Here is a 72,089-nt window from a genome sequence, read left to right as displayed (position 1 = left end):
TATTAAAACTGTATCTACAGTAGAATCATTGAGCCACAGGGTGTGAATATGGTACATAGTTTTAAATATCTTCTAGAAGCATCTTCATTTTAGTTTACATCTTTAGATTTTCAGTTCACCTGGAGTTGATGTGAGATAGAGATTGGATTTTTTTTTTCTCTAAGAACTTCCAGTTGCTCCCGCATCATTTGTTGAAAAGGCCTTCTTTTCACCCAATATACTACCATGTCAGTTGTCATAAATGAAGTCAATATATGATTTATGATGTTGCTGACTCTTCTTTTTGTTCCTTTTTTAGTAGCCCACCCTTGTGAGAACACAGTATTTTTTTAATTATGAAATTGTATAATATCATGAATTCTGATAGTGTCACTCTTCCAACTATATTCCTTTTAAGATTATCTTGCCATTCTCAAACTTCTAAATTAATACCTACATTTGTTGTAAAACTTCTCAATTTCCACAAAGTACCTTTTTATGATTTTTCCTGGGATGGTCTTGAATTTATAGATCAATTTGTCAAAAGGTGATATCTCTATAGTGTGCAGGTTTATCTACATTTCTATATTTCTCTATTTCTTAGAATATTTTAGTTTCATTTAATTGCTTTTCATACATTATTGTGTGTTTATTCCTAATTTTTGATGTTATTATAACACTAGTTCTTAAATTCAATTTTCAAATAAATGTGATAATATGTATTTTGACTAAAAATTGATTTTTACATATTGAAATGTATCTAATGACATTGTTGAATTGATTTAGTAGTTTTATTTTTTGTAAATTCCATGGGTTTTCTATGTACCTTATGAGTTTTTATAATTATAAATCTTGACAATTTTTATTCTTGCCTTATTATATTATCTAGTTTCTCCAGAATAGTTTTGAATAAAAATGTTTATAGAAGACATCCTTTTTTGCAATCTAGGGGAAGAGTTTTCAATACTTCATTCAGTATACAATTATTTCATTGTGTTATGAATTGCAACCTTTGCTATAAATTTTTATGAGCATTCTTTCCCAGAGTCACCAAGTTCCCTTCCAGTTACAGATTTATACCTAACTGGCATTTTTAATCATGAATGTATATTGAAATTATCAAATGCAGAATTTTATTAAGTATAAGATGCTCATATTTCCCCTTATTTATGCTAATGTGGAAAATTACATTCTTTAGTTCCTTAATCGAAACATTTTGCATTTCTGAAATAAAATCAACATGGTTTACTGTATCATCTTTAAATATATTGGATAGGTTCAATTTGAAAATATTTCAATTAAAATGTTGTATCTCTTTATCTCTGTTAGGAGAACAATTCATCCATATTTTTTTCTTTCTTGAAATGCCTACATCATGTTTGATTATCAAAATTATGCTACCCAATACAACAAATTGAGGAATGCTTTCTTTTGTCTATTAACGACTAAGAATTTGTATAAAAATGATATTATTTATATCCCACTATGGATTTCACTAAAGAAAGCATCTGTGTCAAAATTTTGTGAGTAGTGAAGTTTTACAAGTTTAAGTTATATAACAGCTATATTACTACTTAGTTTTATTTCTTTTTGTGGCAGTTAGCATTAGTGGGTAATGTTTTTCAATAATTTCTATATTTCATCTAAATTCCCAAATTAATTAGCATAAAATTGGGTATAATATTCTTGTGTTCTCTTGATTATGTCTGTAGAATCTTTAGTGTTTTGCACTAAACACTGATATTTTTAACTTTCCTGATATTGGTAACTTCTACCTTCTCATTTGTTCTGATTTTTTCTAGTCTTTATAACAGTATATTACTTAACCTTTTCAACAATTGACTTTGTGATATTTTTCTTATGAATTTCTTCTATCATCTTACTCAGTTTCTTTTTTACTTACTGTGGTATAATTTATTATTTGCTTCTGAAATTGTTGAAATGGGTACTTACATCTTTGGTTTTTAGCCTTAGATATTTTCTGGAACACACACACACACCCCGAATAATGACATTTTCAGGAGGGTGGCATCAATCGTATTTTCTTTGCATCTTCCTGGTGATGCAAGAGGTTAAGATGCAACCTACAAAGCAATCTGCAGCCACTGCAGCATGAGTTCTATCCCAGCCAGGGAGCTACCAGCATGGTGCAGCAGACCTCTTCTGATTCACTCGTTGCTCCCCTCAGCAGTGTATTTCAGTTGATCTGCCTGTTCTGCTCCCCACTCTGTCTCTGGTGAATCCTCTCACCCTCCACACCTCTGGCCTATACCTTAGTTCTTGCACGCATAAATAAAAAAAAACTATGTAAAACTAGTTCATAGTAAAACTATGATTTAGAACAATATTTTCTTCTATTCAGAAAAATTGGGGAAATGGAATACCTTAATTAAATCAGAGACTGGTTGGGCTGAAATTGAGTTGGGATTCTGTTAATATTTAGTTTTTGGCTCATAGATTAGATTTTGTTTAGACCACAATTTAAATTCTTCTCCTAAAGCATGAGTCTCCAGAGATAATTTCTGTACTTCTTATATTTGTGGTTTGATGTCTTTCATCAGTCTGGGAGAATTCATGGCAATTTTTTATTTAGATAATTGCTTCTGACTTATTTTCCCTTTCTTTTCATTATGGAAACTTCACTTGCAAGTATTTTATGACTTTTCACTATACCTAATATATGTCTTACACTTCTCCCATCATTTCCCATTACACTACTTCTCCAAACTTTAGTGTAGGTATATTTTACAGATGTGAATACTGATTCAGCTAGGTTCAGTCTGCTATTAAACCCACATATTAAGCTTTTAAGTTGAGAAAAATAGTAATCTTCAGCACATCATTTTAAACCTTGTACTTGATAATTCTAATGTCTATAACATCTATCTTTTCCTATGTTCACTTTTTATTCCTTGTCCTGTCTCTTGCTAGCTCTGGTAAATGTTTATTAAATTCCAGGCAATGTACACAAAGACTTTAGAAACTAAGGATGCTATTTCTTATTTCTAATGAGTTTCCACCCTATCTTTTGGCAGACAGTACTAGAAGAGCATATTGAATCATTCCATTAAGATATTTTAAGTCAAGTTTTAAGAGTTTTGTAAGATTTGGTCTCTCTCACTCTGATTTATCCCTGGTACATGGGTATAATTCTTAGATAATATGACTTAGAGTCTAAGGTAACTTTTTAGCACATTTCTCCTTGCTTCATCCTAGACTCTAATTTTTATCTCTTCAGTACTATGAAAATTCCATTCAAATTTTTAGTTGTCTTTTCTGACTTCTAGGCACTGACTAGATGTCAGTCCCCTGACTTATAGACACCTTGTACCAATTTGAAATTGGCACATTCTTCATGGGAAAAAAAAATAGCAGCAAACTCCCTTCACTGCATCTCACATTTCTGGAATCATGACTCTTAAGTTCTGGCTGCCTTAGCAAACCTGGACTGGACTTTTTATCTTCAGCCCTGTGAGACTGTGGAGAATTCTGCTGGATGCTTTCAGCAATGCCCCACTAGCCAGCTTCTCAGAATCATCTCTTGCATGACTTAAAAACTAACAGATGCCCTGAGCAGAAATTGGTATGTACAACACTGCATTCAATGTAATGAGTTTTGCATTTCTCCAAAATATTGGTGTCTCGAGTATTACCTGGCTTTGAAATGTCTCTGATTCCCCAAAATGAATTATTTTTGATATTTTATATAGAATTACTAGTTGTTTTGAATAAGGATGATGGTATGCCTCAAACTACACTACCGCAGCTGAAAGCAGAAACTGTCAAAGCTTTCACTTTTAAATTATGAAATATTCCACTTATTTTTCATCAACTTTCTCCCCACCATGTACCATGTATTCTTGTGCCATGGTGTCTTTGCTTCTTAAATTATCCAAGGAACAAATATAATGGGGTATCTGATAAAATATTAGTGAAGATAAAATGATTTAACAATATGAAAATAGCTTTGCACTTTTGAAAAGATAAAACATGTCTTAAGAAAATACATGCCCCTATTTTGAATTCTGAGTAAACCACACTTTCACAGTTTTAATAGGCTGCACGCATTTTATACCAGTACCAAGATGATTCAAAAAGTAAAAGTAAAGTCATAAAAAATGAGGAGATTTTCCCTTTGGGTTTTAGGAGACCTCTCATTACGTATAATGTCATGAAACACTGACTGGCAGAGTATCTGATGGGTTGTCACTCATGACAGAATGACTTCAATTAAGTTGATAACAAGATGACATGTTCTGTAGTTGGTGTGCTACTTAGTCTTGTCATTTTTTTCTCACAGTAACACTGACTTTAAAAGGCCACATACTTGGTTATTTGGTGAGAATTTATCTCTTATGATTTATTTTCAGAGTCAAACAAATGTTAATTAGAATTTTTCCAAATGTGATCTTGGAAACACTTTTTGGAAGAGGATTCCCTTGTAATGTGAATGCTGTAAGCTTCTTATTATATGAGTAACATATATACACATGCCCATACATGCATTTCTTCCCGTTCTTCCTCGATCATCCTATTTCTCTATTTCTCAAGTAAAAGAATGACTTTCTCTTAAAAAAAAAATTAGTTGCATATTATTTTTGACACCAAAATTCTGTCCTATTTTATTTCTAATAATAAACCTCCTTCCTGATTAAGCCTACACTTTACTGATAATTTTTTAGTTTGAAGTCTGGTTTCATCTTCTTGAATTCTGGTTTGGTTCCATGTGGCATCTGTGTATCCCAATGATTTATCTTATGTAGCCCATTTGAGTTATCTGAGATTAGATTTACCTTAGACATAGAGTAGACGTAGGGGTTTCAATGTATTGAGGAGGTGATCTTTGGACAAAAGAAAAAAATATATATATATATGGAGTAGATAATGAAGCAAAAATGGAAATGGCAAAGGACCAAGTAAAACATGGTCTTATTGTCTTGTCTTGGTGTAATCTACTGGGTTCTCTGGAGCATAAATCCCACTGCAGAATGGTATCTCTTAAGTCAAGAGGGCTGAGTTGCCATTTAGTCAGTGGGGAACTCTTGGGAGGGTTACAGAACACCCTTGGTGAGGAGGTAGTTCCAGTTCACTGTGGAAAATTCTATGGACAGGTCTGTCAACAACCGTAGTTCTATTAAACCTTCATTGAGGACACTGAGGCTATATTATGGACCATGCACTTTCTGACCATGGAGAATATAGCTGTGAAAAAAGAAAGATCCCAACAATCACAGAATTTCACTCACTTCATTCAAGATAATTGTCGCCTTCATTTCCTCAGAAGAGACGAGGAAATGGAAATTTCTTTTCCTGGAGTGTCACTGCCCGGCATACTCATGCTCATGTGAGCTAGTCCATCCTCAGAGATGACTCCCCTTCTTAGCCAGGAACCACACATGGCTTAGTCACCTTGTGCTGCTGTAACAAAATGTCATAATCTGGGGGGAACTTAAGCAGCAGACATTTATTTCTCATACTTCTGGAGGCTGGAAGTCTAAGACTGGTTCCTGAGGAGATCTTTCTTCTGGCTTGTAAATGATTATCTTCTTCTACATGCTAACAGTTTTTTCTGTCTCCTCCTCTTCTTCTAGGGACAATAATGTCATTATTAGCTTTCCACCCTTACTCCCTAATCTAACCCTAATCACTTTCCAAAGATCTCACTTCAAATACCATCATTTAGGGGCTTAAGGCTTCAAAGTATGAGTTGTGTGAGGAAGGAGAGGACATAAACATTCCATATATAACACCACCTTTTTTTCAGAAATTTTCTATTATTTTATTATGTTAACACATTAATCTCAATACACAATTTTTACTTAACTTTTAACTTTACGTGTTGATGGACCATATGTAGCATGTTAAAACTGAGCACATGCACATTAACTTTAATTTTTACTCAGATAATCTCCAATTAGTGGGAAATTCCTGGATTATTAGAAAGTGACAGAGAAACATTTGAAAGCTTAGTGGAGGGATGTAGTCTGTTGTGGTGTTTGGATTTAAAAAAAATATTGATTAGCTTAAACTTTGCATGTATATCAACCCTAAAGCCAGTGTCTACTCTGTTTATTCTCCTCAAGGCGTTGCACACAAGACTGGTCTTAATAAACACCAATTTTGACGAATTGAATTCTTGTCATCTTCATTTGGATAATCCGTATTGTGACCACCAGTTACAGGATTAGAAGTCTTTGTAATATAGTAAAAGGAATGGATCATTTAAAACCCTTATTCACTGTAGTTGCTGTTTGCCAAGATTAAAAATGAGAAGTTTCCTAACCTGGGTGCACAAAATGTTATAAAAAAACATGATGCCTGAAACGAATTCCAATCCTACCCACGGAATAAGCATATGACTGGTGACCAAGGACCTTTAATTTCCATTTACATAGAAGCTTGTGGCCACAGGATAGTCTGGGGCAGGATCAGCAGCTGGCACAATAGAGGCTCCTGCGTCAGGGACTAGAAGTTGGATGCATAGATACCTTGATTGGCCCAAGCTGAGGGACCACCTCATACAGCAGGTGGAAACTGGAAGCGAGGCAAGGTATCATCACCCCATATTCTCATGGACTCCCACTGCCTCAGAAGCAGCTTTTGGGAGGAGGCATTTCCTTGTACAGGTATGAACATACCTTTAAGGATGAAATGCAGCTGATGATTTAGCCTATCCCCAATGTCCTGGGGGCTTCTAGAGAAGAAGCTGAGGGGGTGGGGGGAAATCAAAGAAAGAAAGAGAGGGGAGAAAACCCTGCTGAGTTTAATCTGAATGGTGTATCCATCACCCAAAATGATACAAATCAGCCATTACTGGATCATGCAAAAGCAACTCTCCTACCTGCGATTCGTTCTTCGCTTTCTAAACCTCTTTTCAGCTCAGCCTAATGAATTGTCAGAACTGTCAGACAGCTCTAAGGAATGACAAATGTCTATGATTTGCTGCTGCTGCTGCTATTTTGCTAGAAACACCTGATGTATGTAGTCTTGCATTCTTCAGTTTTGAATTAGAGACTTGGAAAACAAAATCAACCTTGATAAATACAGCAATTTTTCCCCTGTTCTGTAAGCTGAACTGAATGGATATTTTTAAAGATAAAGAACTCACTTTTGTTCTTCTAATATGTACATGGCACAGGGTAAATCTCAAACAAAGAGCTAATACCCCAGTGGGGGGTGGGGGAGGGTAACCACCAATTCATGAATTAGAGTTCTGTTTACATTACTATTGTCAAGATTAATCATCTGTTCCTTTTAAGTAAGTTGTGCTGCCTTGATTAATTCTATTAGGGTGCATAAGGAATTGAAAACCTCGGGTTTCCATACCATGCAGCAGGATCAGCTACCACTTTGTAGGGCCAATGGTAATGTTTACTTATAGTTACAGAAATAGGATCGATTTTCAAAGGTTATTGGATGACTTAAGAAATAAAAGACTAATAATAATGACTAATGACTATTAAGACTAATAACTAATAAATAAGTTCTCCTAACGATATGGAAATAATTCAAGGTATTTCATATTGAATTTGTTTAACACAAAGATAACAACTGATGAGTTAGTAGGGTAATATTTTTCAAAAACCCTTCAAATAACTAGAAATTGATTGTAAATTTTGAATATGTTTTCATAAACAAAATGTTTTGATTTTGGACATTATTCTCTGGAGATTCCATTCTATTTATGCATACATACATGTTCTGATATCTAAGTTTAAAACTGGAATTTAAGAAAAGCTTTCTTTCTCTAATGGCTCAACATTTCTTTTCCCATACCATGATTTCATAATAGCTGTACAGGCAGGAAGGCTTGCAGTACTTATAGAGACCACAATATCCATAAAAAATAGCTCTTTTAACTTACCAGTCATTCTACAATCCTCAGGCAAACATCCCAATTGAACATGTTATGACTCCATCTGGTAAAATAATTTCTATTCCTCCCCATAACTATGTCAAATTCTCAATGATGTGCTTCCCTTTAGATTTCTCTCTATTTTAGTCACCTTTTCTTTTTCCTTAAAATATTTTAACTCTGGCCAACCCCCTCACAGTATGCAGAATTATTGTGAGGTATTTTAGTTCTATCATTAATTTGTATAAGTCCACAACCCTCATATCTTAGTTTTATATCATCATAATTTCTAATTTTACTTTCATATAGGCAAGCTTCTTGGGTCTTCTTTATGGAAATTTCAGAACTTCCTTTGGAAACCATTTCCTTTTTGTTTTTTGAGATGGTGCCGTTTCTTCTACACTCCTATCAGGATGTGTGAAGTTATGCGCCCCAAATTATATCATCATTTAGTCATCATTTAAAAGAAATTTCAAAAAACCAATATTTACTAAAGTGGAAGAAACAATGTGCTCAAACTTTGAGAAGTTACAAATAAAAATGTTTCTTTCACTGTCCTCCTGCATTGTACAGCTCTTTGCACTGAGCTCTGACAAGTTAATGAGGAGTCCTGTACCTACAAAGCAGAAACCTGATCACAAAGTAGATCACTGGGGTCCAGCTAGTTTGTCTGTACCACTCAGTTGTGAGTTACTGGAAGTGTTGAATTTGAATTGAATTTGCGTTAATTGGAAGGGTTATTGGAAGGGTGACATGCCTCTGTGTGCACAGACAACAGGTTTGGGGTCCAGAAAGGTCCACATTCTCCCCTTCCCTGTGGAACTGTGGGCAGATCTTTCATCTAAGAAACAAGGAAACATAGTCTTCCATGTAGTATCCATATGTGAGCGATAGGTATGGATGAGCAAACATGTATACCTTAGCCTCAGATGCTGACAGCAACAGCCTTCCCTGGACAGATGTTTTTATGGTCTAAGAAGTATATTTTGGTGTCTTTTAAAAATCTAACTTCTCCCTTCAACATCCTTTTTTTCTAGAAAGACATTCAGAGTCATGTGTTGGTGCCAATTCTCTTGAAACTTTTGCACTTGAATTGACAAGTAATCGTTCTGAGAAGTTTCTTCCCTGCCCTGAAGACTCTTTCAAGTCCTTAGACTGGAGGAAGGAGAGGCATTGTATTTCTTGACATAATAATGTGAAAGAAGAGGTAGAAAAGGAGAAAAGGATAAACACCCAGGGAAATAGGAAGAAAAAACTGATCATACTTGATAACTGTATAAAATTTGATGCTTACAAGAATTACTTAGACTGTATAAAAATTTGGTATTTGTAAAATGCTTTATAATGGCTAACCAGATAGTATTCCCCATAACCCTTTGAAATATGCTGGTATTATGACCTCCATCTCACAAGAGAGGAAGCTGTGGAACAAGGAGATTAAATGATCTATTCAGGGAAAAATGCTTTTGAGCTTCCAAAGAGGGCGACTGAGAAATTGTGAGCTTGGTTCCTTCCCCCAGGCCCTGGTCACTTCTTGATCGAAAGTTGCGAGTTGAAATGGGGAGTAGGAGGGCTGATGATGGTGGATTAGACTCTTTGAGTCAACAATAGGACTTTTTCAAGCTGAACGGCTATAGTAAGTACATGATTCTTCACCTCTTTCCCCACAGGGGTTCTGGACTGTGTCTGTTGGTTAATTGGAGAGACCAGTGGGGTCAAATGATGACAGATGCTTTCTTATCTCAGATACACATCCACACATGACCCTCGTCCAGGGGTAGGCAGGTTCTAGTACACACCTCTGTCACTGTGGGTAATACAATTCTTTCTTTGTATTATTTTCATCGATAAAGAAAAGTCTGATTGCTGAATTTGAGGTAGTTCAAGTCTCATTTTTAGACTAATAATAGTCTTCTTTATTTCCTATAAAATTTTCAACTATTCATTCAAAATATGGAAAGTCATAGGAGAATTAACCTTTTAGTTCATATCCAATTTTCCTCTCACCTCTCCCTAACCTCCCTGCAGAGTCCCTTCATCTCCTTACTTTGCTGATTAAAATAATGGGTAACTAAGCTGAAAGGGGAGGCCAGTGTCAATGGGATTAAAGAAACCCAGTTTGTAAAATATCAGCCTTGCTCTCTGCTGCATCAAGAATGAAATAACAACATTGAAATTTGGGGCAATGGATTTGGAAGTATTGAACAGGAAAGAACCAAGTGCCTTTGTTTTTCTAGGGTACAGATGAGGCAGGCCGTGCTGGCTATGCTAGGCCAGACCCATCACAATGCAAGACAAGGGCTGTCTGTAGGAATGAGAAAGAGGACGCTTAACACAGATAGGGTGACAGAGACAATCCAGAAATCTAAGACTCTCATGAGGGATGGACAACGGGTCTGGATAAAATAAGAACCAAAGTGAACTTTCACCTGAGTCAAAGCCAAATAAAATTCAGAAGAAAAAAATAACTTTGCCATATCTTTTCTCATCACGTGATGTTCCAGTTTTGCCCATTTTGACATCCAGAGAAGAGAAGATGTAGGAATGACAAAGCTTCTTCTAGAGTTAGTTGTAGACTAGAAAAAAGTAAAAGCCCATTCTATTAGAAATGCTACTCTGGGGATCACAGATCTGCCACCCCAAAACATGTCTTTGGCAGGAGGATGGTTTCATGGTTAGGGCTCTGAAGACTGGATGGAAGTTGCTTCTGATTTTTATGTGTAACTTCTCTCTGTAAGGGGATCTCCCAAGAAGACCTAATCTTGTTTCTTTTCCTTGGAGAAGGTGGAACTTGAATATATATTCCTGCCTTTTCCTGGTAAACTCCCTAACTGAATTTCATCTTCTTCACCCAACATTTCATGCCCTAGTTAAGCTATTTAAGATGGTGTCTAAAACTACCTGGGTGAGTTCCTCAGTCCTGCTGGGTCTCTCCCAGGAATGCAGGAGGTAGTCACACTATTATTAAACTTCCCTATGGATTTTTCTCTTATCAATCTGTTGGAGGCCTGTTTGTTTATTTGCCAGCCTGGAAGAACCTAGAGGATCTGGAATGATGTCCTTTGTGCGCAGACACCACCAAAGAGAAAAACAGTTGAGTATATAGAAATGTGTAAATCTGATTGATAGCTAGATAGCTAGATAGATAAATCAATAGATCAATAGATGAAAGATAAATGGATGGATGATATCTACAAGTGTAGCTATATTCCTGAAAATTCCAGCAACCAAGTGGTTAAATGCATGTCCATGTTCAAACTCCCATCTTCCCAGCTTCTGGGCTGTAATCATCCTGCACATGAACTAAAGGGTGTAAGTTTAAGGGTACCAGTTACCCCTCGGTCTGTTCCTCAGACTGCACACTAACAGCTTGCAGAAGTAATGGCCTCTGGCTGGCTGTCCCTTCCCGCTACCCCACACTGTGAACCCCGGAATCTTCTCTTTGTGATCGGCACCCCACTTTTGACTCATGAACTTCCAACTCTTCCACCAGCCCCCCAGGAACTGCCATCACTTCTGCTTTCAAGAGCACCATCCAGTGCCCACTGAGAACCTCTGCTGCAACACAGCTCACCCTGAACCACAGCTGGAAATTGAAGATGAAATTAGAACATAAAATTTAGAGGACGTCTGTTGGAGACTCATAGCCCAGTCTCCAGGGCTATGAGACAGTTTAGGCACCAGCTCAGGTCTGTATATGAAAATAACGCCAGGTTCGTAACTATTTGTGAGTCATTTCATGTAAGTGGATTTCCATAATGTGGAGTTGGTCCCTGGAAGGAGCCAGGTAGTCTTTTCTCAATGGCCCAGAGTAGATTTTTTCCAGTGAGTGCCCCCTGGTATGGGAACTAGAGGTTATTCAGTCTCAACAAGCCTGCAGAGGTCTCTACCAGCACTTTGAGAATGCAGATGCATTGAGTTGAGAGTGCTGAGGGCCCTGATGGCCGAGGAGAGCTTTTCTCCTTGGCTGAATCCTTTGCCCTTCTCCTAATGGAAGAAGCAATCACTGTGTCCTCCCTTTTATGACCCAGAAGAATGTAGTGCGGGGGCTTCATCTAGGTGTAGGTTAACAGTGAACATGTCCTCTCTGTCTAAGAATCTCATCTTGAGGGCCTCCCTGGTGGCACAAGGGGTTAAGCACCACACTGTGAGGCTATCCACAGCCTCTCCTGCACGAGTTCCATCCATGGCTGGCCAAGGAGCTACCCATGTGGCACAGCAGACCTCTGCTGCTCCCCTCAGCAGTGTATTTCAGTCAGTCTGCCTGTTCTGTTACTCTGTCTCCGGTGAATCCTCACCCCACACAGCTCTGGCTTACACCCCAATTCTTGTATGCATAAATAAATAAATCTTTAAAAAAAATCTCATCTTGACTGTCAGAGTAGGGATGAGGTCACCCCATCCTTGACTGTCAGGTGAGGTGTCCCCTCTCTCTCCTTGATGCCCCTAGTCCTCACATGCCAGATCAATATCCCTGGTCAGTTCCATGCTTCTTTAGAACTTACTGCCATGTAAATGCTCCACATGAATGGGATTAAATTGATTGCTTTTCCTCTGTTAACGGGCACGATGTTGGTTTGATTACTTGTCCGGCCCAAGAAGAACCGAGAAGGATATGGGGTGATTTCCTTTGTGTCCCAATAATAAGAACCATTTGAAGATAAAAAACAAAAAACAAAAAACTCCAGAGCCTGGGTCCTGATGAACCACCTAGCGATGACACCCCCAGCGCACACACCCTACTCCCAGGCCTCCCCAGGCAGCCTGCACAGCCCTCAGGTAATCCTTTAACAACATCACTACTATTGGGAAATAGCAGCATGTTGGTGAAGAGCTGATGTTCTGGAATTTAAATTCAAATAGCCCTATGATTAGGGAGTTTTCTGGGTTTTGAAAAGATGCATTTGAATAGTATGGTCTATTTTAAAATCAGCACAACAAGAGCTCTGATTTTCTTCTACATATTTCTTTTATTTGGTCATCATTATAATCATTCCAGCAATGATCGTTTTCACTAGGGACTGCCACAGAAGGGCTGGAAGGAAATGTTGAAGAAGGGCACTGGGTGGCCCAGCCCCCGGAAGCTTGCATCCCTGTTTCTCTCACAGAACTCTGGTTCTTGTCAATCTGCAATGAAAAAAATATTCACCATTTTCTCATCACCATGCCAGAGGAAGTGGTAACCTAAGCAATATGGAAAGTTGAATTTTACCCAGATCTCTAGATGAGCTTGAGTAGGGGCATGATGACTTGAGAATAAAGTGTGGGCATGAGAGCACCCCTTTTCTTGCATCGTCACAAGATCATTGATTTTGTTCTTTTGTTGATGTATTTATTCATCAAATGTTTTGTTACAGATTGAATTGTGCGCGTGTCCCCTATCCTGATAGTCATATGTTGAAGTCCCAAACCTTGGGACTCAGAATGCGACTTTATTTGGAGGTTGGGTCTGTCCAGAGATTAACCAGTTAAAATCAGGTCATTGGGATGAGTCTTATTCCCAAAATGACTGGTGCCCTTTAGAAAAAGGAAATTTAGACACGGAAACATCCTTAAAAGGAAGACGATGCAGAGACAGAGTGGGCAGGACAGTCATTTACATGCCAAGAAGAAAGGCACAGAACAGACCCCAAGGGGTTCAGAAGGAGCCAACCCTCAACACCTTCATGTGAGACTCCCAGTTCCACAGCTGTGAGACAATCAATATCTGTGAGTCACCTAGTCTGTGGCACTTTGTTCACAGCAGCCCTGGCGAAAGAATAGACATTACGATCCTATTGTGGATAGGCAACTGAAAGTAAATGACATTTAGTCTTCCCAGTACCTAGAAGGACTTTTTAAAAAAAAAGATTTATTTATTTATTTTATACAAGAACCGGGGCACACGCCAGATGCGTGGGAGGGTGAGAAGATTCACCAGAGACAGAATGGGGAACAGAACAGGCAGACTGACGAAATACACTGCTGAGGGGAGAAGCAGGTGCGACTGGAGAGGTCTGCCGTGCCATGTGGGACCCTTGCTGGCTGGCCAGAATCGAACCCGTGCTGCAGAAGCTGTGGACAGCTTCACAGCGCAGCACTCAACCACCTGCAACACCAGGGGAGGCCCTAGAGGGACTTTTTATTCTATACATATGGAAACTGAAGGTACTTACTGAATAGCTCTCTCAAATCACACTCTTCAGAGATTCTGTTTGGGGCGCAACCGTAGACTTGCCTGACTTTAAAATTCAGGTGGCGCTATAGGGAGAGCAGTATTTGATCATACTGTGCATTTGTGCACCTAGAGTCTGGGTTGCATCCACAAGTCTATGCTTGTGTGTATATGTGTGTGTGTAGCATGTGTGTACATGCACTTAGATGGGTGTGTATATGTGGGATGTGCATATGCACACACAGGCATCACATATGTTGGTGTACAGGTATGTGGTGTGTGCATGCATGTGTACCTGTGCATGTATATATGCACTGTGTGTTTGTGTGTGCATGCATGTGTGTGTGTGCACGTGCACATGAGAGTCATCATGTGAGCCCAGGAACAAATCTGCCATGGACACAGAAACATCAATTCCAAAGAGCACCTGCACCTCTATGTTTATAGCAGCACTATTTACAATAGCTAAGCTTTGGAAACAACCCAAATGCCCAAAAATAGATGACTGGATCAAGAAGATGTGGTCCATATACACCATGGAATATTACTCAGCATTCAAAAAAGATAAACACATGCCATTTGCAGCAACATGGATGGCGCTGGAAGGGATCATGCTCAGCAAAATAAGCCAGAAAGAAAAAGAAAAATACCGGATGGTCTCACTCATAGCAGGAATCTAGAAAACCTAAATAAGGGACCAGGAAAAAGAATAGCTATAAGAAAGAAAAAATCAAAATCAACAAACAACTATGAACCAGAGATACACTATGGGGGGTGAGGGAAAAGAGGGATTGGGGTCAAAATAAAGGGGTTGCAATTGTATGGGGACTATAAAAATAAAATTAAAAAAAAATCTGCCAGGGATCTTCCTGAATCCTGGGAGTGAGAGTCCATAGAGGATGGCAATTCATAAACCCACTCCATCCACAAAACCTAGGACAATGTTGAAAGGCGCGGGAAGACATGAAGAAAGGATGATTGTCATTTAGTGGGGTCTGCTTCTCAACTGTAGGCATCTGGGCCCTTGAAAAACCCTAGGAAGCCTCCCTGGAGCCAGAGAGAAATCAGAATCGCTCTCCATGATCTCTGAGTCCCCATATTGCATTAGCAGCTAGATAATAGCGGAATCTTCCAGGATTTAACCATAAGAAACCCCCTGAAGCGGCCTGAACCTCGAGCTCGACCGTCACTTGTATTGTCACAGAAATAATCATGCAGATTCGGCAGTGGCGCAATGTCTTGGTAGAACAGAGTCTGCGGTGACATATGATGTATCTGTTCAGAGGGACAGATACATCTTCCTTACCGTGGCGCTCATCCACCGTCCGTCCCGTCCAAATCACCTCAAATAAATGTGAGTGCTGCAGCGCTCACAGTAATTCCTTCATTTTTAAACACATAATGGAAATGTATAACTAGTCCTCATAAAAATTTATATCTCCATCCGTCCCTTTAATTTATAACAGGCCCTCTAGGCGGTTATTATTCAAACATTAATAAAATGCCTATGGATCACCAAAAGCAAGCGTCTTCAAGTTCACTTCTCTTCATATTTGTACATATATAAAACTAGATTAGCAGAGACGCCTCTTCTGGTCCTAACGACAATTACGCCTTTAATAAGAGAAGGTTGCATGATGTATTATCTTAATCATGTTAGGAATCCAGCTTCCTACCACAAAACCAAAGTTGAATTTTTCATGCCCCTCGCCACAATTGTTACTCTTAATACCCTATATGTTTGGATTCTGCAGTTTATGCAAATGCTCCCTTTCTATAAATTTTAGATTTATCTCCATTTGTCATTGTATGCTTTCTAATATAAGGTGATTGTTTTTTTTTTCCCGAAAATATGATTAAAACCCATTTCAATTATTTATACTGGGCAAGGAAATAAAATAAAAGTAAATGGGGTTTTCTTCTACTACAGGGTTAATTATATGACTTTTAAAATGTTAATAAATTTAACACAGGTCCAAACCTCTCTTGAATTTTTAAAAGTGGTTGTCCAGGAAAAAAGATTTCACTGAATTAATAAAAGAAAACAATAAATGTGTAGTGATCATTTTCATGACACAGCTGAAATGCCGGATTCAGAATATTCCAGAGGGATAGGGTTTTTCACATGTGTGATCCTACAGTTTGGTTCTTCTTCTTATGTTTGCCGGAAGCCTTGCAACCAGGCCACATGTTTTCCTGAATTAAAGAATAAATAAATAAATAGCTGACTTGTTTTTCTCTTCTAAACTTGAGTGATAAATTTCAAACTCTGTCTAATGCTTTCTAGCAAAGTGGTTTTGTACAAGGCAGGTCTCTACCCCACAGAAGAACATGGCCACAGAGGGAAGTCTTGTTTAAACATCTTATTTTGATGACAAATATTTTCTGCTATCAGCAGCAAGTCTTAGTAAGTGCTCGACACCCACTGACTAAGAGATGAACCTTTCATACGGTGAGAAGTCTAAGGCTGTTTGTTACGTGCTATGTAGTCACAAGAAAAGTTTCTTTGTTAGTAATTCACATCTCTTCCCTCTGCCTCTCCCCAGCCCCTTACAGGTAGCAGTCAAATAAAGAGATGAAAGATATCCAGTGGACCAAGGAAAATCTTTAATAAGCCCTTTGAGTTCAATATATTAGTCAATTTCCAGCAGATTTTACCATGATTATTGATTTCTCACCTGTGTGATCCCCTTTCCATAGATTTACAGCAACAAAGCTAAAATCAGGGTTGATTCTGGTTAAATGTTAGTGGTTATTGCTAATGAGCTCCTGTACCTTTAAAAAGCTAACTCTGCTTCCCTCCCTCTCTTTATATCCTGTGACTCTAACGGGCTTTCCACTAATTGGTTCTATGTAAATGAAACAAGCTGAAAAACACTGTGGCACCAATAAATATTAATAAGCTATTGTTTGTTTTCTTTACCTTGCTTATGAATTCATACAAAGACATTGCTAAGACATTAACTCCAGTCTATTAATTGCCACCTGATAATTGCCACCTGATACTTTTCTCCTGGATAATTAGGTACCCATTAGTTCTAATCAAGTAGTTACTTAATTATTGCAGTAATTAGTCTAATGGACTAGCAAATTGAAGCTTTATCACTTTTGGATACTTAATGTTCCTGACAGAGTACTTCACAAGTGTCAGGGTTCCGGATGCAGCAACCTGTCATCTAAGAAGCTTCCTCCACTCCCACCTCCTCCCATTATCCCTGCATCCACTTTCCCTGACATTGTTGGGGAGCCTTCCAAGAGGCAACCGAAAATCCAAATCCCCCCTGCAGGGCCCTTTCTGGTGAAACTGTAGAGACACGATGCTAAGACTTTGTGGGGGCCAGCATTGGGACAGGAATGGCTCAGAGCTGCTCAGAGAGAGACCGTGGGGGTGGGGAGCAACCAGAGGGCCATGGACAAAGCGCACGGATGGAGGGAGAGTCTGCTTCTTCGGGATGCAAGGGATCTGCGTGGTAATGGTATTGCATATCTTTTCCACTGAACAAAAGGCTAATGCATGACAACCACAGCCATACCAAAAAGAATGGAGTGAAATAAGCCACAATAAGTCCAAATAAAAGTCAGATAACTGAAATAAACCAAGTTGTGACTGAAAAAAAATATATATCAGGTGACTAAGTGTTCCTGAAAAATAAAAAAACTGTTCTTCTGAACGATTTTACGAACTCCTTTGTTGTGGAATTTCTAGAGACACTGAATTTACTGATTACCTTCTCGGGACAATGTGCTCTACCTTGCCTTGACGTTCTAGAAAGTTTCTTTCCTAACTGCACTCCTTTACTTCCAGAACTGATCATTGCATCCTTCTGTGTGCTCTCCTAGACAGTCCCCTGAGGCTCTATTTGGGTGTCCTCTTTCTTCACTGGACAGTGGTTCCCATTATTTCACATTTGTATCCCTTACTCTGCCAATCTCTCCATTTTGATGGCTCCCTGCGGTTGTAACCTGGACTGTGTGCATGTGTGTGCATTTGTTATTTAAAACCATGTCTTCTCATGAGGTGATCACATTTCTGTCAGCAGCCTACACATCAGGTATTGTTATTTTCTTGCTTAAAATATTGCAAAGGTTTGTATTGTGCTCAGAAAGCACTAGACTGCTGACCCAGGGTCCTGCCTGATGTGGTCCCTGCCGCCTCTCTGCTTCCTTATTTGGGACATGCCAGCCACTTGGCCTCTTTTCTAGTCTTTGATCATACCCACGTGCTTTCTGCCTAAGGGCCTTTTCCCTGTTTCCTCTATATTTGGAAAGCTTTTCCTAGCTCTTCTCATGCCTGGTTCTTTCTTGTTGTTTTGGTCTCAACTCAGGTGTCACTCAAAGCAGAGAGATCTTCCCCGAATACCCCACTGAAAAACACTTCCCCAAATAAATCTCTACTTCATAGGTCTGTCTATTTCCTTTATAGTCCTTGACACCAGCTGCCTTCTTCCCCACTGGAATTAAAGCCCATGAAAAACAAGGACCTTGTCTGTTTCTTTCACCACTGTTACCTCCAGATGCCAGAGCAAATCTGGCAGAGTAGGCACCAATTACACATATTTTTAATTCACTAGTAAATGAATGAACCTCACAGCAAAGTTATTTTTCAATTCTAGGACATGTGAATCTAAGATATTTCCTTGGAAATACTCTGCTGAGGAAGACCTTATCATCTTGCTAGATTTTGATGACATATGAAGGTACTAAGTTTCATGTATTTCTTCCAATTCAATTCTATATGTCCGGCTGCATGAAGTCCTAGGGGGCACATGAAGGTGGAGGGTGGGGAGCATGGCAAAAAGTGTGGAGTCAGACAGCCCAGCCCTTCTCTGCCGTGATCTCAACCTTGTCCAGTGGAAGGAATGCCAACAACTAACTGAGAGCCTCTGTGCATTTCCTTGTGATAATTAAAAGTCTTATTAAATGTGTGCCACCTAGTGAAAACACCCTAAAGATAGTTATTATTACTTTGAGAATACTGTCATGGCTTCATTAACAACAGGGATAGCTGTTGAGAACTGTGTCGTGAGGCAATTTTTGTGTGAATAGCACAGAGTGTAATAACAGGAACCTAGTTACTACAGCTTACCACAGCCTGAGGCTGAGTGGCATAGTCCACTGAACCACAGAGGCAAGTGTGATCCATCTTTGCCTGCAGTGCTGTCCAGGGGTACACGACCATATCACTCCTGTATTCCAGAAACTCAAGTCATTTTTACAACCTTCTCTTTCAAGACTTAAACATCCTAAGTGTTGGATATCAGTGATTGGGGGTTTACCAGAATTGTTTGTTTACATCTGCATTGGGGCTCATTTTGCTTGTAGATGGCCCGGAGATTTGCTTCTGTACGTAACCCGCTGCTTGGTCTCCACTGGCATCTGACCTCCCACTCTTGAAGAATTGCATCATAAGGCCAAGTTGCAGAAATTTAAAGGAGGAAATGTCAGTACTTCTCTTTTTTCTGCCCAGCTGCTTAATCAAAAGCCTAATGAACACAGGGCTAAGAGGACAGAAGTGATCCATCCGTGACAAATGACAAGGCCTGGGAATGTCAGTGTCTTAGGGGTTCCTGAAGCTTTATCCCCTGAAAGATTCTGCTAACCATGTCACCACGCTAAACCTGGACTTGATCTCATACATCAATTTGATTCTGATTCTTTCAGTTCTCAAGTCAGATTTGGACCTAAATTGATCACTGAAACTTTGACAAGTGTCATCTTCCATATACATTTCAATTTATGACATTTAAGGGCCTATTGACCTAGAAATTCTGCTCCCATGTGGGAAACAAGAGATCAACTTCATTTAAAAATGTGGCGCGATTGACAAACACTCTTATTAAACTCAAATACGTAGTGAGAAGCAAGAGATTACACATTCTGAAATCTGTTTAATGATGTTATTTAGTTTTACCATGTCTTTGTTCTTTTACCAAAGAAGAATATGCTCAACTTCATGTTGGGAACTGTGATTTGCTTTCCCTTGTTGCTGTGAACACATTTCCATTTTAGAAATTACAAGAATTTTAGAGGAGTACTGGGTGTATCCAATTCTTAAACACAAGTCAATATTTTATATAGTATGGCAATTATTTGAATGGAAAAATATTTCTAAGACTAACACTGGCTAAGCTATGCTAACTCATGTATTAAAGTAATGACTATCAAATACAATAAGTGGAACTATTGTTATGGAGGAAAAATGCAGAGGTAATCATGCAACATAAATGATGCTATTAAAACAACCTCAAGACAAAGTGTTTAAAGCTATCCCTTGTCTAATCTCAGTCCTTCTATCTGTGCAATGGAAAATTGTGCTTCATATAGTTGTGAAGATTAACTAAGACAGTAAGAACTGACCTGTCTGCCTTAGCACTTCACCAAGGTGCCATGAAGGGAGGGGATGGAAATATAGAAAATTATCTGAGATATTAAAATATGTGTGGGGCCTTCCTGGAGGCGCAAGGGGTTAAGCTCAGCACTATGAATATATCCACTGCCTCTTCAGCACAAGTTCAATTCCCGGTCTACCAGGGAGCTACCCACATGGCGCAGCAGACCTCTCCTATCTTGCCCACTGCTCCCCTCAGCAGTATTTCAGTCAGTCTGCCTGTTCTGTTCCCCACTTTGTCTCTGGTGAATCTGCTCATACCCCTGCTCCTCTGGCCTTTACCCAGTTCTTGTATGCACAAATAAGTAAATCTTAAAAATAAATAAATAAATAAAATGTGCCTTGTGAAAGCAAGAGATGATAAAGATGACAGCATTCATTTGATCTTTCAAAAGAGAAATTATTCAATCTCATCTGTCTTTAAGTCAAAACAATTCAACCAGGATATATTTTCTTTATATTTTTAAATATGGAAAGGGAGGTACCTGGAATACATGATCTTCTAAACACAACCTTGGCTGCCTGACATCTTGACTGACAAGTCAGGGTAACCCTAAATTCAGTCAAAACAAAAGCAAGGAACTTCAGCGATGAAAGTTCCCTGACAAATTAATGACTTTTGGGCCTCCCTGGTTGCACAAAGGGGTTAAGATGCAACATATGACGCTATCTGCAGCCTCTGCAGCATGAGTTCGATCCCTGGCTGGCTAGGGAGCTACCCACATGGCGCAGCAGACCTGTCCTGACTCGCCCGCTGCTCCCTTCAGCAGTGGATTTCAGTCAGTCTGCCTGTTCTGTTCCCCACTCTCTCTGGTGAATCCTCTCACCCCCCCACTCCTCTGGCCTGTCCCCCAGCAATTGTATACATAAATAAATAAATCTTAAAAAAAAAAAAAGACTAACCTCTGTCTTCATCTCTTAAAAAAACACACCAAATTTATGACTTTTATCCTTGGTTCCAATTTGATCTGTTCTAATTTCCATCAGTCCCCCTCACCACTACTCCACCTACTTTCCTTGAGTAAAAATGACAGCAATAGTATCAACTCAATTGGCACTCCGTGGCAGACACGTGTTAAGGCTCTTCAAAGTGGCTACAACAGAAAAGAGGCTGGAGGAAGAGCTGGAGGCGATTTCCCCGGACCCGATGGTGATGAATGGCAGATGAGGACTGTCTCAGCCAGACAGCACTATCCTTCTGGGAGCCACTGAGGCCCGAAAGGGCCTGGCGTGCTCCTGAGATTTCTGCACCCTCTTTTTCCCTCCCTTCCTACCCACTCTTTCCTTCCCTCGCCCCTCTTTCTCCTCCTTTCTCGAGTCCCCTCCTTCTTCTTTTCTCTTTTTTTAAATTATACTCTACTCCAGATCTTTATTCTTTTTTTTTAAGATTATTAATTTATTTATACATGCACTGGGTACAGTCAGAAGCGCGGGAGGGTGAGAGAATTCACCAGAGCCAGAGCGGGGAGCAGAGCAGGCAGAAGGACCGAAGGACACTGCTGAGGGGAGCAGCAGTCGGCAGGAGAGGTCTGCGCGCCATGTGGGACCCTCCTCCGGTGACCGGGGAGCAGCTGGGGATCGAACCGGCGCTGCAGAGGCTGCGGGCAGCTTCGCAACCCAGCGCTCAACCGCTGCGCCACTGGGGAGGCCCTCCAGAACTTTATTCTAAAGATATATTTTGTTTCTAATAGCAGCAGATTGGAGAACCTATAATATCCATCAACAGGGGACTACACCTGTCCTTCCCTTAGGTTAATTTAACTTCACAATATTTCCACTTTATATGGTGCCGAGGTGACACACATTCAGTAGAAATCATACTTCAAATTCTGAATCTTTTAAATATAGGTTAGATTTATTTTTACCCAATTTCTTAAAAAAGTAGTTCAACCTACATATCTATATTAATCTGTCCTTCTATTTCCATCTCTCTAGACCTTTTTTGCAGGAGAAGAATCAAGACTTAGATACCTTTGTCTCCTGTGTAGTCACTAGCAGAGAACTTAGCAATAGCAAGAATGTAAGCCATGCTGACTGCCGCTCATTGTTTGGCAACTACTTGTACCTTTTTTCTGTTATTTGGGCAAAAAATGATCTGCTCTCTTCTCTCACCTGTGATGTGGGGTGTGTCTGCCTGCTTGTGCACCCACCCTATGTTCACTCACACTTTGTCCTGCCCTGTGAGACCCCCGACATGGCCACCCCAAAAGCCTGTTTGGAGATGCTAATTTCACAAGAGACTGTGTTTTCTCTCCTGCCTGTATATCTCCTCCCAGTCTGTGTGGGTGCAGGAGAAGGTGATTGCTTTAGTGGCTCATTTTTTCATGAGTGTGGGGTATTGATTCTCCCAAAGGGGGATCCCTGCTTGTGTGGGATGAGCAATGGCTTTGGAATATGGAAGCCACAGTACTGCTGCCCCATTGAAGACTTTGGTGGGTGCATGGTTGGGTTCGTGCCCTCAAGTTCAGCCTTGTTAACACGCTTGCATTCCTGCACTTGACCAAGGATGCCTGGAACCTAAGGGGCGTATTTATTAACTGGAATAACCAGAAGAAGAACTGAGCATTCGTCTCATTATTATGCACCAACCAAGTGACTTAAAGCAGACTTACAAAGGGGGTCCTTGTAGCCATGCTTGACTTCTGAGCCAGTGTATAGGGTGACAGACATGGGTTTGGAAGATGATTCTTCCACATTCCAGATGGACGACACTAGTGTTCAGCCTCGGGAGGCAAAGTTCCCTTAGCTGCAAAACATCTTTTTCATGGGGTTGTGAGAACAAAAGGTAAATGAACACAGTGTGAGAAATACATCTTGAAAAGCATCATGCTCTCAGCAAATAGTAGACATGATTGCATCTGAAGGGACCCAGGTACCCTTATTTTAGTGATCGGAAGGGCCTTTCCAACTTTTTACTCCCAGCTGCACTACAGAAGGTGCTGGCACTGCCCAGTCTCTCAGGAGACTCTTCCCACAAGTGGCCTGGACACGCTGATCATTGCAGAAGCTCTCTCTGGCCTTTGTACATATGGTCACTGCTACAAATCCTGGCCTTGATGTTAAACATGCCCCAGCACACCCCAACATCTCTCCCCTCACCTTTCATTTGTTCTTACTCCTCCCTCCACAGGAGTCACGTTTTCCAGGATGTTGGATTTATAATCCTAAAGAGTGGTGTGAAGCTTGATTCACTGTCTAAACCATACTACATGCTCCATAAACACGTGCCAAAGGAATGGGCGACGGACAAAGGAAGGAATCCTTTAAGGATGCAGTGGGAAGACAGGCCAGGCTGAGAATTTAGACTCCAACCTTCAAATATTTGACCTGTTCAGTGAACTTCTCTGAAGTTGGGTTTCTGCATCTGCAGAATGGGTGTTAACATGTACTTCACATAGGATGGATGTGAAGATTAATTAAGGTAGCATGAGCAGCACATGTTGGGCAATGAATAAATGAGAGGTGTCTTTCCTTCCTTTTCCTAGCTAATGGGTAATTCTGTTCTTTCTCTGATTCATCCTGCTGCTTGAGTACCCCCTGCTACCTCCCACTGTGTTTATATACATATTTATGTTTACACGCAAACACATATGTTTAACAACAAGCTGCATAACTATCAATTCACACCAGGATGCCAAGCTCAGCCAACATATTCAGATGCTAACACCTGTGATGAAGGCAGAAAGAATGACTTCCATAAACCAATGTTTAATTTTTGAAATTGGAGTGGGTAATTCAGAAGGGTAATTCATGAATTCCCTAATTGTTTGTTGTTGTTGTTGTTTTTTTTTCTTTTCAAGCTCTAAGCTGGCAAGGAGACTTCATTCCTTGTTCCTACCTGTTAGAGTGACTCTAAGTTTCAATGGATATGTTGTATAAAAACATAAGGCCCAATCATTACCACTATTAGAACAAGAAAATAGCATCAATGACTCCTACAAGCTTAGAGCTAGTAGGAGGCAAAGATTATCGTTTAGTGCAGTCCAGGCCTGTTAATACATAGATGAATAGGGCATCCCTGGTGGCACAAGGGGATAAGCATAGCACAATAAAGCACTCTGCAGCCTCTGCAGCACAACTTCGATCCCCCGCCAGCCAGGCAGCAACCCACATGGCTCAGCAGACCTCTCCAGTCTCCCCGCGGCTCCCCTCAGCAGTGTCTTTCAGTCAGTCTGCCTATTCTGCTCCCAACTCTGTCTCTGGTGAATCCTCTCACACACATACCCCCACCTCTGGCTTACACTCCAGTTCTTGTATGCATAAAAAAATCTTTAAAAAATACATAGATCAACAACTTCAGACATAAATAAAGTGACTTTTCTTAGATCACCCAGAATAACTAATAAAAAAAATCACTCTTAAGTCTGCGGATTCCAAAGTATCACTTTTGTGCCAATGTACACTCTTATTTTCAATTGATAAGATGCTAACTGTGTCTGCAAAATATGCAAACATTCTAAGTCAAATGATTTCGTTTCTGTTCGGTCAATTCAGAAGCTTTGCTTCATCACCATGAAAATATAATTAGTAAAAAGGAAAACAAACATCTTAGAAAAGTTTAATAAAATGCCCCACCCCCAATTAAATCTCTTTAATGTCCTCAAAGAAGGAGGGGGAGTCCATGGCCAGGACTCATGTTACCCTGTGTTATAGGACAGGGAGAGGGGCAGCCCAAACCCCGCAAACCTGCCTATTCTACATGGGTTCTGCCATCCGCCGCATCAATCAACACAAACATATAAGACTTTAATGGGAAGGAACTTTAATAAAACTAGGAAACAATACAGGTAAGGCAAAGAGTCTAGTTTCTAGATCAAGCACCCAAAGTTACCCGTCCCCTCGTGGGTAAAAGTCCATCCAAATGGGATTGGCCCAGAGCAAGGCCCCAAAGCCTGCCACAAGTCCAAAGCATCTTCCAGTGGGGACCCACAGAAAAGGGTCACAAACAACTGGACAAGCCCGGAAGGAAAAGAACAAAATCAACATCCAGATAAAAGCTGCCATTGTCACCTCCCCACGGGTCTCACCCACATCTGTGTCACCTAGTCCACGACCAAAAGACAAGCGCAGTTTCTTCAGGTGTCTCTACGCTCCATGTGCCTCCTCCAGGTCTCCTGGCTCCATCCTGCTTCCTTCCTCAGTCTCTTCTGCAGCTTCTCCTCTTCCTGCTCAGCTCCACCCTCCCTTGGGTGGGGCAGGGAACCTCCCCCTTTCCTGGGGACCACCCTGTTACACCTGGATACAATGAATGATTCTGGAGTAAATGGGGCAAAGCCGACATCTCCGTGCAAACCCACTCCTATTGAGCACCACATTTTCTAGCCATGTTCAAGCGCCATGTTCTCTTGTTTGAAATCCTCGAGCTCAGATGTAATCAATTTGAGCTTCTAACGATCCAACAGCTTAAAATCTCCATAATAGTTTAGCCCACTGCTGTTCAACTGTCTGTAACTTCTGGAAAGGAAGGCATCTTAGCAAGACACATGGTGAGCAAGGAGTGGCAACAGGCTCTGGGGGAGGGGGGTTGGGGAGCGAGTAGGAGCCAATGGGAGACATTACCAGACCCTGGCCAGACTCTAGGGAATAGGGGATTTCATTCACTCATCCTCAGGGGCCATTTTAATACCTAACAACCCATAGGGAACAGACAGCAAATGAGCTCAATTGGTGTTGGCCACCATGTGAAGACAGGGTCCTGGAGGCACTCTGCTGTGTTCCATTGTAACTGTTATAGGACAGGGAGAGGGGCACCCCAGACCCCCACAAACCTGCCTATTCTACATGGGTTCTGCCATCTGCCGCATCAACACAAAACATATGACACTTTAATGGGAAGGATCTTTAATAAAAACTAGGAAACAATACAGGTAAGGCAAAGAGTCTAGTTTCTAAATGAAGCACCCAAAGTTACCCATCCCCTCGTGGGTAAAACTCCATCCATATGGGGTCGGCCCAGAGCAAGGCCCCAAAGCCTGCCACAAGTCTAAAACATCTTCCAGTGGGGACCCACAGAAAAGGGTCACAAACAACCGGACAAGCCCGGAAGGAAAAGAACAAAATCAACATCCAGATAAAAGCTGCCATTGTCACCTCCCCACGGGTCTCACCCACATCTGTGTCACCCAGTCCACAACCCAAAAGACAAGCGCAGTTTCTTCACGTGTTTCTAGGCTCCATGCGTCTCCTCCAGGTCTCCTGGCTCCATCCTGCTTCCTTCCTCAGTCTCTTCCTGCAGCTTCTCCTTTTGCTGCTCAGCTCCACCCTCCCTTGGGTGGGGCAGGGAACCTCCCCCTTTCCTGGGGACCACCCTGTTGCATAACCAGTCCCCAGAGGCAGGTCAGCCTGCTGGGGAGGGTAGAGTTGAGAAGCAATAATTTGCCATCTTGAGGGAGGTATGATTCTTGGGCCACCCATGGGCAGTGTCTACCCACCAAGCCACGAGCACATCCTCCATACACGTCTCCTTACTTAGCCCCACACTGCAAACTCGCCCCTTTAATTGGCTGGAGAGTTCATTGGTCCAGCAGACAGGAATAAAAGTCTCAGTGCCAGCTGGACAAAGAGACTATTTGACAGTCAAAGTAAGGATTTGAACCCAGGAAACATCCTGACAGATTTTACTCCGTGAGACCTGTTCAATCACAAATTGAAATTCAGTTATGTACCTTGTGACTGAGTCAGAGAAGAAAGCAGTGGCGAGGCACTGAGGTCAAAAAACATAGTCATTCCTCACAGGGAACCTCTGGTTTTCATCTACATATTTATATTTTTTCGATTTCTCAAGGTATCTTGACCTAAAGAAATGTCAATTCTTCTACGTGTTGAGGAGGCAAACACTGGGACTGAATCATTCCTTATTTCTAAAGAATGCAGGGTGGAGACATGATGGCCAGGGCCCCTTGAGAACTTCTTTATCTGGCTGCTTGGTGGTTAGTGGGGGCGGAAAGGGTGGTGTAGCCGCAGGCTGCTTCACAGACCAGAAGTGAGCTTGGCCTGGTGTTTCGCCGAAGGCCACGGCTTCGCTCTGGAATTCACCTTGTCAGGCTGCTCCTGGGTACAATTCCATGCTTTGATCTGTTTGTCTAAAGATCACTGAGACTTTTTCCCGTTGACAGTGGGATGGTTCAGAGCTCTAGGGGAAGGGTCCTCATAGAGCCAAGGGTGCGTGTGTGAGGCAGGACACACAAGTGAGCCAAGCCCTGTCTGACACAGACCACCTACTCTGGGGGACAGAGCAGGCACCCGCAGGAGCTGGGTAAGGGTCCCCCCAGAGATGGGGCAGGTTGGATGGAGAGGGTGGTGACCTGGAAAGTGGTTTCCTCCCAGAGAGACTAGCTTCATCTTCGCTCCAGCCACACACACACACACACACACACACACACACACACACACACACACACAGATCCTGGGTTGACTCACCTAGTCCCAAAACAGGGCCATATAGAACTGGCCTCCCCCAAAAATGTTCAGATGGGCTTTTCCCAAGATGTCCACCGCAGCCTTTTTCCAATCCATGTCACCATCGCTGTGGAGTTAAGGTCAATCCTGTGGGACCCTGTGGGCATTGGGAGAAGCAATTCCCATTAACTGACTGACCCTAATTTTAGGGTCGTCTCCAGAAATAAACTTTTTTTTAGTGGCGAAACCTACTGTAAGGCAGGGCAAAATATAGAGAGGAAGATTTAGCCATTGGAGGGTACCCCTCTATGTGGGAGGCCCCCTCCTCATTCTCCATTGTCCAGGCCCCTACTCTCCTCCTTAGCTTAACTCTAAAGCCTCAGCCTGGGGCCTCCCTGGTGGCGCAAGGGATTAAGCACCACACTATGAAGCAATCGCAGCCTCTGCAGCATGAGTTCGATCCCCAGCCAGGGAGCTACACACATGGCACAGAAGACTTCTTCTGATTCGCCTGCGTCCCCCCTCAGTGGTGTATTTCAGTCAGTCTGCCTATTCTGCTCCCCACTCTGTCTCTGGTGAATCCTCTCACCCCCCGCATCTCTGGCCTGTACCCCAGTTCTTGTATGCATAAATAAATAAGTCTTTAAAAAATAAATAAATAAAGCCTCAGTCTGTGCCACTGATTCTAGAATTTACAGCTACGTTGACTCCGTGCACTTGGAACTCCATCTATTCTTTTCTCCTATTAATCTGTCAGACTGTAGTGTGTTTGCTTGACCAGCCTGAGATGAACCCAGAGGGCTGGGGGCATTTTCCCCTGACCCTGTATCAGAAACTCAGATTTTCTAGTTTTGAACTGGATGGGCGACTTGTGCCTTCAGGCTTAAGAAAAACTGCATGGAGCGCCAAGGCTGATGATGTTCTTTAAGTGTTACAGGGCAGGGAGAGGGGCACCCCAGACCCCCCAAACCTGCCTGCTCTAAATAGGTTCTGCCATCTGCCACATCAACACAAAACACAGGAGACTTTAATAGGAAGTAACTTTAATACAACTAGGAAACAATACAGGAAAGGCAAAGAACAGAGTTTTTAAATCAAGCACCCAAAGTTACCCGTCCCCTCGTGGGTAAAACTCCATCCAAATGGGACTGGCCCAGAGCAAGGCCCCAAAGCCTGCCACAAGGCTAAAGCACCTTCCAGTGGGGACCCACAGAAAAGGGTCAGAAACAACCAGACAAGTTTGAAAGGAAAAGAGAAAAACCAAAATCAAGACAAAACCCACCATTGTCACCTCCCCACGGGTCTCACCCACATCTGTGTCACCCAGTCCACGACCAAAAGGCAAGCGCAGTTTCTTCACATGTCTCTCGGCTCCATGTGCCCCTCCAGGTCTCCTTCTGGCTCCATCCTGCTTCCTTCCTTCCTCAGTCTCCTCTGCAGCCTCTTCTCTCCCTGCTCAGCTCCACCCTCCCTTGGGTGGGGCAGGGAACCTGGAACCTCCCCCTTTCCTGGGGACCCTCCTGTTTCGTAAGGACAAGTTAAGGCTGGATTTTTCCAGGTACATCGACTCCTTCTCTATTCAAGGACAACACGCCCGAGTGTGCTCAAGTTACACGTAGTTCATCCTCCGCAGAGCGACCTCTGTGCTCTCGATGGTAAAGGCCAGTGCATGACCCTAGCCTGCAGGAGTGGCCTTGGGCAGCGGGGGTCTGCTCTCCATTCCTAGCTTTTAGAAACAGCTGCCTGGGGGAGAGACCCCTTGTCCTCTCTTTACTGCTGCCTGCAGCAAAATGCTCCTCAGCTGCCTGTGTCGTTGGCCCGATGCAGCCAACATCTTGCAGATATAAAACGGAAAATGGGCTTCTCCTCCGCAAAGCAGCAGCTGTTGAACACTATCAGAAAACGAAATCATCATACTTTAAAGCCAGATTTAGCAGTTTAAAAGAGCTGCTAAGACAAAATTAGATGGAGACGAGAGTGTGGTATTGGGAACTGACATCGCTTCCACCAAACCCTCTAATTCATGCAAAAACAACTTTAAAGCATTAAATGACTGAAGTGTTTGTGAAGGACGAGCTTTCGGTCTCTCAGTGCATGCTTGAAAAGCGTGCATGGATTTACCTCATCACCCTTCCTCTCAACCTGCTTCTAGGAAATGTCATGTCAAAACCACTTTGATTTCAATTCCAGGATGGCACATCTTTTCCTTGACCCGCCCCCCATGCTCATGTAAGGGGTCAGGGTGTCCCCTTTCTGGCCATTGTTCTAGCCCCTGCTTTGTCTGGGTTGGAGCTAGGAAGGCCCTGCACTCAGTTGGGTTGCCCAGTGAGATCTAAAGCTTGCACTTGAGATACCTATAGTTATCAATACATTTTAAGGTCATTATTTCCCTTTGGGCCAGCAACTGGTAATTTCAGAAAATCTATCGGACAAATTATTGGTACAGAAGGGTATGATTCCATCGATCAGGTCGTTTTCTCTTCCAGCCAACAGAAACCCCCCTGTGATTTGGTTTTGGTTTTATTTATTTTTCAGTTTTGCTTCCTTCACCCCCCACTGCTATGCACCGAAGGCAAACTTGTGAAGAATAAAGCGAATTATTATAGATTTACTTGTCTCCCAGCCTTCTGTAAAGTGAAATAATTGCATTCTTGCTGGATTTTTGCATCTTCTGTGGCAAGTTTTTCTTTTCTTTTTTCTTCACTCTGAGCTTTTTTTCCTCCTTTGCTAGGTAAGGACTTTCCCTGCAGAAATCACCTGCTGTTTAATGTGAAGACATTTAATGCAAGATCGTTTGACCTACTATTTACACATGACACTTAGGACCAGCGTTCTTTGCCCGTTTTTATTTTGATTAGTTATAAGGAATTGTGCAGTGATCAAATTCTATCTCGTAGCAAAGCTGGTGAACTGGGAAGGGAGTGGAGAAAGAACCACACTTTGGAAGTGGGGGAAGAGGCTGGTCTTGTTCAGGACCTGTTGAAATAAGAAGACTTGAGGAGGAATTCTAGGGAGGGGGTGCTGGGCAGGCCATCAGTTGGTACCTCCAGGCAAGGGGAAGAAGTGAAGGGAAACTGAAACAATCCTCTCTTGCTTGGGTTCTTCTATCAAGAAAGTGTAACAGGGGGGTCCCCAGGAAAGGGGGAAGTTCCAGGTTCCCTGCCCCACCCAAGGGAGGGTGGAGCTGAGCAGGGAGAGAAGAAGCTGCAGAGGAGATTGAGGAAGGAAGAAGCAGGATGGAGCCAGAAGGAGACCTGGAGGAGGCGCATGGAGCCTAGAGACACGTGAAGAAACTGCGCTTGCCTTGTGGTCGTGGACTGGGTGACACAGATGTGGGTGAGACCCGTGGGGAAGTGACAATGGAAGCTTTTTATCCTGATGTTGATTTTGCTCTTTTCCTTCCGGGCTTGTCTGGTTGTTTCTGACCCTTTTCTGTGGGTCCCCACTGGAGGATGCTTTAGACTTGTGGCAGGCTTTGGGGCCTTGCTCTGGGCCAATCCTGCTTGGGTGGACTTTTACCCACGAGGGGACGGGGAACTTTGGGAGCTTGATTTAGAAACTAGATTCTTTGCCTTTCCTGTATTGTTTCCTAATTGTATTAAAGTTCCTTCCCATTAAAGTCTCCTGTGTTTTGTGTTGATGCGGCAGATGGCAGAACCCATTTAGAGCAGGCAGGTTTGTGGAGTCTGGGGTGCCCCTCTCCCTGCCCTGTAACAGATTTGGTGCCCAACATGATTTAGGACAGAGCCATCCGTGGTTAGTCAACCCTATGGGACCTTGGACTTCCCTATGACACTGGCTACCATAAGCGCAAATGTGATTTTTTTATTTTTCTAGTGTGTTTGTTTCAAATGTAGATTTGCAGTTGAAAAAACTGGCTTGGGCTTTGTGAAGATTCTGTGTGTCTGTGTGTAGTTTGTTTGTAGTGACTTGCTAAGAGATTTGATGTTGTGGAAATTGTTCTGTGCAACAGTTTTACTCAAAAGATTAGGTAGTAGTTTGGACCATATGGCCAGATCAAAGATGGCGGCTGAGGCCACTTGGCGGGCTCTTATAAAACTCGGAGGTTCCTGTTGCTAGGACATTGGACCTTTTTTTTTACTTTTTGTGATCTCTGCTGTCTCATTAGCATTTCTAAAGGCAATAATGATTCTTCAGTAATATGTTGCTTTGACTTCTACTTCCTGACCTCTGCCTGAGGGGTTTTGCAAGCCAACTGTGGAGCAGTGGTGTTTAAATTAGCAAATGTATGCCTGGGTGTTAAGGAGAGAGTAGCCTTAAGCAGTAACTGGTAATTGCTGGTAGCCTTGATGGATTCTTGGAGATAACTTGAATTTTTGCAAAGTCTGGATCAAAAAATTAAAAAGATTTTGTCTGAGTCTGAAAGGATTTGCTGCTGTGAATTTTGTCTACACAATTTGTTTTGGGCATGTTTGCCATTTCAATCCTGGATTTGTTCAATTGCTGCTGGAAGACAAGATTCTAAGTTTCTGCTTCCTACTGAGGAAGGTCTGTTGTGGAAAACACTCTTCATGGTGCATCATGTAACTGCACCAGGTTTCCATACCTGTGTTGTTGCTGTCCCTCCCTAGTGTGGGGGAGGTGTAATCTGTGCTTTGATGTTGAATCTGCTCTTTCAGCTTCTGTCCCAGAGTGGCGAGCAGAAGTAAGGAGATGACTCCTTTTAATTGAAAGTTAATTGTTGATACTTTAATTTTGCTTTTTCAGGTTCTGTTGCAGGAAACCCAAGGATTGCCTGCTTGGTGGCTAACAAGAGATGACTCCTTTTGCTTAAAAGTTAACTGTTGATTTTGCTCTTTTTTGGAGTTTGAGATTTTTGCTGAAACTGTAGGGTATCCTACTGTACAGGATAGGGTATCCTACTGTACAGTAGGGTATCCTACTGTACAGGATACCCTAGGATTGGCTTCCAATAAAAAGGCTTAAAACACTAAAAATCCTAAGTGATAAACAAGGTCATGTAACTCTTGTAATTAATAAAACTGTTTCTTCCCATTTACAAAGTCTTAACGATTGTAAGATAACAACTGGAATCTGTGATTTCTGCCCGCAACACTCCACATTTTTTTGGAGTTTGAGATTTTTGTATGAGCCTATGGAGTAAAACTGCAGTTATGTAATATATTCCATGTCATAACTAAAAAAAAACTGTCCGTCTATATGTTGTATGTCTGTATGTCCTTGTGTCTAACTGTCTTGGCTTCTAGAGGTTGAAAAATTGGTATACATGGTGCCTATAGACATTGAAAAAGAAAGTCTCCAATTATGAGGAAAAAACTAAAGGTTATGATTTGATTGTCAACATTGTACTACTGAACTAAGCCGGTACTTCATAGAGATTGAATATTGTTGTTGCTGTTGTTTTCTGATGTTTATGGCAAATCTCCCCAGAAATATAAATTCAAGTAAAAAAATTGGTAGTCTGTCATTTGGTTGATCTAAGGAAATCTTGAGGAACCTCAGTAGAGCTCCTGAGACCTCCACAAAGTTTCTCCTTTTCCTCCTGGAAAAGGCATTAGATGAATTTGTCCAATTTGGCTTACCTAGTAGAGTAAAATTAGAAGGGAAGCTTTGTCACTTGGCAAAATGGGAAACATTGACATGTACAGAAATGTTAACATTGGTTTTCTAAAACGTGTATACAACCTCTCAGTACCTGATATGTATGTAAATTGTCAGTGGTGATTGTTGCCTTGTAATATTGTGTACTTTAATTGTTTGATATCTACAGAAATTGTTTCTGGAAAAAATAGGGGGAAATGGCCTCAACAGATTCCTATTGATGGAACTTTTGATGGGTTAAAAAATTTTTACTACAAAGGTCTGAACAGACTGTTGGAGATACACCTGATTTTTACAAAGTTTTGACATAATACTGGAAATTTTGTTGCATTTTGTTCTGATTCAACAAAGTTTTCTTCTTTTGACTGACCAGCAGCAATGTGAAATTATTATTTTTTTTCTTTTTTCAGCAGAGCTAACTTGTGTTTGCGTTTTCTTTCCCCTTGATACCAACACAGTATGAAAACAGTGGTAGTAATTTTTACTACTCATGTCAGTGTCTATTTTTGCATGACTTCCATAGGGATTTCATCTGCTTAAAACATAAACAATTGGAGATGAATTTCATTGTGTGGCTTTCAATGGAGTTCTTCCAGGAAGTTTAAATAGAGCTGAACCAAGAAGAAGAGAACCTGCTGCCTTGTTTGTAGGATTCCAGAGACCTCCAAAGAAGGTGAGGAAGCTGCCTCCATTGGCAGGACTGGACAACCCAGAAAATGAAAAAGCCCTGGTGCCCTGGAGTAGAGGAAGCCCGGGTGGAGTCTGATGAGACCAACTTTGTTCTTCAAGCCTACGTGGACCGGATGCCAAGGGTTTGCTCCAATCCTATATGGAGTATTCCAACAAAGCCAGCTGAAATTGTTGTTCGGTTATTCTGCCCTGTGATCTTATGCAAAAATGGGTAATATGGTTTAAAAGTAGATTTAGTTTGCAAACTTTTGCTATGCTGTTAACAATCTGGGATCAAGGTTGAGAGAACTTGTTTTTTACATAAGTTGAACCAATTTAAAGATTTTTTTTTCCCTGTGACTTTGATATATTTGCTGTCTTATTTTGGCTAATGCCTCCAGATTTTTTTTTTTCTTTTGCCTTGGATAATGGACTATTTTCCAGTCATACTGACATTCAAGGACAATGCTGCCGCTAATTGTTGTTTCTCTTACATACATTGTAACCTTAAAAAAAAAAGACTGTCTCCTAAGACTACGCCCTGAGATCTGTGCCACCATAGATATGGTGGAATAAAAATTAAAAGAGAGGATTGTAACAGGGTGGTCCCCAGGAAAGGGAGAGTTTTCAGGTTTCCTGCCCCACCCAAAAGGAGAGAAGAAGCTGCGGAGGAGACTGAGGAAGGAAGAAGCAGGATGGAGCCAGAAGGAGACCTGGAGGAGACACATAGAGGTGAGAGACACGTGGAGAAACTGCACTTGCCTTTTGGTCATGTACTGGGTGACACAGATGTGGGTGAGACCCGTGGGGAAGTGACAATGGCAGTGTTTGTCGATTTTGATTTTGCTCTTTTCCCTCCAGGCTTGTCTGGTTGTTTCTAATCCTTTTCTGGGGGTCCCCACTGGAAGATGCTTTAGACTTGGGGCAGTCTTTGGGGCCTTGCTCTGGGCCAATCCCGCTTGGGTGGACTTTTACCCACGAGGGGACTGGTATCTTTGGGTGCTTGAATTAGAAACTAGATTCTTTGCCTTTCCTGTATTGTTTCCTAATTGTATTAAAGTTCCTTCCCATTAAAGTCTCATATGTTTTGCGTTGGTGCAGCGGATGGCAGAACTCATTTAGAGCAGGCAGGTTTGGGGGGTCTGGGGGTGCCCCTCTCCCTGCCTTGTAACAAAAGGAGAGCTCAAAAATGAAAATAAGTCCTTGGTGAAAAGGCAGGAGTTGAAGGCCAGTCCCACTTGAGCTCAGTGGGCTACAGCAGGACCAGCGCCCCCATCATCTGCAGAGGGTTCCCTCCAAGCCGGGTCCTGGATGTCCTCTCAAAGGCATTTCGGACAAGCCCGTCTTCTGAGGTCAGTGCCTGCCTTGACCCAAGTCGGAGGGTGGCAGTCAATCATGCCGTCCAATATAAAGACTCATTTTCTTTAAAAGAACATTTGTGGACTTTGTTCCAGGCAAGGAACGCAAGTGACCCCAGACTAACTGCAAGCTGGCCCCTGACCCAAATCAAAGGAGTGCTCCCACACCTGCCATTCGTCAGGCTCCTATCAGCAAAGTGCTCACAAAAGAGAAATCCTTTTGCTCCCTCATAAAGTGGAGTTCTTTGGGGGAGGCAGATGTTGAACAGCAGCCCAGCAACCTGGTACAACTGTTTAGGATAGGACGTAGAGAAAACAGAAAGTGCAGAGGGAATTGGAAAAGACAGAGCGTAATTACCTGCCTTCAGTGGAGCTGAGTGCTGGCGCGAACATCATTACTTCTACATTAAGATGTAGAGGAGTTTTCCCTAAATACATGCAGGTACCAGCAACAATCCAGAGACGGCAAAGATTCTATGGAGGGGTGACGGCCAAGGTGGGGAGACTTTTTTTTTTTAAAGATTTATTTATTCATGCAAGCACTGGATACAGTCAGAAGCGTGGGAGGGTGAGAGGATTCACCAGAGCCAGAGCGGGGACAGAACAGGCAGACTGACGAAGTACACTGCTGAGGGGAGCAGCGGGCGGCAGGGGAGGTCTGCGCGCCATGTGGGACCCTCGCCGGTGGCCGGCGATCGAACTGGCGCAGCAGATGCTGTGGGCAGCCTTGCGGCCCAGCGCTCAACTGCTGCGCCACCAGGGGATGCCCAAGTGGGGAGACTTTTAAGAAGGTGAGAAGCCAGAAAGGAAATCAGACAGACATAGGAGCACCTTTCTTTCTTTTTTCATATTTTTATTTATTTTTTGAGAGAGAGATATATATATACACACACATATATATTCTCCATACAATTGTACTCTTTCTTTATCAGTTCTCTTGGCCTCTTTGTCTGCTTCTGCACCCACTTCCTTTCTGGCAGGCACCCATATTGCATTAAAGTTGCATCTTGTGATTCTAGTATATTATCTCTGTATTGCCATCCGGTGGCAGGGTGGTGCTCAGAAATGCTCTAAAGATGGGACTGTCAGAGCTGCAGTGACTATAAGTAACCAATCAGATCAAAGTCTGATTGTGACAGCATTTCAGTCCATGAAGGAATGATGACTACTTTTTTAAAATTTATATATTTTTTTATTTTTTACATCAGTTCTTTTTTTATTTTAGAGATTTATTTATGCATACAAGAGCTGGGGTACAGATCAGAGATGCAGGGGGTGAGAGGATTCACCAGAGACAGAGTGGGGAGAAGAGGCAGACTGACTGAAACACACTGCTGAGGGGAGAGCAGTGGGTGAGCCAGGAGAGGTCTGCTGCACCTTGTGGGTTTCTCTCTGGCGGGCTGGGGATTTAGCTCATTCTGCAGAGGCTGCAGATTGCTTCATGGTGTGGTGCTTAACCCCTTGTGCCAACAGAGAGGCCCCATTGTTCATTTATAAACAATATTTGCTAACCCACCCCTCTCAGGCATAGTCCCCAAAGAATGTTCTTCACCAATGCACCCATGCACCAGGGACTGATGGCACTTCATGGGAGTGAATAGTACAGGGTGCTGTTAGGTGGGAAGTGTAAAGCCCTCGAGTTCACAGTCACATTTTTCCAGTCCCTAACTGGGTGATACTGGGCAGCTTACTCTGCAACTCACTGTTCCTTCACCTGTAAACTGGGCAGCTGTGAGAAGTTGCGTGTGTGCGCAAGTGTGCAAGCAGAGTGATAGGACAATGGCAGAGCAACATTCCTTAGCTGTGAGCTGGTATTATTATTGTCAATTTCACAGCAAAATAAAACTCAAGATCACTCTGAAGTGCAGAGTCTAGCTCAAATTCCCCAAATCCCCTGAAGTGAACAAGCACAGGTTAAGGGCTCTCTAAATCCATGTTTCCTAGAAGACCAGCAATCTTCCCAAGCTGAGACCAACTTGGTGAACCATGTCAAGTGACAGCTGGATCTATTTCTTAGATTTGCCTGCAGAGCTGATTAAAAGTCCTTTTAAACAAGAGCCTAATGAAACTATGGAGGAGAAAGATGCTGAGGGGGGAAATTCTCCAGTCAAATGACAGAATTCAGGATCCAATCGTAGAGCAATGACCTGAGCGGCGTCTTTACAAGCTAGTGGTCGATACGGCTGCCTAAGATCATCCCCGATATGGCCTAAGAGAACTAATAAAGGACCTGGCAGGGAGGGGCGGACGAGGGAGCACTGGGCTGCAAGATTGACTGATCTTGCCACAGATCAGATGGATGGTTCTAAATGACCTGGAAAGACATTCCCAGAGCCCTGGGCCACAGCATTAAGAGCCCAGACGCCACTCGCACTTCTGAAGTAGTTATTAGTGACTGAAGTCACAGTTGACAACTACGACTTCAGTTTCAAGTAACGGTTTAACAGCATCAACTTGAGGAAAGGTTATATCTCGGGGTGTCTGCAGTACTCCTGACACTTGAAGGAAATAATTGGTAGATTTAGAGCTGAGGGAGAGGCCAGTGGTTACAACAGGAGGAACGGTCAAAACTTAGGGTAGGACTTGAGTGTGATGGTGGGAACCATGCCAGAAATTCTGGGTGAGCTGCAGCATTAAAATCACCCCCCTCACAATTGCACACCTCACCCAGAGGCCTGCAAACACCACCCGCCACCTCCAATCTGACCTTCATCATGATGAAAGAGGCCTTGTGTTTTTCCCATCAATCCCTGAATCTTAAGGGCTCTTCACGTGCCTCTGCCTGCCAGTTGAGATGCTGTGTGGTTTTAGAAACACCTCATCGAACACTGAAAGAAATGTGCTTTCCCAGCACCTTTGGGGTTGGGAGGTGTGTGAACTGGGTGTCAGATGTTTCATTCTGACACTGCTCTACTGCTCGACATGACCCATCAGTGAGACAGGTGGTCCCCACACCCACACGAATGTCACTGTGTTTCCATCAGCAGGATTGGAGCTGGGGAAGGTCCTGAGGATGGTGTGGACAAGAGGGATGCTGGAACATTCTGCGGGCATGGAGGGCAAAATCTGTGCGTGAGTGCTTGTGTGTTCATTCCCATTTATGTTTAATTCCCGGCTGGCTCCACAAACACAACAACATTTGCCTTTAATAAAGAGGCACTTTTAAAGATTTATTTATTTATGCATACAAGAACTGGGGTACAGGCCAGAGGTGCAGGGGGTGAGAGGATTCACCAGAGACAGAGTGGGGAACAGAACAGGCAGACTGACATAAACTGTTGAGGGGAGCAGCGGGCAAACCAGGAGAAGTCTGCGCCATGTGGGTGACTCCCTGGCCTGCCGGGGATCGAACTCATGCTTTGGAGGTTGGGGATAGTTTCACAGTGCTGTGCTTAACCCCTTGCGCCACCAGGGAGGCCCTAAAGAGACACTTGTAACAGTTTCTGGTCAAACTTACCCAGATCTCTGTCTGAAGAACCTTATTTAATTTAATCATGTTGAAACTGGGGAGGCTGGCTTTTAGAAGACTTTGTTTCCCATATTTTTATTAAGAGGTGACTACTCAAATATTAAGCTGGCTGAGTCTTGGCTATAACATTGCTGAAATTTCCATAGTGTTGGACTGTTCTTTGGACTTTGCCTTCCTACTTGACTTCTTCCGCTTCCCCCCTCCCCTCTGAATCATACTTCTGCTTATCTAGCTCCACTATGTGTCTCTCTCTTAACAGGAAGATACAGAATAATAATTCACATTTAAAAATGACACCATTCATGACAAGGGTTATAAGAGTCATTAACAGGTTGAACTGAGCAGCGTGAGAGACCCAGAGAATCTCCCTCGCTTCCCACAAAATGGATCAACCTTCCATTTAGACGAGAGCAGCTGTGTTGGAAATAAAATCAACATGGCGGCTTGGAAGGATGTTCTCCTAAATCACTCCTGGCTGCCTTTATTGAAAATATTTAGATGGGAATCTGACAAGCCAAGTTAAGTGTGGGTCCTGACTCCTGTGAGGAGCGTCTAGGGAATTGTAATTCACCACGCAGAGGAGCACACGAGCTTATTTTCTCCAGGACACCACCAAGATAAGGTTAAATGTAGAAAATAGAAAAAAAAAAAAGGAGGAGAGAATAAAACCAGTGACAAATGGTAAAGAAAAATCAACCAAAGATTGGCCTGCCTTGCAATCTGGCTCCTATCTGGGCGAAGATAACCCATGGCTGACAAGGGCATCCCCAGAGCCCAGTTGGGTTAATCAGGTGTACCTGATGGGCCATTGTTATGTAGAACAGGCTCCTGCTGTCTGGAGCCCATGAGCTGCTGCCTTGCTCTAGTGGCAGGATAATGCACCTGGGAAGTGTCCAGTCCTCAGCCAAGTCCTAGAGGGACTTCGTGTTCCCTGTAATTAATTCCTCCGCTGGATGTCTCTATAACTCCATACTCTAGTGGTCATTATGAACTGGCGTGATGGCTCCTGGCTGCAGGCCTTCCTGCTTGGTGGTTTGGGAGGCCCACGGAGACGAGCTCATCCTGGCTGTTAAGAGCACGTGACCTAACAGCCACAAGTCCACGTGTGCACACTCAGGCAGGGAGGCTCATCCGAGAACTGCTGAGATTGCTTTTATTTGGGCCTAGGAAATGCTTGTCAGACACATCAGCTGATAGCATCCATGGAGCTGCGAGAGGGAAAATGAACTGTGTTGCAACCAACTCAGATTTCACATGCGAGAGCTGCACACTGACATTTATATTAGCTTAGTTTGACATGATCTAACCACTCGGATTGGATGAGAGGAGCTCTCTTCTGCCCTGGCCCACCCCACCCCAACCAGTGCAGGGAGCCAGCTCTGTAGAGGTAATAGATCATGCAAAATCTTGCAATTTCCTGTTGGCGTGCAGGACCCCTCGATAGCCCTACACATCATGTTTTCTCTAGAATTTCTAAATATGGGAAGGAATTATCCATGCATCGAAAGTGTGGAGAAGCATTCTAACTGCAGTGGTGGTTCTCAAACATCACTAAGCCAGCGCAGCATGCGGGGCGCAAATTTAAAATGCAGATTCCTGGGCCTACACCCTGCATAAGCAAAATCATTTGCTCTGAAATAGGGTTTGCACCTCTGTGAAATAGACTCTCACTTTATCATAGCTATGATTATGGGTATTAATAGAATATTAGACATTAATAGAATAAACTACCTATCGCTTTTAATTAATTATTTTAAAATATTAAGCGAGTGAACTCTTATTTGTATATATGCATATATATTCACTATCATTACTATATAGTGAACTTGTACCGAGTCAGCTACAATGTGTTCCAAGTCATTTAGAAAAGACCAGTGGGGTCCTCCCTGATGGCGCAGGCGGTTAAGCTCAGTGCTGTGAAGCTGTCTGCAGCCTTTGCAGTGCGAGTTCAATCCCAGCCGGCCAGGGAGATTCCCATATGGCACGGCAGACCTCTCCTGTCTTGCCTGCTGCTCCCCTCAGCAGTGTATTTCAGTCTGCCTGATCTGTTCCCCGTTCTGTCTCTGGTGAATCCTCTCACCCTCCCACACATCTGGCCTCTACCCTGGTTCTTTCATAAATAAATAAAAATTTAAAAAAAAAAAATAAAATTTGAAAAAAAAAAAAAAAGACCAGTGAGACAGAGAAGTATGGACGGACTCAGGTATGTAAGGTCATTTTACAAGTGAGTTCACACACTTGAGAATTTTCACCAGCAAGCTGACTCTCCCCACATTGCAATGGCAGCTCAGGGATGTGAAATCATAAACCAGTTTATGACAAAGCTGTGATTAGAACTTTGATCTTCTGATTCACTCCAATGTCCTTCAGGCTGATCGTTCCACTCAACATAATCACAGATATTTTCCAAGGATTAGCTACTGTGGTCCTCAGGCTCAGTCTATAGAGCATGGAGTCTATTTTTATTTTTTTAAAGAGTTATTTACTTATGCATATAAGAACTGGGGTACAGTCCAGAGGTGGTGGTGGGGGGGGTGAGAGGATTCACCAGAGACAGAGTGGGGAACAGAACAGGCAGATCAACTGAAATACACTGCTGAGGGGAGCAGTGGGTGAGTCAGGAGAGGTCTGCTGCGCCATGTGGGTAGCTCCATGAGTGGGGATTGAACTCATGCTGCAATGTCTGCGGATAGCTTCATAGTGCTATGCTTAACCCCATGTGCCACCAGGGAGGCCCCACTTACCCTTTCTGGTCTGCAGATTTCCCTGTCAGAATAATAAAACTTATCTTGCAAGAATCTTGAGGATTAGTAATAATGCATTTAAAGATCAGACACTAAAATAAACAGCAAAATAAAGACATTTTACACTGGGGAAAAGCATTTGAGACACATTGACAAAACAATAATTTCATTAATATAGAAACATTCCTACAAATCAATAAGAAAAAGACTTTTAAGCCTATAGAAGAATGGACTAAGAATATAATCATAGAGTTCATGGAGAAAGTATCTCAAAGGACCTTCCATATATACCATTTTAAAAGATGTTTTTTCTCATTCATGTTAAAATAAGTGAAAATTAAAACCAACATGAAATATTATTTTCCACCTATCAGATCATCAAGGTCAAAAAAGTTTACCTCTTGGGGCCTCCCCGGTGGCGCAGCGGTTGAGCGCTGGGTTGTGAAGCTGCCCACAGCCTCTGCGGCGCCGGTTCGATTCCCGGCTGCTCCCCGGCCACCGGAGGAGGGTCCCACATGGCGCGCAGACCTCTCCTGCCGCCTGCTGCTCCCCTCAGCAGTGTACTTCAGTCCTTCTGCCTGCTCTGCTCCCCGCTCTGGCCCTGGAGAATTCTCTCACCCTCCCGCGCTTCTGACTGTACCCAGTGCATGTATAAACAAAAACAAACGAACAAACAAATAAATAAATAAATATTCTAAAAAAAAAAAAAAAAAAGTTTACCTCACTCTTTGTGAGTGATGGGAGTAGTTTTAGCCATGTTAATTTTTGTTCAAATAATTGTTGAACAAACAGACTGTGACCCAGACCTGTCACTTTTGGAAATTCCTCACGCAAATGAACGACATTTGTGTGCAAAGACATATGTATGAGAATGTTCACTGCAGTGAATTGTGATATGACCGACTATATGAAACAAATATATCAAAAGGGATCTAGTTCAATCAGTCATGGTAGAGGGAATCAGTATTATAAAAAGCAGCTGCTAAAATGAATGAGTCAGCTCATTCATGGGTTGAGGCAGACTAATCTGGACGAGGCAGCCGTTGGCATGAAATGACATACGCTTCCTGTGTGCCCGTGTGGACATAGGGTAATACACCATGATGCAGTGTGTTGGCCCCCTCTGGAAAGATGAACTGGGAGCTGTTGAGAGTGTAAGGACAGAAGAGGTAGGCGAATTTCACATCTTGAGTTTTATACCTATCGATAACATATAAATACTTCTAAAAGGACCAGGAATTTTAAAAAATATCAACAATGAAATATAAATCCTTAGTAGCTTGAGGTTCCTGATTCATAAAACAACCTAATCTTGGATGATCTTGAATGGTCCTACTCTTACCATGTTCTTTGTGACACCGGTCCCTTTTCACACCTTGAGGCAGGTTACCACTGATAATGAGGAGCTGGAAAAGAAATACCAGAACAGAACAGGATGAGCAATTTTGTCCATCACATGTGTTCGATGGAACTTAAGAGTTTTGTTCATCCATGTGCCGCGGCCACAGAATGGAGCAAACCACTGGATTCTGTTCTAACAGCAAATCCCAGCATCATACACCAGCACACTACTGTGTGATTTTTAACAACTGTCTTAACCTCTCTGAGAGTTAATGCATTCATCCATTAAAGGAAAATAGTGCTGGGGCCCCTCTGGTGGTGCAAGAAGTTAAGTGTCAGCACTATGAAGCAATCCACAGGAATTCGATTCCCGGCCAGGGAGGTGACCCATGTGGCACAGCAGACCCCTCCTGTCTTGCCCGCTGCTCCCCTCAGCAGTATACTTCAGTCAATCTGCCTGTTCTGCTCCCCACTCTGCCTGGTGAATCTTCTCATATCCTGCACCTCTGGCCTGCACCCAACTATTGTATGCATAGATGAATAAATCTTTATTAAAAAGAAAGAAAGAAAATAGTCCTTTCACTTAGGAAGAGAACATTCAATGAGGGCATGAACTTGTGGTGTGATAGTAGACATACATTTGTTCAATCTTGCCACAACGCCCAAATAGCCTTTGAACTATTTGCTTTTTGTATGCCATCTAGTTACTAAAATTCACGTTCAGACGTTGCCAGGTTCCTTTAGCATATTAGATGATTACTTTTCAAAAGTCTCACTAAAACCATGGATCCTTGTTCTTGGATTCTACCTAAGACTCATGATCTTGGAAAAGTTGCTTATTCTGTTAGCTCAGAATTTGTTTGTTGTTGTTGTTTTTTTTAATGCAACACAGGAAGAATCATAGCTGCATCATCTCAAAGAGTTGTAAATCTCAAGTGCATGTGAAAAGTTTATTCACACATAGCAATTTAAAGTCAAAGACCTTTAATAAATAAGCAGAAGTAACTGATTTACATGGTGTAAATGCTCATTTCCCGGATGAGTAACAGATGGGGCAATTGTGCAGGGGAGACCAAGACACACAATCCCTCACCCCAGGCCTCCAAGGACCCTCCTCACAGAAAAGAGGCTACTCTTTTGTAATGACTCCTTTAGACACCAATGTGAATGTATATTGTAACGGGTAATTGGCAAGGAATTAGCAGAGAGATTGTCTTGTGGAAATATGAACAGCAGTTGCAAGAAGGAATTGTTAGATCTGGAGCTCATCAGAAGCAGTGAATATGGAAGACAGAGAAGAAAATCTTCATTTTTCTCCCAGAGAGTGCTGGGAGTCCAGAGTCCAGAGTGCCCCTGCTGCTGCAAGGTGGCTGGACCAGCTTAGAGGAACTTGAAATTGACTGGCTTTGCTCTACTTGGGCTGGAAAGGTCTGTACCCTTAAGAGCTATGCAGAGGATACCAAAGTCAAGTTCTATTGATCTCAGATAACTGAACAGAGCTTTATGGAATTACAGAAAATTCTATGTTGGTTTTAAGTTCTCAGTTGACCAAACTGGACGCTGTACCTAGCCTATAAGCATACATTTTTTTCCTGCCTAATACAGTTTATCTGCGAAATTATCCACTAAACATGTAGTTACTCAGCACTTAAAAACCACTGAGCTGACACTTTATCATGAATATCGACTATATCACAAGCATTTTTTAAGGATAATGTTAATTTCAAACATATATTATTATCTGGCTCAGGAGCCATTAAGGGTAATTTGGAAATTTTTAATACTTATGTAAACTCTGATCATCAATTCATATTAAAACATGAATATAAGTTACAAAGGAGTCTTATAAAATAATTAATGTTTGAAAAGCATCCAGCAACTCCCAAGACTTGCATTTGACCTTTAAGCGTCACTGGGTAAGTCCAGATCCTGTGCCTTGGCCTGGAATTATCTGGATAGTCGGCCAATATAGATTCTGAGGCCAAACCAATTGAGAATAATATTCAGGGAAAGTAATTTTTCCCCAGTTGTTTCTGTAAACAGTCATTGTTCCTGTCAATCAAACCATTTAAAATGTTCTAGTCCGTTTAATTATCACGTTTTATTTTAACGTCAAAAAGAGTACAAGGAACAGGGAAAGAAATACATGTTATGATAAGAAGGCTCTTCAGCAAAATTACACATTAGGGGAAAAAAGTTTCCATGTGCCTATATTCTTAGTTTAGAAAATATCATTTTCCAGACTTGAGCTTGAGTGGAAGTGCCCCAAGTTCATGAGCTGTGGCAGCAGATGTGGCGGCCCAAGCAGCAGGCGGAGAATGTCAACGCAGCCTGGAAAGACCGTGAAACCAGGATAAGCAGCAGGCCCTTCTGGATGACAGCTCAATGTGAAACAAGAAACTAGCCTCCGTTCAGCTCCCACTGCATGGGTGTCAACATCAGAAAATGCTCCATCACAAGCTGGTAGAAGCACAGCCTGATGGACACAGAGCCTGACCTAGCTTCCCCAGGAGACAATCCCTCCAGGTCATGGGTGAGGGATACTGGCAAGGGTCACTGAGGAGGGCATGCAAGTACAGCTGCTTGCTCAAAATCCATCCCCTAATCAACAGGACTCAGCCTCGAGGGGTTGTCATGCCAGGCCTTTCACCACCACTCACTGAACAGCGAAAAGCAAAGCCCAGGGAAGCAGTCTTGTTTTTAAAGATCCAAAACTGTGAGAAAAGAAAAACATGAAAAAAGGATTAAAGCAGGATTCCTGTTGGATAGTTGAGCCAAGTTGAGTCCTCTATTGCAGACACAAAAAAGATCTCCTTAAAGGTGGTGTAGGAGGGTCTCCCTGGTGGTGCAGCGGGTTGAGCACAATGCTGTGAAGCTGTCCGCAGCCTCTGCAGCACTGGTTCGATTCCCGGCTGGCCAGGGAGATACCCACATGGCACAGCAAACCTCGCATGCCTCACCCGCTGCTCTCCTCAGCAGTGTCTTCGGTTTGTCTGCCTGTTCTGTTCCCTGCTCTGTCTCTGGTGAATCCTCTCACTCTCCCACGCTTTTGACCTGTACCCCAGTTCTTGTATAAATAAATAAATCTTTAAAAAAAAGTGGTGTAGGAAAAGGGAGGAAGACGAAATTAGATGACAGATACATAGTGGATAGGTCGGTAGGTGGATAGAGTGATAGAATGAATGGATAGTTAGTCAGAGAGATGAAAGAGAGGGCATTAGAGACAGAGACTGGATGGCGAGAGATAATATATGTATGGATAGAGAGACAGAGACATGGCAGGTGGATGGATGGATGGATGGATGGATGGATGGATGGATGGATGGACAGATGGATAGACAGAGAGGGATGGAGATCAGTGACAAAGGTCTATTGCAATAGACCTTTCATCTATACATATTTCTGTCCTGACAGTTTTCTCATTTCTTACACATGTAGTTGTGCTAAAGCACACTGCCCCAGGCAGTGAGCACAGCGACCTCTCCTTTGCATAGTCAGAGATGTTGAACTTCCCTGGTTGATTGCTTCAGAATGAAATCCTGCCTCTTGATGTCCTGTGATACGTAGAATCCTACAGGCATATAAGGCATATAAGACTCCCTGGTTTATCAGGTAGCCAGTGGCTGCTTAGATGTGGGCCAAGGGATGTCACATCCCCTGCTTCTGGAAAAGGAGTCATTAGCTGCTCGGCCCTGTGCCTTTTTCAGGTGCTTGGATGTCAAAGATATTAAGTCTCATTATTTTCTTTGCTTCCCTCAATCTCTTGCCTTCCTTCTCATTGTCCACACAGGCCTCCTTCACTGCACCCCAGCTCTCCCTCTCATTAAGCTTATCATCAGTGACCACCAGCCGCCTGGAAATGGAGATGTCAAGTTGAGCCTGCGGAGCTAGCGACTCAGGAGCCTTGCAGGGGGAGAAGCGGGACCCGGTGGCCCTTCCATGTGGAAAGAAGAGATGCGTCTCAGACATTTGTCTAACCTGATTTGCACATATGTAGGGAAATTGCTTCTGACACCTACTCCATTTGTCCTGATCTGTTACACATCATAGACAAAAAAATAATAGGGTAGAGTCACTTGATAAGATGCACAGTCACAAAGCATTCCAATTAAAGGTTGAATTAATGAATTCACTTAGTGAGTCAACAGATACTTAGAACAAAAAATGCTGTATTTATACATTTATACCTCCGTATTCTCCGCTTAATGATACCAACAACAATAGAGATGCTTTAAGGCACTAGGGGCCTGTCTACCTGTTTCTAGGTGGGGATTTCATGAACTCTTAGTGCATAAAACAGGTAGGTGAAACTTTCCAATAAAAATGGTAGCGATAATAGCTAATATTGTTGAGTTTTTGTGTCCATAATTACTTTCTGTGGATTATCTTTAAGACTTACAATAGCCTTGCAAGATTAGAATCATGAATATAATCTTATTTTATAGGAAAGGAAACTGAGGCACAGAGAGGTTAATGGCATGTGCAAAATCTTATGGGCGCAAAGGGTGTTCCCTGATAATCATATTCCAGTGTCTGCTCCCCTTAAATCCCACAATATCTTGTGTCCCGTGATTTTTACTAGTAGCTGGACTCAGTAAAGTTAGCAAACTGCCTCCGCTGGTTTTGCAGAATACTTCAAGGTAAACACAAACGAAAGCAAATATTTTGCTTGCTTATTTTCATTTTATCCCTATGGCAGGTAAGAGGCATTAGAACAAACTTACAAATGAGAAAACTGCTCTGAGAAACCAGTGAGAGACTATGCTGTCGTTCAGGTAGAGGTATTTTGGATTAGGGTTTTAGAATTTGCAGCTTTAATTTCATGTGAAAGAATTAATTCCATCTTCTGGCACTGAAACAGGAAAGAAAGAAAAGGCCAGTTCCTGTTCTGAAAGCAATAATTACATAGGAGGAGAACCAAAATGCAAGCAAAGAGGAGGCTGAATTTGGCATAATGCAATGCAGCTTAAATGATAGTCTCCCTGAAGACTGTGCTCATAGCTCCTAAATTTGAAAACAGCCTTAAGAAAGAAGTCACTGTGGGAACTTGAATTAGTAGAAAGCCTCTTTGATCCCGTAAAATCTAACGACTCTATCACATTCCAACTAAGTTTCAATCATTGGACCATTAGATTCCTCTAGGTATAAGCGTGAACAGAAAATTGAGACTCTAGAACGCTGGGTAATTCTACTTGCTTTGAGTCTGCGACGCTGTTCTCTTTCTGCCCTACTGTTTCTGCGTGAAACTGCCTATATTTCACAATAAGGCAATGAAAGAAATGGCCTACAGCCTAGCCATGATGACACAATTAATTTAAAAGAAAAAAAATTGTTTCAAAATGGCTCCCCAAATGGTGTAATGGTTACCTAGACCGTTACGAACCACCTGTATTCTGTGGAAGACTACATCAAACGTGCCAAAAATAAATGCGTTATAATACACACTCCCTCTGGAATCCATTGAGAACTACTTTTCCATCTTCCTGGACCCACTTAATGTCCCCCACTATTAGTAAGCTGGTCTTACACAACTATTAGTGGCATGGGAAGTCTCGCAGTAAAGGAAAGTCAACTTTCTTTGAAATAGTGTTTCCCAGAACAATTTGTCTTTTTGAGGCTTTGTGCACTGACCCCATATCTACTCTGGGAACACCTTCACTTGAGGGTAACATTGACGTCCAGGTGGGTGTCTTTGCTTCTTCTCTTTCCATCATAATTTTTGTGGTGGGCAGACCCTCAAGCTTATAAGTTGTCTACATAGAAGACCCCTGTGGGGAAGCACCATTTGTATTGCTACCCCTGTATATTGGGTTCAACACAGGCTGCTTATTTGAGGTAGAAATTTCCATGTGTAGCCCAACCCCAGTATTGGGATTCTTGGTGCCTTTGATGTAGAAAATTCTGGCCTCTCTTGTTTTGAGCTTGGCTACCCTCTATCTCTCTTTCCAGAAATATCTTTTCTGAGACTGGTCTTTTGCTTGACTGGCCATTCATGGTCCAAGTTTGTTTTTGAACTTAGGTTTGCTCCTGATGCTTTTCTTCTGCATTTAGATTTGGGATTGCCCTCAAATATGGCCATGATATCCATTTCTGGTAAAACTTACCTAAGACAACCAGCTAAAGATGTAACCATAGTTTCATTCTCACAAACAAGCATTCCTAACAATTGCTCCTCTGAAAGACAATCAGGAATTATTGCTCAGATTTGTGAGCAAAATTACTGTGGAAATCATCTAGCAATCTGGGGTGTGGGATGGACACACAGCTAGACAGACAGTATTGTCTATGACACTAAACATTAGGCAGCTTCCCTGGTCCTCAGTTTATTGATCGATAAAATGGTGATTTTTTTTTCAAATCTTCTTTTCTTATAGCACAGAAGGGGCAAAGTTTGTTATACAAAATCATAGTTTTAATTTAATGTAATAGTGTGCTATTCTTTTGTATCAAGTCAGTTAAAATGTTTGTTTGGCTCTCAGTAATTTATGAAATGTTGTTTCATGTTCTTATTTAATTCTAATAACTCTAGGTAAGGTGGGGAATATAGTCCCAGACCCCATCATGTGTGGGACTAACTAGAGTCTTCTTACCAGCAGGTGTCTTCTCCGTTGACCCCTTCAAGAACCAGATCATGGCGAGCCAGACTTTCCCTCAGCTTTAATCTAAAGCTTGAATAAACACTTCTTTCCTCTTGTATAGCCAAGGCTACATGACCACTGGAGACCAACCTTTGAGGGGTTGCAGGTGACCTATGTTGTGATTAACGACAGCTTTGCTCAGTGAGGTAACCACAGAAAACCCAAATGTTCATTGTTTCATTCCTTCAGTGCATACTGGAAACTTCTGTGTGTCAGATGTTCTTCTAGGAACTGGTGGTAGAGAGATTAATAACAGAAGCTTTCATCTTCCATAGAACTTACCTTTGGGCCTCCCTGGTGGCCTAGGGATTAAGTCTCAGTGCTACAGCCTGAGTTCCATCCAGTGCTACAGCCTGAGCTGACCCACATGGTGCAGCAACCTTTCCTGTCTCTCCCGCTGCTCCCCTCTGCAGTGAACTTCAGTATATCCACCTGTTCTGCTCCCCACTCTGTCTCTGGTGAATCCTCTCACACACCCCCACACCTATGGCCTGCACCTCAGTTTTTCTATGCAAAAATAAAAAAAAAATTAAAAAAGAACTTACCTTTGAGTGGGGAACCAGATAATAAATCAATAAACACACAAAGAGATTATTTTTCCTACAGGGAAGTCTAAGAAGAAAATGTGACAGTAATGGAAAGAGAGATGGGCTGGAAATCCTCTCTGGAGGAGGGGGTGCAATACCCAAGGTCTTGTCTATTACCTTAGAAACAAGAGAATGGACCAATAGCAGAGATAAGCTGAACCTATTATTAGCTTGTAGAGATTCAAGTTCACAAAGCTTGACTCCTAAGATTCTGGGCCAGAGAGTGATTTTCCAAGTTCCTCTGGAAAAAATGCAAACCTCTCAGAGATCGACACTTATAGAATGCCCAGGGATTGGGGATAACAGAATTTTAGAGGAGAGTGGAAAAAAATGAAAATGCTTCTACTGGAAGTCTTGCACTTTTATGGTTAAAAGGGAACAAGCAAAAGGAATGGATAATCAGGGCCTCCTCTGGTGGTGCAGGCAGTTAAGTGCAGCGCTATGAAGCTGTCTGCAGCCTCTGCAGCGTCAGTTTGATCCTGGCTGGCAGGCGAGGGTCTCACATGGCGCAGCAGACGTCTCCTGTCTCGCCCGCTGCTTCCCTCAGCAGTGTATTTCAGTCAGTCTGCCTGTTCTGTTCCCCACCCTGTCTCTGGTGAATCCTCTCACCCTCCCATGCATCTGGCCTGTACCCTGGTTCTTGTATAAATAAATAAATAAATCTTTAAAAAAGAAAAGAAAAGAAATGGATAATCATCTTCAGGAGAGGGGAACCAGCGTGGCCTGGTTGCATTCTTCTGGCTCCACTAAGCAGGCTTGAGTTTATGCAGTTTGGATTCTGACTGCTGAGTTTTAAACTATTCAATGAACGTCTTCTGTCATGTTCATTTTCAAAAGGATATAATTTCCTATCCAAACTGTAACATACCAACTTTCAAAGGAAGCTGCTTCTGGGTAGGTGGCAATGGCACTCTGTTTCCTAACTGGTGATTAGCAAATTTATTGCATGATAAACCATTTTCAGTGTAGTTTTGAAAAATAAAAACATGCTTCTTCCTGAGTAATTAGTTGCTCTTTACCGCCAACAAACTGTAATTTTTATTCCTTTTACACAAGCCCATTTATTAGGAGAGAGAGCTAGCAAGCATTTATGCTTTTGTGTTTATACTGCAAAGAAGACATGGCATCGAAAACCTGCTATGAGAATTCTGAATGCCGTTATATTTTAAAATCCACATTAATTATAGATCCACTTATTCTTAGAAAAGGCAGGAATTGCAGCAGGATGGGGGGGCATGTATTCATGTATAAATTGCCTCCCAAGGACCACACTGAAATTTCCATAACATTCACCACATGACACTGATGTGTGAAAATTGACATGAAGATTTGAAAATTGGGACGGAGGGAGCCCAAGCATAAAATAACTTCAATTTTGCGCTCTCTCTGTCTCTCGGAGGAATAGCACGTAGGACTGACCAACACAACACAAACAAGCGAAGGGGAAAAAAAAAAATCCAGGGAGAAGGATAGGAGTTATTAAGGAGAAAACACACTTCTCACTCACAGAGAGAAAGGATGATCAATGGATTTAGTCACAGAGAAATTCAAGCAGAAAATTGCTGCTGTTTTTTATCTGAACAGCAGAAAGTTTAACCAAACCAGAATTCTCAAGCTGGGGAAGGCACCTGTGGACAAAGAGATGGGAGCTGGGTCTTTGAACCAGAAGGAAATGGTCAAGTCCTCTTGCTCTTTCATTATGCAATGAGCAGATATTTTTTTTTTTTAGAGAAAGTGGCTTTGCATCTGCAATGCCCAAGGTCAAGGCTAACAGTCATCACAGACCCAAGTGGTCTCCAAGTACAGGGAATAAATAATCTGCTTGGTTCCAATGCCTGCCCTTGAGTGAAAATATTACCCCAAATAGTATCCAAAATGAATGTGAAAAAGGTTGGCAATTGGTGGACAGTCTACTGCTAAGAGTGACAAATATGGAATTATTACCAACAAAATGGAATGTCCCAGCAATTCTTTGCCCAGTAAAAATATTTAAAGAGCAGCTCAAATCAAGCCATTTTGGCAAGTGCACTTTTCAAGCTGTTTAGAGAGCGTAAAAAATAAAAATTAAATTAAATTAAAACCTTCATCTAGTCAAGTCTGGGTTCCTTTTAATACAAGAAAATTGAGGACATGATTACTTGAACAGCATGGATCTGGGTGGGCAGCAGCTGCCCATTCTCAGAGGACTTCAAGGAGTGCCATTTCCAACATCAGACCTGTTGGAATGAACAGAATGTTCCACGTGAACAGCTTCCTGTGATTCCTCTGAGTTAAGGGAAGTACAGTTTGATTTTCCTCTGGAACATGTTTACCATTTTTGAATACTTATGTAACAGAGTATGAAAGCAGATTCAGGAGGGAAAAAAAGCAGGATTTTGATGAAAATCCTGAGTCCTTGGTAGTGTGTAGGATTAATACACAAGTGACTAGATTTCTCTAAAGCTCAGTTTCTGCAAGTGTAAAAATGAAAAAGAAGAAAACCAAGACTGCTTCAAGCTGGCTGGAGGAATAAATCACATCCTGTATAAAGCATCCGTGCTAAGTGTTGAATAAATATCAGAATACTTTTTCAATCTAACATGAACAGATATCCCTAACACATTGTCCAACCAAGCCAATAAAACCCTTAAATCTGTATGGTATTTTCCTCTGCGTGAGGTTTTGATATCCATTTTATCCCATTTGATCTTGTATTCCTCAGGTAACAAATCATTTGTTTACTGATTTCTTTGTGACCAAGTGTGTGTCACCCTAATTATGTACCAATTAGAGAAACAACAACAATAGCAAAAAGCTGTTATAAGAAGCCAACCCTGAAACTTCAATGACTAAACAGATAAATTAAGTTTTTATATATATTATTTTATTCTGATGCAAGTCCAGCACAGGTGATCTTGGAACACACCTTTTTCATGATGACTTAGGAATTTGGACTCACGACGTGTGACTCTGTTCTCTTGGATCTATGAAATCTCTTTGTTCGGCTGGCATTGGGGATACTGTATGGGGAGTCACGCCTGGGGTTTTTGAGGTCACATCCTCCACTCTCGTGGTGCTGGCTGGAAGTCACGTGCTCCCACTGAACCAAAGGGGGGGCTGGATCTGTCCTTTCTTGGGGTTCTGAGCCCCACAGCAAACAAACACTTTGCCCCAACCCCCACCATGACAAGCCCAAGACCTACACTGAAGAAATTCGATTTTATCTCAGAGTAGAATTTGGGAGAGTGTGATGATGTGTGAGGAATCCTGTTAAGACGCACCCCAGTCTCCTGGGCTCCTCAATTTTCCCTCCAAACATCTCCATGTCCCGGTGAATACCGGGGTGACTTGAGATGGTGACATGGGGCTTGTGTTTGGGCTTCCTTGTCCTTCTTCTCTCCCACCTGCATGCTACCTGGGTCCCTTCAACCAGGGAGGCGGCTGGGGTGCCTTTAGAGACTTAATGTCTCCCTTACCCCTCTAGCACCTGTGTTTTAGGAAGAGACAGTTCCAAGCACAGCAGTGACCGGGGTGTCAGCTGGCTAGTAGGTGGCAGCCAAACCCTCTGCCCGACCTCGCAGGGAGAGGAGCTGCTTTTCATGTCTCTGCCTGTTGGCTCACCACGGGCTGCTTCATAGCACTGAATCCCCAGCTCTCTCTGCTCCCCATTCTCCTGACATGTGCACTTAAGAGGAAAAAACATAGTGAGTTTTCTAGAGGCTCAGAGATCCACCGGGTGTCATTTTAAAATGTACCAGGAAATTGCAAACCTTTTGCCAGAAAGGTCTCCTTTATCATCTCAGATGATTTTAGGGCTGACAAAAAATTCCTCAAACAACCCTCCCCAAATTGTGCTGGAGAACGCTTCCTTTTCCTCACCTGGAACAGACCTGAATAAATATTCAGAGCGGGGCACATAAAAGGCATCCCAAGTTGACTGCTATAGACTCTAAATTCTTTTACCCAAAAGACAGTTCTTTTCTTTCACCTCAAACAACTTCAGGATATTGCCCCGGGGCCGTGGGAGTATTTTGTTATTTTCTGTGTGAAATATTATATTCCCAGGCGGACGTGGGGAGATTGTATTACTGTCCACTGATTCCCTTAGTTGACCCAGCGGGCAGCGCGGGTCACCTCGACATTCCTAGTTGCATCCAAATGTGGGTTGTTGTTTTTTTTCTGCTGAAGGACCAAGATAAAGCCCAGAGGCTGGAAGAGGCCCCCCGAAAGTCAGGGCGTCAGAGACGCCGGGCGCTCTGCAGGGCTGGGCCTGAGCTCCTGAGCTCAGCTGCTGGGTCTGCCTGCAAACAGGCCCAGGCCGCTTGCAGGCAGTGATGCCAGGGATTGGATTAGGGCAAGAGTGGCATGGTCTCCACTGAGTTCCTCCCTAGTCTCATAGATTTAAAAACATTTTTTCTGCGAGTAGGAAGAAGCTGACCTGCAGACAGAGATCTAGTCCTTATCTATTCATATTTTATTCTCAACCTCCATCAGAGTCCTGATACGTCCTGGAGGCATAGAAACTTCTAGAGAGAAACTTCGAGGAGAGGAGAGTGGTGGTGTATCAACTCTCACCAACGCGACTCTCCTGGGGGTTCATTTGTGCGCTGCTTGGTGCTGGGTGAGTGCTGGCATTTTCCCGGAGTCGACGGTCGAGCAGGCCGGCTGTCTGCATGCTCGCTCTGGAGCTCATTTATTAGCAAGTGAAGTATGTAATGGTGAAAAATAGCTCAACGGGTTTCCTCTTTCTCTGGGGTAACTCCTCAGCAGCACGGCTGGCTGCACACACTGAGGAAATAAATGGAAGGGAAACAGAGGCTCGGGATGCCAAGCGTGGGGGACCCTCCTCTGCACCTGCTGGAGCTCGGGCAGCCCCGCCTCCGCCTTTCTGCACCCGGCTCAGTGTGCAAAGGATCTGGGGGCCACGGAGGCCACGTGTCCTGCAAGGACACTTGTGAGCCTTCTGCTCCTCACTCATTTTCGGCGGGGGTGGGGGGGGCCGCCTCTGCCCTCGCGACCACAGGGGCAAGGATGTCTGTCCCCGCCCCCTAGTCTGCAAGATGCCTTCGCAGATCACCTTGAGGATGCACTAGTAGTGAGTGGGAAATCCCCACGTGCAGAAAAGGGTTTTAAAAACGTGGGGACAGAAAAGGCTTAGAGTTTGATCTTTAAAAAACAACTTTATGACGCACATTAATAATGCATATACTTTCTAGCTTTATAAGAAGTACCATCCTTCATTGACATTCTGCCTCAAAACCCTGGTCACTTATTTTCACACTGATATTCTGGAATCCTGAGGTACTTGAATGACTCTTAAAGCCTGGCTGTCAGTCCAAAGCCCTGTTCCCAAAGTGCTAGGGAAGAGCAGGTTCTCTGCAAGGCAGAACTCCTGGTCTTCCAGCCATATACTGCTGTTGATCAGTATGAATGTAATTTCTCCTTGTATTTAGCTTTTTGCAAGGTGCTAAGATAGAGGGATTTTCCAGAAAGGACAACCTGTGTGTTGGGGTAGAAACTAGCATGCCACTTTGCTGCTAGGTCAGAGAAACACACGCCACAGATTTGGGGAACGCAAGTGACAAGAATGAGCCTTATGTACCCACCACAGGGAAAGATATCCTGTGAATGAGCCAGCTCCGTGGGACAGTGCTCCATGCCTGTGGGACCAGGAGGAAGCAGAGGGTCCTTTCCCGGGATGGAAGACACCCTCAATCAGCTAAAGGACACAGCTGTGGAATTGCTACTTGGTCTTGCTCAATCCCTCAGCCTGTTGCCTTTCTATCCTTCTTTCTTTCTTTTTTAAGATTTATTTATTTATGTATGCAAGAACTGGGGTACAGGCCAGAGGTGGTGGGGGTGTGAGAGGATTCACCAGAGACAGAGTGGGGAACAGAACAGCCGGACTGACTGAAATACCCTGCTCCATGGCAGGGGATCGAACTCATGCTGCAGTGGCTGTCCACATGGAGTCACCCTAAATCCCATCAGCCAATGACTAGTGCTGCGACTTAAATCCCATCAGCCAATGACTAGTGCTGCGACCAGGGAGGCCCCTGTTGCTTTTCTTATAGATGGCACCTAGCATGTTGCCTGGCACACAGTAGGACAACAATGGGAGATAAGTGCCTGGCCTTTCTGACCTCCCAAAATCTGTGTGTTTCCTCATATCTATACTGGACATCTTCATATCTATACTGAAAACTTGCAAGATTTTCCTTTTCCTGCAGTATCAAATCTATACTGGTACTTGATTTTTGAGAAACCGTCTTATCTTATTGCCTAATGTTAGGGTTCATACTATCTCTCTAAATTACATCTTCCTCCAGGAGTCCATTTAACATGTCATGACAATGCCAAAATATTTTTTGCAAATATTAATTTCTCTGTTTCCTAAATATTATAGATTATATAGTTCAACAATGAAAAATAATTTTAGAAGGATAATCAATGAATCAGGAAAATGCCTACGAATAATATTAAGTGAAAAGGTATCACAAAAAAAGTATATATACCTTCTTCCTAATTATGCAATATAAACAGATATTATTACACATTATCCTAATTGTGTGACCATCAGCATATGTTTATATATATGGACAAACATTAGGTATGTTATTTTAATTGTACATAAAAGCATACATGTTTAATTATGAACAAATATGTCAAATAATAGTACTGGCTATATCTCGCTTAAAGTTAAATTTTTATTCACTTTAAAAAAAATCTTTCAAAACTGTTACAAAATAACGTATCTTATTTTGTTGTAAAATTAAATAAATCCTGTCTACATTTAAGACACAAATCTAGCCCCCCTGTAAAGTCATCTTTGTCACTTCTAGCCTAGGGAAACCCTCCTTCTTTTGAAGGTTTATAGCACTCAACATTGAATACACCAAACATACACTTCAACAGTTACTACGTTTCTCACCCAGCATGCATGCTCCTTTTTGTTATTATCCCCCTTGTTCTAGAGCTGGTGATATCACCACCTGACTTGAGAGTTTAAGCATGTGACTAGGGCTAAGCCAACTAATCACTTTCACCCACAGAACTATAGAGATAGGTCAATGTCCCAATTTAGACAAACCACATCTACGAAATCCCCATTGCAGTATTAGAGTTTGAATTATCAGGGAGGTAGGCTCCTACTTATATCATTGTCTTTCAAGATGAGCACAAGTAGCTGCAGGAGCATTGGCAACCATTTTGCCACCATGAGTCAAGAGTCAAAAAATGGAGCAACATCTTGGAAGGCAGAGCATGGAAAAGAAAGAAACCAAGTCTTTTTTGAATTTTGTTTGAACTGCTATTTACCTGAGGCCAACACCACCTACAGACTCCTGTCTTTGTGAAAGAATGTATTCCTTTTACATTTAGAATATTTGTCTATGTTTTCTCTTGTTTGTAACTGGCAGATTTCTAACTGCTACACCACAAAGTACCAACTGGTTAGTTTCATATATGTAATAAAGTTGTTCTTTATTCAACATTTATTAAGCATCTTCTCAGTGCCTTGGGTAAACTTGACAAAATTTTACCCTTAAGGCTAAGTTGCTTGTTGGCACCCCATAACACAGAGTTAAATCCATGGTAGGTTCATTAGAGCTTGATGAGTCCTCCATGAGGTAGGTTTTTTTTTTTTAACTTATCTATCCATTTTTATTGTAGTAACTTTTCATTATAACATTATATAGCTTTCAGTTGTACATCATTAAATATCAACATGTGTAAATACTGTATTATGTTCACTATTGAAATCTAATTCCATCCTTTTCATAGAATACATCCAATATTGTCATGTATCTTTAATATCAGTGCTTAATTTCCAAATCCAACCAATAGATTTCTATTTTACACCTATAGATGTCTTCTAACTTTACGGATTATCTCAGCAAGAAGGAAAGAAAGAAGGAAAAGGGGGAAAGAGTTAGACAGAGGGCCTCCCTGGTGGTGCAGCAGTTGAGTGCTGGGCTGCGAGGCTGCCCACAGCCTCTGCAGTGCCAGTTCAATCCCCAGCCAACTCGAGGATCCCACATGGCACGCAGACCTCTCCTGCTGCGCCCGCTGCTCCCCTCAGCAGTGTACTTCATCAGTCTTCCTGTTCTGCTCCCTGCTCTGGTTCTGGTGAGTTCTCTTGCCCTCCAGCACTTCTGACTATGCCCAGTGCTTGTAAAAATAAACAAATAAATTAAAAAAAAAAGCAAACAGTAAGACAGAGAGGGGAAGAAAAAGAGTGAGAGAGTTATTAAACAGAATAGAAAAAGAAAAGGGGGGGGGCAGAGATCTTAATTAGAAAGACCTCCAAAAGTCCAGTAAGAGAGACAGAAGATGAAAAGTTGAAATTAGACCACCAAAATTTGAAACTGATTTATGGCAATAATGAATATTTTAAAATGTATTTTTAACCTCAGAGAAGCTACAGCAAAAATAACTCTAGGTTTGTAATCCAACTCAGTGATTGTACCTCAAATTTACTAATCTTGGCAACTGAAAACAAAATTATAGGGTAGGAACAACCACATAAAGTAACCCTTATTAGTAATTACTATAAGTGTGGGACAGAAAGAAAACCTCCCAGACAGCTTTCTAAGAACTCCGCTGAAGCCAGAGCACCTGGGGCTCAAGTGTGGCTGTTTCACAACATCCGGCAGAAGGAAAGGCAGCAGGAAATCCACCTTAGGAAACATGGCGGACATGGCTTGGGTCTGACTTGTGAGACATTTTCCTCTCTCTTTAGCCTTCCAAGTTTTACAATAGCCAGTGTGGTATTGGTGAGGAATGATACTTCAGCCCCTACTTGCCACGTACCAGCCCTGTGACCTCGAAAACATCCCTTGCACTCACCCAGACACATTTTCCCCACTTATAGATCGGAAGAGATAGAAACTTTATCACAGATTTGTTGAATGATGAAATAAGCAAACTTATTTTACTTTTCTCTTGTGAGAAAGAGTAAAAGTGGGTATTGTTGTTTCTGGAATATGCACAGGTAGAAAAAAAGACCCAAAAGACATCCACCATTATTAGGAAAATGCAAATTATAACCATAGTAAGTTACAGATATATGTGAAACAGAATGGTTAAAGGGAAAGACGTGAAACAGAATGGTTAATGGTTAAATGGTTAAATGTGAAATACTGCTGAGGATGTGGAACAGTGGGAACTCTCTTGCTTTGCTGATAGGAATGAATGAGAAATGGTGCAGCCACTTTGTGAAACAGTTTGTCAATTTCTCATAGAGTTGAACATGCACTTCCCATATGACCTAGCAGTCTCCATTCTAAGCATTTCCCCAAGGGAAGTGAACATTATTTGACCTCTTTTTTTATATATAACCATTTAAAGGAAGTGGATGACACCCAAATGTCCATCAACTGGTGACTGGATCAATGAATCGTTGTACATCCATACAACAGAACATTACTCATCAATAAAATGATCCAAACTACTGATACAGCATGAATAAATCTCAACAGTGTCAGGATTGATGAAAAAAATGCAGAAACAAAAAACTACCTATGAATCCACTTATTTGAAGTTATAGAAAAGACTATATTGATAGAAAATGAATGTCAAGAACCAGTGGGTAGGGCCTCCACGGTGGCGCAGCGGATTAGCGCTGGGTTGCGAAGCTGCCCGCGGCCTCTGCAACGCCGGTTCGATCCCCGGCTGCTCCCCGGCCACCGGAGGAGGGTCCCGCATGGCGCGCAGACCTCTCCTGCCGCCCGCTGCTCCCCTCAGCAGTGTACTTCGGTCCTTCTGCCTGCTCTGCTCCCCGCTCTGGCTCTGGTGGATTCTCTCACCCTCCCGCGCTTCTGACTGTACCCAGTGCATGTATAACCAACCAAACAAACAAAGAAACAAATAAATAAAACATGCCTCTATAAAAAAAAAAAAAAAAAAAAAGAACCAGTGGGTAGGGAGAGGTATCGACTGCAAATAGGCAAGGACATTTTAGGTGAAGAAATCATTTTGTATCATGATTGTGGTATTGGTTCCACAATTCTGTACAATGACTAAGTCTTATCACTTCTTTTTCAGGATCTTAAATGTTCTTAAAAAACTAAAATAGAAATACCATCCAATCCAGATATACCTCGTATATATTTGTCTAAAGAATATGAAAAGACTAATATGAGCAGTTTTTAGCACTATTCACAATAGTCAAACATGGAGTCAACCTAAATGCCCATCAATCAATGACTAGATAAAGACATTTGATATATATACTAAATTGAATAATACCCAACTATTTAAAAGATGAGATAGTGATCTTTAGGACAATAGGGGTGGACTTTGTGGTGATTATACTAAATGAAATAAGTTAGAAAATGAAAGATAGCCATCAGCTTGTTCCTCTCATTGATGGAAAAATAAACAAAGAAAACAAACTGGGAAACACGTCAACTCTGATATTTATGTGGGTGGCGGAGTGGGTGGTGGATCATGATATTATATAACATCTTACCTGGGCAGCATTCAACATAGCAGCCCTGGACAACAGATTGAAAGTCTCAAAGATATTTTCTTTTTATTTTTTTAAAAGATTTATTTATTTATTTACATAAGCACTGGGTACAGTCAGAAGCACGGGAGGGTGAGAGAATTCACCAGAGCCAGAGCGGGGAACAGAACAGCAGACCAATGAAATACACTGCTGAGGGGAGCAGCGGGTGCAGCAGGAGAGGTCTGCATGCCATGTGGGACCCTCGCTGGCAGCTGGGGATCGAACTGGCACTGCAGAGGCAGCAGGCAGCTTCACAACCCAGCGCTCAACCACTGTGTTACCAGGGGAGGCCCGATGTTTTCCTTTTAAATCAGCAGAAATGTGTTGCTCCATTTCCTCATCTGGTCATATAATAACAATGATACAGAAACTTCTATGAGTATGCATTCTTACCAGATACTTGGATTACGTAATCTGACTTAACACTTACAACAACCTAGAGGCAAACAAAATTATCATTCTGATTTTAGAGTTGAGGAAACCAGCATTCTCAGAAAGTAAGGAACCAGCTTACCAGTTATCAAAGGCAGGAGGAGAACTCAGGCATTCATATGCCAAGGCTCAACATGCTGGTTTTGAGTAACCAGGTATGAAAATAATATGATGCCTATAATTCTTGCTTCTGACATTCATGTTTCTTTAGACGCGTTCTTGGATTGCATGTGTCAGTCACTCAGTCTGCACTAGAGGAGTTACCCAGGGAGCCTCTTTTCTTTGTGCTGCACTCTGTTAAAAAAAAAAAAAAAAAAACTCATCCCAAAGTGAGTGATGATGATGAGGCTTCCAGGACATTCGAGACGGTTCTGCTGCAAGAGGTCATGAAGAGCCAAAACCAATAAAGCACCGGTAGGAAGTTTGGTTTCTCCTTCCTCAGCCCCCAGCAATGATGTGAAATATTCAGGTCAAGCAAGGACTTTGCTCAGCTGAAAAAGATTCACGTCCAGACACCTGGCAAAATTTCACTAGTTGACTTCTCCTTGAAAGAGCTCCCACTTTGCCATGCCTTTCCTCTTGTTTAATTTGCAAATATTTCAACTCAAGTTACGAATTTGACTAAGAAAAATCATCTTCCTTCTGTATTCATCTGAAGTCAGATTTTCTTTTGTCTCCTCCATGCTAAATTTAGTTTATTCGTCAACTCATGGTACATTTCACAGGGGAGGAACCACAACTTCCAGAGAATTTTTCAGTTTGTTTCTTTACGACTCTAGAGATCAAAGCTATGGGAATCGACCTAGAAAAACAGTCAAGGCAGCACACTGTCCTGTTGGTTGGACTGGGGTGATAAATTGCACCAAACATTCTTGTTCTGTTTCTAGAACTTAGTATTTTCAGTAGAAACTGGCTTCCTTCCCTTGCTACTGACATTTGAAATGAAAAAGAGGATTCTACAGCTCAAGGCATATTAGTACTTCTTAAATGTATCTTCTAAACGACTTTATATCATCAAAGGCGTGGAAGTATTTTTCTATGCCAAACAAATTAAAGTTAAGCAGAGCTGTACAATAACTAGAATTACAGCTCAGAAATGCAGCAACACAACTTGGAAGTTTTATTCTACCCAATGATGCATTCTGTATGATTTTTTAAATTGTATCCAGAGATTTTCTCAAACACGAAATCTAATTCTAGAACAATGTTTGAATCAACAAACCACCATTCTAAGTGCCTGCCGTTCCCCCATAGCTAATGGCGTTTTATTATAGGATTAAGGGCTCAAAGTAGCTACCTAAGGCTCAAATCTTTCCCACTGGTTGAACCCCAGGTACATAGTTTGTTTGTTTTTTTTAGATAGATTCACATATAAATCTGGAAATTGCATTCAATTTTGGACATCTAGCTTTTCTTAAAAAATGAGGAACATAGTTACAGTTGGATAATATTCTTACATTCTGCATGTAATTTACTTAAAGATTTATTTATACATATAAGAACTGGGGTATAGGCCAGAGTTGTGGGGGTGTGAGAGGATTCACCAGAGACAGAGTGGGGGACAGAACAGACAGACTGACAAAATACACTACTGAGGGGAGCAGCGGGCGAGACAGGCGAGGTCTGCTACACCATGTGGGTAGCTCCCTGCCAGGGATCGAAATCGTGCTGCAGTGGCTGTGGATAGCTTCATAGGTTGTGCCACCAGGGAAGCCCATTCTGCATGTATTTATTCAACCCAAATTTCTTGAACACATGCTGTTTTCCAGGTACCCTATTTAGGTTCTAGGCATAAATTGGTGCAGGGCGTAATTGCAAATAAAAAGTCCCAGATCTTATGAGACTTCCATTCTAGTGGATACTTTTCTAGAGAACAGTTTATCCCCATGTAGGTGCACCACATTCTCCATTTCATTATATTCTTCTCCTTTCTTGGAGTTCTGCTCACTGATTTTGTTACATTTCTAGACTCCTAGCTTTAAAGCAAAGAACTGGTCTTCCTGATAGTTGTTCCTTGGAACCACGGCGATGCCAACATTTATATACATGAGGCCTTTGGGAGAGCTGTGGGCCCACCTCCCCATCTGACAGGTTAAGCCACAGAGCACCTGCTTCCTGTTCCAACCTCTTCTTTCTCTCCTATCTGGCTCTGGCAGACTTGGTGTTGGCTTTTATTTCCTGGCTATTTCTCAGAAGCTTCCAGGGCTCATCTTGTGACAAGAATACCCAAAATTTAGCACAGTACTCTCCTTTGTCTCATGGACAGAATCCTTAACCTGTATCTCTGGCCCAAGACACCAGCCTTTCTAATTGTCTCCTTCCCTCCTGCTTGGCGATGTTCACTCTATCTCCATGTCTGAAGTGTCTTGTTCCAGAGTCTTCCCACCATTGAATCTAGAGTCACTCTCTGCCACACCAGTTCTTCTCACAGCAGAATCCACCTCTGAGTCACTTGACTGAATAATAAAAGTCCTCTCTTTTGTGTAGCCGTTGTTGGTACATGGTGGGCGATGAATTAAAAAATCCAGACACCAGAGAGTCATAAAGAAGAAACATATTAAACCTTTTACCTTAAAACACATCAAAACAGGGCCTCCCTGGTGGCGCAAGGGGTTAAGCACAGCACTATGAAGCTATCCACAGCCTCTGCAGCACTATTTCGATCCCCAGCCAGGGAGCTACCCACATGGGGCAGCAGACCTCTCTTGTCTTGCCCGCTGCTCCCATCAGCACTATATTTCAGTCAGTCTGCCTGTTTTGCTCCCCACTCTTTCTCTGGTGAATCCTCTCTCCCTTTGTACCTCTGGCCTGTACCCCAGTTCTTGTATGCATAAATAAGTAAATTAAAAAAAAAAAAACACATCAAAACGGACCTTGAACTTGTCGACCCTCTGATCTAAGACCAATGCAGTCTCCCTGCACGTGGACCTGCTGATCAGATCTGCCTTGTCATTTTGCATAAATCACCATCATTAAGCAGCATCCATGATTTCTCAGTTTCTACAAAGTGGAGCAAAGACTTAAAGACTCGCGGTGCAATCTAGGGAGAGAATCCATCTAAATTTTAATGATCTTTCCCAATCTTATACATTTGTCTAACTCACACCTAATTTAACAGCAATTACTTTTTAGCAAATCGCCTTCATCAAATCTTTCCAAAGCATTCAACTTTGTTTTCATAGACACAACATCATGCTTCCTCCTAAGACTGATATTGCATCAGTTTACATAATGTTTAAAGAAACTAAGCAATTACAGTAACAGATGCAACTGGTTTAAACAGAAATGGGGACAGATACACCTGATTCTTAGAAAGCCTCCAGATCAATGTAATGAGGTAGAAGTCCGTAGGCATCCTGAGGGGTGGCAGACCCCTGGAGGGAGCCCTCTGTGCACCAAGGGAATCAGAGGGGAGAGTGCTAGTTGGTACAGTGAGTCAAAAAGCTGGAGCCTGGTTTGCAGAGGCCAGTAGCTCAGTAGCTGTGGAAAGATTTACCTCTCTCTGTCATGGAATCGGAAAATATCAGAGATGGGAAGAAGTCTTCCAACAGTTTGTGAGATTCAGATTTGTAGGGTAAAGAAAATGTCAGACTTTTCTGCCCTCCCGCCATCAGGATAGATGATGGATCCTTGTCCTGAATGCATGCCTGATGGCGGGCACCTGGAGTAGAGTGTGGGCACAGGTAGATGGGATTCAGCTGAGCTAAGACTGTGCTTTTAAGGGCGGCGTTACAGGGACGCCAGGAGCAGCAGCAGAAGCCAAAGCAGAAGCCGAACGCCAGAGAGCCCAGATAGAGTAAAGACTTGCTGGGGGCTGGGAGGCCTGCCAACCTCCCAGCCCCCCAGCCAGCACCCCTGCCTGCCATATGCCTGGTGAACCCCAATAAAAGACCTGCAAAAACCCACTAAGGACTCTGACTCCTCCCCTACCCGGTCTGCATGGGATCAGAAAACCTGCACTGTGGCCAGTCCTGGCCCTTACAAGATTCCACAACTGTCTTCATGGCAAAATCCATGGCAAGTTCTTTTCCAACTACTTCAAATATAGCCTCCGAGACAGGGGCTCATGAACTAAGAAAACAGCCCACCCCACAGCGGACAGTTGTAATGGCTGAAGCATCTCCTGAACTGTGAGTCAACATTTTCCCCTTTGTCTTGTCGTTGTTCAGCCTCCTTGTTTTATCCAGGGCTCCCTAAATGGAGTCACTGTCAGATCCCTTCTCCTTCCCTCTCTCCTCTGAACACACTCTGGTGTGGGGTTATCTGTTTCCTGCTCAAAGAACCTTGCTCAGAAATGAGGCCATTTGGCTCAGAGCTGACCAGCAGGAGCAAGAGGTCTGCTCCCAGCATTCACTCACCTTTGTAAAACAATTGCATCAAAATTTTGGCCCATACCTAGCTTATGGTCAACCCACACTTTCAGATCTTGGAATTGCAACAAAACGTTTTTTTTCCTCCTTTGCTTTCCCTGATTCTTTTTTGCAATAGATTATTTTTTTAAGGCTAATTTTATTTATGCATACAAGAGCTTGGGTGTAAGCCAGAGGTGGTGGAGCGGGCAGGTGGTTTGTGTGAGAGGATTTTATGAGACAGACAGAGAGGAATAAGAAGCAGAATAAGAAGCAGAATAAGAAGATCCACTGAGATCCACTGCTGAGGGGAGAAGCGGGGAGACAGGAGAGGTCTGCTGTGCCATGTGGGTCAGCTCCCTGGCCGGGGATTGAACTCATGCTGCAGTGGCTGCTGATAGCTTCATAGTGCTGAGATTGAATCCCTTGCACCACCAGGGAGGCCTGCCATGGATTTTTAGTCAAAATTTGTATTTATGTCAGTTTATTTATGGAGGATAATTTGAGTATACAGCAGGTCGTCAAATGACTTTATTTGAATCAGTGTCTTGTGCTCATAACATTGATAAAAAAAGAAATCAGCTCCTGGCCAGAGCCAATGCTGTTCTCCCCATGCCTGAGTGGGCTTTCTCCAGGGATGCCAGTTTTCTCCCATGTCCCAGGTATGTGCATGTGAGATTCATTGCTGCATCTTGGAAGGTGCAGATGGAGTGAGTGTGGGTGTGTTGTGCATCCTTTTCAATCGAAGGGCCTCCTGTCCAGAGTTAGGTCCACCTTGTGTGCTGAGTTGCTGTTTTTTCCCTTCACCCTCAACCCTGATCTAGATTCAGCAAGTTGGAAAAGGTATCAATGAATGATTGCAAGTGATTGTTTAATATTAGAGTATTCTGGATAATTATTTAAAAGATAGGCAATGTCCTTGTGACCAGAAATATACAATAGAAACTCAACTCTCATTGATATCAATGAGCCTGTGGTTAAATTGGTTCTGCTGTGTTGTTTCACTGGATGAAACATTTTCCATGTGCTATTTCATCCTCATAATGATTTTATGACATATGTACTGATTAACTGATCCATTGCTCAGCTGAGAAAACTGAGAAGCAGAGTATTGAAGCCAGTCACTCAGAGTCACCCATCTTGCAACCGGCATATCTGGGATACAAACCCAGCAAGATGTCAATGCAACTAGGTTTGCCAACCACGACATGACAGCATTTCTTGATTAATCTTTGAGTCATCTCTCCCTTTCAATAGGACTATTTATAGTTTATGGAAAGAAAGTTGTCGAGTACTGTCAATTTCCTTAGTGGATGATAAAGATTTTCCAAACATACCTTTGTGGTCTTTCTATTATGCTCATTTTCTATTGCCTTTTCTGGGGGACAATCACATTTGTGGGTTCAGGTGTCAGGTACTTCTGTGTTGGATGGATGCTCTGTTGGGAAGGGGTACACAGAGTGCTATGGTCATGTGCTCTAGCATTGGGAAGACTTCCGTTCTGGCCTCGCCCCTTTTGAGCCATTGGACTTTGCCTCACTACAGTGACCTCAGAAAATTACACCAGTCTGATGGGGCTTTGTGTGCTGAGCTTGGGTGTAGACCAGAGGTGGCAGAGCAGGCAAGCATATCACCCACACCCATGGCTAAAAGTGGGCACACCAGTAAAGACTCACACCCACTCTGTCTCCTTCCTAAGAGCAACAACACAAAGAAAAGTCTCGAATGAAAATATTCTTGTAAAGACACAAGCAAAAAAAATCATAAATAATTTACCATTAAATTAAATTCAATGTTCTTTCAAAATAGTGATTTACCATGATCATGTAATTGAAAGCCAAATAAAAAACATCCAATTTTATAATATCTCATATGTTGGCCAATTTGTTCTAATTTACATTGTTGTCGATAAAGAGGTTCAATAATTCTTCAAACTTCAGTTAGTGCTGGGTCTTTTTGGGAGATTTTTCTATTAATATACTTTGATGGGACCCATGGTCGCCTCTTGAAGAAAGAGGGTGTGTGCTGTGACAAGGTGGCGAGTCAGGCACGTCCCTGGAGGAAAGAGAAGGCCTCTGGCCTGGCCATGGCTCCGCAGGGAAGCAGAGCCGGCAGGGACTGGCTGTGGCTGGGCAGTTGGGCCTGCCAGTGTGGGCGAACTCCACTTCCCAAGTCAGTTCTGCCTGGGAAGAGGAGAGAAAGGAACACTTGTGTGAGACTCAGAGGAATAATTAATCATCTTGGCAATTAATCCAGCCTCAAATCAGCCCCCTGCTGGGCTCCCTGACACCGCCTCTCTTAATTTCCTGGACCAGCAGTTCTACTCCCTTCTTCAGGCGGCCACCAACCAGGGAAGCAAATTAAGGAGATCTTCCTCTATAGCCCATCTGAGCAGATTTTATTCAAATAAAGTGACAATATTAATAGGTAACTGATTTTTCACTAATGACAAAAGACTCCTACTAAGTAACTGGTTTGGGCCCAATAATGTCTTTGGATTTTTTTTTCTTTATTATAGCGGTTTTCTCCCAGGAATTCGGTAGGTGAGAGGATTTCTACCCACTTGCCCTTTTAATACAAGCAACTAACATCTCCAGTTCTTATAGATGCTTCATGCAGGTGTCATGGAAGAGTCCTGAAGCTTATGAGTTTCTGAGGACTGAGAGAATCAGTACTGGGGATTTGTAGTCCACCTCATTATATTGATGCTGTCTGTCTCTTCTGCATCTGGGGGACGGGCATGGTGGGCATCCAAGCGATCCCACCTGACTTTTGATCTCTACATGATTTCTGTGGTCACCTCCATCATCACTTGAACCTGAAGACAGACTCGTCTACATACCTACTTCTCAGACTCTGCTTACTATTCTGTATTGCAACTCCTTCTGTGTTTTCTAGAACATTCAGGGCAGCACCAGCCTTCACTGTCTAAGCCTGGTATGTGCCTGAGCTGGGATAGCCCCTTGGCGTCCTTGGAGTGTCTGCCTCTGCTATCGAATATTTCCATGGTCTGCTTGTTTTTGCATCCCCATTTGGAATGTTGCTGCTGCTCCCCTTTCATTGATTAGCTAAGAGATAAACTGTATGAAAGATTATTTATCAGCCTGTTTTTATATATTTTTTTGCTCCAGTTTTAGTATCTTCTTTCCTTTCATTTATATGATAATAATAGGAAGGAAAAATGATCGGTCTTTAGGCTAGTATCAACAAACTTCACATCTCTGTGCTGGTTTCAGACCAATAAAGAAGTTTGCTAAGTTGTATTTCAGAACAGTAAGAACTTGACTATTCTGGCAGAATCCAGAGAAATGTTAATAGTTACCTATTGTGGAGGCTCTCAGCACGGGTTTGAGTCAGGGAAATACCCTTGCGGGTCATCTATACATATTTCTTTTTTATTCTTTGATTCACATTAGGGAGAAAAATCAGCTCTAATAGCAAAAAAATAAAAATAAAAATAAATAAAAAATTAATCCTTCTCTGTTCCTAATCGCCTACATAGTCTATGTTTATGGTAATAAATACCAACAATTCATATTCACAAAATGGATCCTGGGGAACTGTAAAAATCTAAATCCACAAATAAAGAATCTGGCAAATTCAGTTTACTACGATTGCTGAGTCAAGGGACTGGATTGATCCACTTAAGAAATCAAATTTGGGGGTCTCCCTGGTGGTGCAAGGGGTTAAGCACTGAACTATAAAGCAATCTGCAGCCTCTGCAGCACAAGTTCGATCCCCGGCCAGTCAGAGAGAAATGCACATGGCGAGGCAGACCTCTCCTGTCTCACCCGCTGCCCCCCTCAGCAGTGTATTTCAGTCAGTCTGCCTGTTCTGTTCCCCACTCTGACTCTGATGAATCCTCTCACCCCACCCCCTGCATCTCTGGCCTGTACCCCAGCTCTTGTATGCATACATAAATAAATCTTTAAAAAAAAATCAATTTTGATCATAATAGAAATGGAGACAAAAGATTTGAGTTCTCCTTGATTACCAATTAACAGCAAGAAAAATTCCAACTTACCCAGAGAGCCCCACTTCTTAACATTCTGCTTAATTAACATTTTCCATTAAAAACAAGGGTGCAAAATGATTTCCAGTAAAGAGATCCAGGAAGTTGTAAAATTATATCCAACCACTTAATCACAAGTGAATTTTATGAGGTGGATTTTACTACCATTTTCTATCTTCATGTAAAAAAAGTCTTATTACAAATGTCTTTGACAGAAAATTTTCTCCTAGTCGCTGTAGAAATAGGCTAGTTAATGAAAGATATACAAAATGGAGGCCATGTGAATGGTCAGATTGGGATGCTTGGCTGGACCAGGTGCCACTGGCTTCAGGTCCAAGGGGCTACAACCAAGGCAGGTGACAGAAGATACTAGAGGTTGGAAGAAGCAAGAGCTGATTCCATAAGGAATATAAAAGCCCACCAACAGGTGCATCCAATCACCAAGTCCAACCATGGAAGTGTTAAGTCCAACATGCTAGTGTTAAGAAGCCCAACTCAGATATTGGACTGCCTGGAACCAAACCTCAGGTTAATTCATACTAGTGCTACCCCTCGATGAAAATCACACTGTCTTTACAGAGTTCAGTTTTCTTATCTGTAATACAAGAAAAAATAATATTACTTATCTCACAAGTTTTGGGGAGGATTAAATGAGAGGCTGCATATAAAATATTTAGCATGGTGTCTAGCACACAGTTGTAATAAATGTTAGTGGTGAAGATCAAGAAAAGAAAATTCCATATTTTGTTCTATTGGAAATGTCTGCTCTGCCCTGCCAGGGCCACCCCAAGAGGTTGGCTCAGCCAAAGAATGACTCTTGATTGCTGTGAAAAACCTTATGGCAAGAAACAGAGGAAATGTCTGAAAGTCTACGGACCATTTTCGAGCTGCAGGAAAGAGTGGAGCCAGCAGCCTGACTGCCCCATGTCTGTAAGGGGACTTTCAGGATGAGAGCTTCAAATAGTCTTTGGCCCCTACATCTTCCCAAGTGCAGATCACTCTGGCTAAATGACATCTGTAAGACCTGGGAATGGCTTTAAAATTTAGATGGGAGTGGGGGTGGGGGTGCCCTGGTGGTGCAGGGGTTTAAAACAGTGCTATCAAGTTATCACCAGCCACTGCAGCAGGAGTTTGACCCCCAGCTGCCAGGGAGCTACCCACATGGCGCAGCAGACCTCTCCTGTCTCACCCACCACTCCCCTTAGCAGTATATTTCAATAGATCTGCCTGTTCTGCTCCCTAATCTCTCTGGTGAATCCCCTCACCCCCACACCTCTGGCCTGTACCCCAGTTCTCGTATGCATAAATAAATAAATCTTAAAAAAATAAAGTTATAGACAGTTTCTCCTCTATCAATGAACTAAATTTGTTACAAAACCACCCTTCTTTAGTTAACTGAAAAAAGTTAGAAATGAACTAGATGTCTTCCTTCTGCTGTTAAGAAAAAAAAAAATCTGTTTTCTCATTGCATGTAATTTAACTATATAAACAGAAGCCAAAACCCCCAAGAGCAGGGACTGGTCACTCAGGGAGATCTGAAATGGGTCTCCCAGTTTCTTGTCTTCAGTTTGGCTCTGAATGAACTCTTTAATGCATTTATCCTTTCCTAACTTTAGCTCACTTCACAGTTATAATTATTTCAGTGGACAATGGTTGCTTTTCATAAGTGGGGCAGGAGGTCAATAGTTAAAAGCAAGACTTAGAAACAGAGACAATAGGAGTAAGGATGGGATAAAGCAAGGGGCCTTTAGCAACTGCATACAACAGCCTCATTTATCCATCCAGCTGACATGCTATCGTAATAATGGTGATAACAATAGCAACTATCATTTTATAGTCTTCCTCTTTGCTCTTAGCACTTTGTAATATTAATCCATTTAATCCTCACAAAAACCTTACAAAGTAGTAAGAAGTAGTAGGTAGGATATTTTATGTCATTCATTAAGCCTTAGTTGAAGTGCAGACACATAGTAGGACCGGTTCTGGTAGAATATTCAAGTGTTATCTTCAGTTAGACATCTCTCTTTATGTTTAAAAATGTTGAAAACTTTTTTATTGAAATGACATGAGTTTATAACATTATATGGGTTTCAAGTGTACTCACTATAAACTGACATCTGCATCTACTACATTGAAGTTCATTGCTAAAGTCGAACTCCATCCTTCACCTGATACTTGAACCCTTTTATGCAATTTACCCAACCCCTTTTTTTCTATTCTCTTTTGGTAACCACTAAGTTAGTTTTATAACCTTAAAGTCTGTTTTTATTTTATTTAGTTAATTCTTTTTTTTTAATTTATCTTCCATATGTGAGTGGAATTGTGGTGTTTGTCTATATCTGTGTGATTTACTTCATTAAGCATTCTACACACTAGGGCTATCCATATTATTGCAAATGGCAGGATTTCATCTTATAAAAATATAGCTGAGTAGTATTCTAGTGTGTGTGTGTGTGTGTGTGTGTGTGTGTGTGTGTGTATCACATATGCTTTACCTCCTCATCTGTCAATGGACATTTAGGTTTTTTCCACCTCTTGGTGATTGTAAATAATGGAGTTGTGAACACAGGAATGTATTATTATTTGTGTATTCTTTGGGTAAATACCAGTAGACATCTACCTTTAAACCAGAAGCTTGAAGGAA

General features: G+C 42.2%; 1 long non-coding RNA gene across 1 annotated transcript; it reads right to left on the bottom strand.

Moving 5' to 3' along the window:
- Nucleotides 1-12,794: 12,794 nt before the first annotated feature.
- LOC129145821 (uncharacterized) lies at nucleotides 12,795-29,380 on the bottom strand. The gene is made up of 3 exons (XR_008551908.1): nucleotides 29,057-29,380; nucleotides 27,796-27,931; nucleotides 12,795-12,961 (listed from the first exon to the last, which is right to left on the bottom strand). It is a non-coding gene; the product is annotated as an uncharacterized LOC129145821 (long non-coding RNA).
- Between the last annotated feature and the right edge of the window lie 42,709 nt (nucleotides 29,381-72,089).

The sequence above is a fragment of the Talpa occidentalis genome, unplaced genomic scaffold (genome assembly GCF_014898055.3).
Source record: "Talpa occidentalis isolate TD23 unplaced genomic scaffold, MPIMG_talOcc4v2.1 talOcc4.14, whole genome shotgun sequence".
Classification (NCBI taxonomy): Eukaryota; Metazoa; Chordata; class Mammalia; order Eulipotyphla; family Talpidae; genus Talpa; species Talpa occidentalis.
Note: the sequence above shows the minus strand (reverse complement) of the source record. Positions and strands in the feature narration are given on the sequence as shown.